The sequence below is a fragment of the Artemia sp. Qi Xiang Cuo genome, chromosome 13 (genome assembly GCF_049724085.1).
Source record: "Artemia sp. Qi Xiang Cuo chromosome 13, ASM4972408v1, whole genome shotgun sequence".
Taxonomy (NCBI): Eukaryota; Metazoa; Arthropoda; class Branchiopoda; order Anostraca; family Artemiidae; genus Artemia; species Artemia sp. Qi Xiang Cuo.
In genome coordinates, this window is record NC_142806.1 from 54,387,886 (window position 1) to 54,459,974 (window position 72,089).

General features: G+C 35.7%; 1 protein-coding gene across 1 annotated transcript; it reads left to right on the plus strand.

The window, feature by feature from the left end:
- Positions 1–19,523: 19,523 nt before the first annotated feature.
- Positions 19,524–42,446, plus strand: LOC148945436 (uncharacterized). The gene is made up of 6 exons (XM_089099231.1): positions 19,524–20,151; positions 26,580–26,681; positions 30,433–30,475; positions 35,226–35,375; positions 37,252–37,412; positions 41,106–42,446. The coding sequence occupies exons 1-5, from the start codon at positions 19,561–19,563 to the stop codon at positions 37,359–37,361; spliced, it is 996 nt and encodes a 331-aa protein (XP_088955357.1). The 5' UTR covers positions 19,524–19,560; the 3' UTR covers positions 37,362–37,412; positions 41,106–42,446.
- Positions 42,447–72,089: the final 29,643 nt, after the last annotated feature.

Genomic DNA, 72,089 nt, shown 5'->3' on the forward strand with positions numbered 1-72,089 from the left:
ATGCTTTAAAGTACTAAGATGTCATCTTACTATAGAAAAAAATTCTATTATTGAAAAGTCTGCTGTCTGTTTGATCCTGTTACTGACTGTATTTTCGTATATATTGAGAAAAAAACTGATGATTACCAAAAAAAAAATCATTTAGAATGCTAATAATAGTTCAAGGGTCAGATAACAAAATTTCCTGTGTCGACACATCTCTCCAGGGCCCGGAGACAGGTGTTGTAAGTTATGTCCTGGGGGTATATATGGTTCTTATGGAAGAGATGCTCGTATATGTTATGTAATGTTTTAATAGTAATTATGAATTATTGAACTATAAATTCTGTCGCCTCAGAGCTTTGTTTCCACAGCACGATCAGATCTGATTTAAGAGATACGAATCCTTATAGGCTAACAGGGGTTAGAAATATTTTTCTAAGCTGCGGCGATAGGAATTTCTCAGTTAGCGCCGCTTATAGCGCCGGAGATTGTGTCAACTAGGCTAGCGCCGTTCTCAATTAATGGGAGAGGGTCGAATATGTAGACACATAAATGTGGCCTCTTCGTTCTTGAGCTATCTGGAGATCTGATTCCCTTGGGAGCATTTATTTGAGACCTGCTAGCCCATTATCAGGCTAGATCCAGACATATAAAATGAAATGAACACAGATAAAAAAGACAATAGATTTATTGAACTTACATACTTAGTTGTACAGCAACGGGTTACTTCAATGACAATAACGGTGATCAAAATATAATAAATTCGTCTGAATCTCTCTAGGTCTGATGTACTAATCCTTTCAGATCTGACTTAAGATTAAAATTAAAAAACACATCTACCCCATTCCCAAACGCTGGTCTTTCGTCCTGCGCTGTAAGAACTGCTCGCCATTTGCTCACGTATCCCAGGGATGTGGATCCTCGTCCAATAATCTTTTTAAGATATGTCAGATGATTCCGGCGTTCACACAGCTTGTTTGCCGTTTAAACTTCCTTAGAAATATCGTACGTAGAATTTTTTTTGCTACTAATTATATTAGCGAAATTCGAACGACTAGCGTCGTTGTTTGACTGGAGCTAGAAATGCAATCTCTCTTTTTGCTGATTAAAATTTTAGACTCTTGGACATAGTATTTGAGCTCAATGAGGGGACTAGTTATTCTGGCCCGTCTAATTTTGAAAAGTAAGGCATACTATATTTTAATATATCACATTTTGACCATATTACACATTACCCTTCCCATTCGGTAATTACCCCTAGTCAATAGTGAAGCGCCATTATGAGTGCTAAAAAATTTTCAATTATTTTTCTTATTTTATTCTACATCCCTATCTAAAATTCATCTACAGGACTAAGATTATTTATGGTTCTAGGTTAGCTACTATACTAAGGATTTTTTTTTCTATATCTGACACTGATTACTTTTACATTTCCAACAAAGTTGGGGCTATTCTACTTTTACATTAGTTTTTTTTTGATTTTGCTGTCTATATGACGTACTACATACTATCTACACTACGTTAAGTGAATAACATGATAATATTACACCTAATTCTACTTGTGGTACACACATGAAGGATTTATAACATACAATATTTGGTTCTTCATATTCACTGATAACATTAAAACACTTTCACTATTGGGATTTTTGAATTGTCAAAGTTATTAGGAAGTAACACATGTAGCTTCACATCTATTCATCACCTTTCGTGTCCTTAGTGTACTACACCCTTCTGTCGTAAATTATTGTTCTTCACTGTTCTTGTCTTGGCAAAAATTTTGAAGCATTTACGTTATGGTTTCTTCATGGAACAGTTCGAGTCTAGTTGTCTTTACACGGTAAGTTTTCCCTAATAGTCAACTTGGAAATGGCCATTAAATATCGTTCTAATAGTCAACTGGGAAATTATTCTTCCCACTACAGGTGTTGGTGTTATTCTTTTCAGCATATAATTTTTAGGATTTTTGAGGCACAGAGAGAATGTATTTTTGCGTAAAATTGTTCATTTATGCCCTTTGAAACGGGTTGTCGTCATATTATAGTGACTCTCTTAATAAATTGTCTTTAAGTTCAACTTAAAACACATTCAAATATCTTTTAGCTTCAAATATCATTAAATATTGTTTATCTTATACTGCTTGATGGTATTTCAAAAATTAAACGTCTAATTTTGTCTCTATTCAGTATCATATATGTTAATTTATCATCGAATATCCTTTAAACACAAATATATTTAAACATAGTTTATCGTTTTCTGATATATGGGGTTCTCAGAATTAAGCTTCAAATTGTCTCTAAATTCAGCTTCAAATATCTTCAAACTTCTTGAAACATTTTTCAACTTCGAATATCGTTAAATATCGTTTATCTTTTTCTGATTAACCTGGTTCTTAGAGTTAAACTTCAGATTATCTCTATATTAAGATTCAAATGTCTTTAAATTTCTTTGAATATCTTTGACCTTCGAATATCTTTAAATATCGTAATCTTGTACTGATCGATGGGGTTCTCAGAATTTATCTGATTATATAGTTCGTTAAAGCACTTGATACTGAGGTTCAAATATAGTGTTACCTGATACGTAATATGGTTCATAGTCGAAGAAACAACGATCAAGGGTAACTGTTGTTCTCGTAGACGAAGTTGGGATGAAAGTTGCCTGGAGTTATGGTGAGTACTCTTCGTTGGTTGAGATATGATGAAAATAGATGCTACTGGGTCGTATCTGTACTGGGCAGCTCATTGTAATACTCAATGACCAATGTGTCCATTTACTTTCCTGTAATAAAAACAACGCGGCAGAATCACCAGTTCTTTGAAGTAAATACACATACAATAATTCACGCATTAATTGGGTTATAATTGTTCCCATTGGGAAGTTCAATACATAGAAGTTTCTTATAAAATATTAATTCTTTAACTTTAAGTATGGTCTCTTATTATACTTTCTAATATATACTACTACATACACTTTATTTTAACTTCTTTCAACACTTAGTTAATTAGATTTAAAATAATAATTTAAACAGAGTTTATGCTACAAGGTTAATTTTTTTTTTTTTTTTTAGGTCTAATTTTACAACTTATTTCATGCCTGCATTGTTCCAGCACGTCCGTGCTGTTTAAGAAACGCATGTTGCAGCGTCATAAACACACTGTTTTACGTAAACGATACTACACTGGGGGAACGGGACATAATAAGGACAAGTGGGCACCTCTAGACCCACTCATTTTCTGATGTCTTCCCTAGTTCTTGCCTTAGACGCTCTCATGGGGTTCCGGGTTTAACAGTTGATATACAGAAGTGCTTGGTCTCAGAATTTTTTCGTAATTGCAAGTTAACATTGGTGTTCATATTCGCCTTTCGAATAAGGTCATTAGATGCAGGATTCCAAGCTTTGCCCGCGTAGATTCCAGTTGATGCTTGGCAAAGAATATAAGCGTAATGAAGAACTGGTATCAATATCTTTTTAGAAGGCTATTGTTTGCACTAAATAAATAAATATGATATATTTATATCATATAAAATAAAATAATTATAATCTGCACTAAGATAAAATATTTCATATAATTAGACGCTTCTGTACTGATAATTTCTTGTTTTGGATAATATCCATCTTGGTTAGGGCATGGGTCGATTTTTTCAAAGAAAATCCGAGGGAGACCTGAGTCAGTAAAGGTAAGATATAATCGTGACTGACTTGCGAAAATATGTCACAAAAATTAGAGCTCAAGATATGTCAAAGATAAACCAATGAAACTAAAGGACGTTTTTGTCACAGAACTATAGAACAGTGATCTCTCTGTTATTGTATACGTCATAGATATAAACTAATGAAATTAAATTTATCGCCAAGGAGCTAAAGAAATTAATGCCTTTGTTTATATATTAAAGTAATATTAAACACAGCTGTAGGACAGAATACGTAATATATAAAATATAATTAAATTAAAACGCTTTTTTTTTTTTTTTTTTTTCGCCTCGGAGATATCTTAAAGTAAACGCTCTGTTTCTCTTTCAAAGCATTCTGATTCAAAAAACGAAAACTTATCTAGTTCACAGAAGTTTTTATTCAACCATTAAGTATTGTTTTGATTGGCCTTGATTGGCATAAAAATACTAATTTCTTAAACTTGAAGGACTGAAAAATATCCCTTCCTACGATAGTTTACAAAAAAAATAAAAAAAAAAATAAATGGCCTTGAGTTACTCCCCGGGCTTACCACAATACGTGGTCCAACGTCACTTGTCGTTCTCAGTCGACCACGAGCTTCCTACTTTGGGCCTTTCTCTCTGATCACCAATGTTTTGAGATCACTTGTGTTATTATTATTTTTTTTTTCATTAATATTGACTTGGTTAATTTTACTTGCACACTGTTAAATTTATTATGGTGTTAAATTTATTATCTTTGAAATTTGTCTTTTTGTTAATTAGGGATATTTCCATCTGTCAGGTTTTTTAACCGTTCTACCTGACTGTGTCGTTATTTTCTCCTCTGTTTCTTGCGGTTTTTTCTTTTTCGGTTTGTTTAGCGAAATAAGGTCAAACTTTTTGTATTGTTTTTTCAAAAATTCTTGCCCTTTTAATTTCGTTTGTTTCCCGTGTGCGATAGCTGAGATCGGCCATGACTTTCCTATTTCCTTAGCTAATATTAGTTCTGAGTTGCCGTCAGGATCTTTTACCTGGGTTTCTAATGAATCCGGATTAGAGAATTTAGAGATAGTATTGTTCAAGGTGTCATCTGCCTGTCTCTTGTAAATTTCTGCTCCTCTGAACGTAGAAGGTTTATTCCCGAAGTCTTCTTTTTGAGTTCTCAACTGGGAGATTTCAAAGACTCTTGAGAGCTTTGGGAGGAATCAATAGTTTTTGCGGGGTTCCTCCATTGTTTGAATGCCATGTCCTCAGGGGGATGGGGCATTTTTTGCACTAGGGTTTCCCTCCATGAAGTCCACTGTTTAGGTTTGGCCTTGGATACAGTTATATCATGATATTGACCTTGCTGGTCATCCTTTGGAGTTTATTCCCGGGCAATGTACTTTGACTCGTTTTTATGGGAAAATTTATTAAATCCATAGCTTTTTGCAGGTTTGTTTTAGTTAAATCTTTGGGAGGAGTTTTATTTACAGTAATACCGGGGGTTTCTACAGCTCTGTTTTATTCTTCCTGCAATGGCAGGGGCCTTTCTATTGGTATTGCAGGGGAAACAATATCGTCTGGAAATCTTTTGGGGGGACATGAGGTCGAAATTTTATCGAGAAAAAATTGGATTTTTGGAGATAATGTACAATCTAAATCTCCCGCACTCGCCGATGAATAACTTTTTTAACTTTTTGGTGTTCTTATTTTTACTGGTATTAGGGATTTTTTCTTTGGAATAACTAGATTTTCCATAGCTAAGAATTCTTCAAAATTTTCCTGATCACTGTCATTCTCAAAATAGTCTTGCTTGAAATTAAAGGGTTTTAGCTCTGCCAATCTTGACCTAGGGGGCTCATTTTCCGAATCTGATGAATCAGTAGAAGAGGGATGTGATACCCATCTCGCTGGAAATTTGGCTCTTTTTATTCGGCTAACATGCGCCTTGTAAGTTCTTCCACCATCGGAGTTTTCCATTTTAAAGGTATATTCATTATCGTACTTTTTGACTATTCTGTACGGTCCAGAATATTTGTTTGAAAGTTTTTTCCTTCTGTTTTTGCCTCGTTCTTTAGGTAAACGAAGTCTCCTACTTTGAAATCTATATTCCCCTTAATTTTGGGTTGGTTTCTTAGCTCTTGGTTTATTTTACATTTTTCCAACTCTTGCCTAACTATTTTATAAGTTTTCCTCATTCTATTTATGAATTCTTGTTTATAATCTTCTGAGTCGTTATAATACTGACGAGATGCAATAACCTCATCATATGGGATTTTAAAATCTCGACCGAAAAGTAAATAAAATGGATTGTCTCTGGTTGTTTCGGAATAAGCAGTGTTGATTACGTTGGTTAAATAAGGTAAGAATTTATCCCAGTCGCTCCAATTGTCTTTTGTATAAATACTTAGAACGTTCGAAAATATTTTATGTCTGTTTTCTATTTTGCCATTAGCTTGTGGATGGTACGGCGCTGTCACCATTTTCTCTATGTTAAGGAAACTCATTAAATCTTATGTTACTTTTGCAACAAAATTGCTCCCGTTGTCGCTAAAAATTTTATTAGGAATGCCAAATTGTAAAAATAATTTTGCTAATGCCTTACTTGAGGCATAAGCACCTTGATTTTTTAATGCTTTTGCGTAAGTGAATCCAGAAAAATGATCTATAACCGAAAGAATACAAGTATTATTTCTGCTTGAAACAGGTAAGCCTCCACTTGTCCCGTATAGGTCAAATGAAATAATATCGAAGGGGTAATTTGCTACCGGGACCCTTTCCATTGGAGGATTTGGATAAGCTGGGGGGGTTTTTCTCAAGTTACATGCTTCGCATGTACTTACAAATTCTTTAAGTTTTGTCAGTGCAGATTGTGCGTAAAAGTATTGTTTTAACTTATGGAACGTTTTCATAACTCCTAAATGTCCACCTGTGTCCGAATGAAAATATTCAAATGCAGGCCCTATCAAGTTTTGTGGTAACACAGGTATTAGTAACACAGGTATGAGGTTTGGTTTCTATTTGTCTGAGCAGTCACAATTCTACACAGTATTTCATCATCAAGATCATAGTAAAAATTATCTATATCTTTTTTAAGAGTTTTAAATTGATCCGGTAATGCATCATCATTCACAAAATAATCAATTAGTGCTACGCATATTTCGTCCTTTTTTTGCTTTCTTTTTATATTTTCCATAGACAAGGGACAATAGTTAATCTTATTTTCTTTTACTGCGTCTTTGACTTTGTTTTTCTTACATACATGTTTGCTCTTAACAATTATGGTGTTAACTTTATTTTTTTCAGCTTCCGATGGAATATTTTCTGGGTATCTACTTAAAAAGTCGCAAGCTGCGTTTTGTTTTCCCTTTAAATGTTCAAATTCATAATCAAGGTCTCGGATTTTCATAATCCATCTAGCTAGAATGCCCTTGGGGTTTTTAAATGTGCACAGGTACTGCAATTTTTTACGGTCCGATCGTAGTATATATTTTCTAACAATTACATGATGCCTAAATTTGTCCAATTGGTAGATAAAAGATAGCAATTCTAAGTTTGTGGCTGAATAACTGCTTCCGGTCTTTGATAAAGTTTTACTTTAATAGCATATAGCTTTTTCTATTTGTTTAGGCGTTCTCTATGGAGGGTTAGGGTTTTCTACCGGGATTATTTGCAAAAGAATTGCGTCAATGCTTTTTGAACTGGCATCAGTGGCAACCACAAATTTTCCGTTTTTGAAATTAGGGAGAGACAAAATTGTTTCAGAAGTGAGTGCCTTTTTGAGACGGTCTTGGGAAATTTGAGCTTCCTGGAACCAGGTAACATTATGGGAGTTTTCTTTGGTTAATTCCGTGAGGGGTTTCGCAATTTGGGAATAATTGCGTACGAATTTTCTAAAGTAGCCAGTGAGTCCTAAAATTCCCCTTAATTCTTTCATAGTTCTGGGGGGCTTGAGGTTTTTAACACATTGTATTTTATTAGGGTCTGGGGATATCTCTCCTTGGGTTACTACTACTCCAAAGAATTTAATCTTATATTGAAATAAATTTACTTTCTCAGGCCGGCATTTTAAATTGCCTTGCCTGAACTTCTCGAACACCTTAGCTAACGTTGCTAAGTGTTGTTCAGTGTTTTCCCCCACGCATAAAATATCATCAACAAAATGAATTATTCTTTAATCCTCTTAAAAGGTGCAATAGGGGTCTACATAGCGCGCTTGAACTTGTTTTAAGCCCAAATGGTACTCTCAAGTATTCATAAGAACCATATTCGGATGCTGAAAATGCAGTCTTATGGACGTCCTTTTCGGCTATTTTCACTTGGTTGTAGCCTTGGGTAAGGTCCAAAGAAGTGAAAATTTTGTTTTTGCTTGAAATTGAGTCAAGAATTTCGTCTATTCTTGGTAGAGGAAATTTATCGCTAACTACTTGTTTGTTGAGGGCCCTATAATCTACTACGATTCTAAGGTCTCCATTCTTTTTTGGTACTAAAATCACTGGTGCGCTATACGGATTGAAACATGGGCGTATAGTTTCGTTTTTTTCTAATTCATTGATTTTATTTTTTAACCACTTAGTGTGCTTATGCGGCGAGCAGAATGTCTGTTGTTAATCATGGTTGATGGAAGATTTAAAATTCAGCTGACAACAATGGACCGTCAAAGTATCTACCTAATAAGAATAAAAAACAACCATTACAAAAAAAAGTAATTCGTCAACTTTTTTATTGATGTAACTATACAGAAAAATTTAAATTTTAAAATTGCTTACACACTGAGAGTTAGTCAAAGGATATTCGTTGTTTGAAGTTTTGATACCGTTAACTAGGTTTCTTTTAGAATTTTTCCATCTATTTAAATCATTTTCCGTTAAAACCTGGATTTGGACTAAACACGTCCCCTTTTTAAATGTAACTGTATCATTTTCATGGTTATTGGTTACCCAAATAAAACCTTCCCCTTTGTCATAAGATATAATCTGTTCCTCTCATAACAGATTTTGGGGTATTTCAGACGGTGTCGCAAACCATATTTCTGATTTGCTAACCACTGGCTCGATCATCTGTGATATTTGAATTTTTAGCATCGTTTTGGGAGGGACTTTTGTTTTCCTTATCGCGAATCCGTAATATTTCTCTTTATTTTCGTTATTTATTAGATTCATACTGGCGCTATGCTGCGCCATTGCGGCATCTTGCGGCTTCAAGTTGGGTTTTACTTTGTTTTTCCACAATTCCACTATTTTCTGAATTTCCTTTGACCTGTACTGTCGCATATCTTCTATTTTTATTTTCGCAGGTTCAATACTTTTATTATTTAAATTTACTTCATTTCTGCAATATCTCTCAGGGTAATTGAACGAATTTCCAATTATGTCCTGTCTTTGTGAGACATGGGGTTCAAAATACTTCGACATTATACCACTAGAAATTTTGTTTACTGTTATGTTGTCTTCATAACCTCTGTTACGATTTCTTAAGGTGGAAATGTCTTCCCCTACCTTAGCTGGGTAGACAAGTCTCTCGTTGGCTGCGTCTAATAGTATTCTATTAGACCTCAGCAAATTTTCACCTATAATAACTTCATATGGGAAATTATTACATATAATAAAATTTGTCATGAACGTTTTATTGTCTCTTTTAAGTTTAGGCAAATTGACCCTTTTGCATTTAACTTATTACCTGCCACGCTTTTTAAGTTGGGATTATTAGGGTTCCTCTGTCATTTAATGTGCAGGGGGAACATATTAAATACGCAAGAGTTTATGATACCAATTGTTGCACCTGAGTCAATCAAACCCTTAAAATAAAAATTTTCTACACAAAAATAATTAAATATAGGTAACTTGTTAATAATATCACAACAGGAAGGCACTAATATTGTCTTGAACCTGTTAAATATTCTTGGCATCCTCTGGGTCTAATTTATGTTTCTGAGGGGCCTGAAGCGCTTCCCTGAGAATTTATTTCATGTGTCGGTGCCTGTAATAGATATTCAGACGTATTAGGTTCCGTAGGCCTATTTAAATGATTTACGTCTGCCTGTCTCTGCCATGTATTATTATGGTAACGTGGATGTCTCGTGTCAGTGCCATTTGCTGGCGCTGACTGCCAGTGCCGTTGGCTTGTAAAATTTTCATTTCTCATCGGCAAATTTTCATGATTTCTATATTGCATTCTCGCATTATATTTGCCTTGGCGAGTATTTGGGGTTTTCAAACCGATAATTAATTTGCCTGTTGGGGAGAAGGTTATACAAATTTGGTTGGTACGCATTATAAGGTACTGATTGATGCAATCCCCCCTGGCTATAACCTTTTGCAAAACCGGTGCTAAAATTTGTTCTTCTGAACAAATGGTTGCCATAATTTTGCGTATTACCGACAGCAGTTATTTGTACTGGATTGGGAACATAGTGGCACTCTCTCGCTATGTTGCCAACACGATTGCAGTTATAGCACCTTATTATTGTAGGGTTAATGGGCTGAAAACGTACTGTTTTCTGTCTAGCGGGTTCTGGCGTTTTGTTTCTTTGTGCTACTGGGGAGTTATTCCTTGAAAGGAAATTGGGGGATGCTTGATCGCCCTTGAAGATTAGGTTCGCGTTTGAGTCGCCTAGGCTGTTTATTTTTTGCATTACTATGATTCGCAACCATTTTATCAAATTCGGTTAGTCGCTCTACCTCTTGGACTGCAAGATCCAACGCCTGAATATTTTTGGATATTACTACTCTATATAGTTTTGGGGGTAGCCCTTGCAAAAAGGTATTTAGTATGACTTTTTCATACATTTGCCCAGAACCACTTCCGTATTTTGCCTCTACAGAAATGCGTATATTATCCAGATATTCCCTTATATTTTGTGAAAAATCAAAGTTCACTACTCCATGTTTTAATTTATTTATTGAACTGGTTTCTATATATCTCTCTTTGAATGCTTTTAACAAGTCATCAACCGTATTTATTGGCAAGTTGGCGTTATTGCCTATGGTATGTTCGACCTGTTTTAGAAAGGTTAAGGCCTGGCCTCTTAATCGTAGTAGGAGCATGTCTTTTAACGCTCCGACATCCGTTTTTGTTAGTTGTACAAACTGGGTCAATTGGATATTGAATTCGTCAATATCTGACTGACCATTGTACTCTGGTATAGATTTTGCAATCTCTATATTTTTTGCGACTAACTTCATCACTATTAATAAATCGTTCAGTTCTTCCATTTTTTTTTTTTTGAATCAATTGAAAATAAATTTATTTTTACTTAATATATTTTGGGGGATGCTACTATCTCCTATGAGATATAAGAGTTTTCCTATCGTAGCTTAGCGGCAATAGGCCTAAACACTTTTCTTATATGTCTGTATCTTTCCCAATAATTAAATTCAAATTACAAAGTTTCATAGCCTAACTAGTTCGCATGTTTTTCTCCAATTTCCGACTCGCGCCATTTGTTATGTATTGTTTTAATAGTAATTATGAATTATTGAACTATAAATTCTGTCGCCTCAGAGCTTTGTTTCCACAGCACGATCAGATCTGATTTAAGAGATAGGGATCCTTATAGACTAACAGGGGTTAGAAATATTTCTCTAGGCTTCGGCGATAGGAATATCTCCGATAGCGCCGCTTATAGCGCTGGAGATTGTGTCAACTAGGCTAGCGCCGCTCTCAATTAATGGGAGATGGTCGAATATGTAGACATATAAATGTGGCCTCTTCTTTGTTGAGCTATCTGGAGATCTGATTCCCTTGGGAGCATTTACCTTGGAGACATACGAACTAATGGCCTATTATCAGGCTAGATCCAGACATATAAAATGAAATAAACACAGATAAAAAAGACAATAGATTTATTGAACTTACATACTTAGTTGTACAGCAACGGGTCACTTTAATGACAATAACGGTGATCAAAATATAATAAATTCGTCTGAATCTCTCTAGGTCTGATGTACTAATCCTTTCAGATCTGACTTAAGATTAAAATTAAAAAACACATCTACCCCACTACTAAACGCAGTTCTTTCGTCCTGCGCTGTAAGGACTGCTTGCCATTGGCTCACGTACCCCAAGGACGTGAATCCTCGTCCAATAATCTCTTTAAGATATGTCAGATGATTCAGGCGTTCACACAGTTTTTTTGCCGTTTAAACTTCCTTAGAAATATCGTACGTAGCAATTTTTTGGCTACTACTTATCTTAGCGAAATTCAAACGATCAGGGTCGTTGTTTGACTGGAGCTTGAAATACAATGTCTCTTTTTGCTTGTTAAAAATATAGACTCTTGGAAGCAGTAATTGCACGCAATTATAGGACGTTTAATGTATGCCCGAATAATCTTTAGAAGGAAGGAATATTATATTTTAAATATATCGCATTTTACTCCTGGTACATTTAAACTTCAGAGAGGGCTCATTTTTTTGGAAAGGGAAAGTTCTAGTTCACTTTTTAGAGTTAAAAGAGATCGGAGTGCAACTACCCTCCCCCTCCATGCCATTTTCCCCCAAATACATCAAATAAAAATTTTGAGACAGCCCTTTTGTTAAAAATAGTTAAAAGGTTAGATAACAAAAACTCTGTTGTCGACAAAACCCCCCAGGGCCTAGGGACAGGCGTTGCAAGTTATACCCTGGGGTCATTTATGGTTCTTATGGAAGAGATGGTCGTATAAACTTCAAAGAGGGCTCATTTGTTTGGAAAGTGTAAGTGTTAGTTCACTCTTTAAGAGTCAAAAGAGGTCGGAGGGCAACTAGCCCCCCCCCAAAAAAATGCATCAAATAAAAAATTTGATGCATAAATAAATAAAAAATAGTTCAAACATCAGATATTGAAACTTCTGGGTTGACACAACCCTCCAGGGCCCGGGGACAGGCGTTGTAAGTTATGCCCTGGGGGATATATGATTCTTCTAGAAGGGATGATCGTATAAACTTCAGATAGGGCTCATTTGATTTAAAATTGAAAGTTATAGTTCACGTTTATAGATTCAAAAGAGATCGAAGGGCAATTAGCCCCCCCCCCTCCTCCGCGCCCTTATTTCCCAAAACCCATCCAATAAAAATTTTGAGATAGCAATTTTGTTAAAAATAGTTCAAACATCAAATAACAAAAACTTCAAGGTTGGCACAAACCCCCAGAGCCTGAGAACAAGCGTTTTAAGTTATGCCCCAGGATATATAAGGTTTTATTGTTATTTAAGGAGAAGTCTTATAATCTTCAGAAGTGGTTCATTTGACTGGATATTGAAAGTTCTTGTTTCCTTCTTATAAGCCAAAAGGGATGGGAGAGAATCTCCCCCCCCCCACCCACACACACTGTTTTTCCAAATGCATCCGATCAAAATTTTGAGATTGCCAGTTTGTGTGAAGTAGTCCAACGATCAGATAACAAAGCTTCGGGGTCAACAATCCCCCCTCAGAACCCGGGGAGGGGCCTTAACTTATGCAGTGGGGACATATAAGGTTTTAATGGAAGAGGTGGTCGTATAAACTTGGGAGGTTAGTCAAATGACAAGCCTCCTAATATTAAATCTGACCCCCCTAATACCCTTGCATTTGCAGCGAAAATGAGAAATTCTTCTAGAATGGTTCTTCTAGAAGGAATGATCGTATAAACTTCAGAGAGCGCTCATTTGATTTAAAATTGAAAGTTCTAGTTCACTTTTATAGAGCCAAAATATATCGAAGGGCAATTATCCCCCCCTCTCCTCCACGCCATTATTTCCCAAAACCCATCCAATAAAAATTTCGAGATAGCAATTTTGTTAAAAATAGTTCAAACATAAAATAATAAAAACTTAGCGGTTGGCACAAACCCCCAGAGCCCGGGAACAAGTGTTTTAAGTTATGCCCCAGAATATATAAGGTTTTTATTGTTATGTAAAGATAAGTCATATAATCTTCAGAAGTGGTTCATTTGACTGGATATTGAAAGTTCTTGTTTCCTTCTTATAAGCCAAAAGGGATCGGAGGGAATCCCCCCCCCCCACACACACACTATTTTTTTCAAAATGCATCCGATAAAAATTTTGAGATTGCCAGTTTGTGTGAAGTAGTCCAACGATCAGATAACAAAAGCTTCGGGGTCAACAATCCCCCCTCAGAACCCGAAGAGGGGCCTTAACTTATGCTGTGGGGGCCTATAAGGTTTTAATCGAAGAAGTGGTCGTATAAACTTTGGAGGGGACTCAAATGACAAGCCCCCTAGTATTAAATCTGACCCCCCGAATATCCTCGCATTTGCCGCGAAAATGAGAAATTCTTCTAAAATGGTTCTTCTAGAAGGAATGATCGTATAAACTTCAGAGAGCGCTCATTTGATTTAAAATTGAAAGTTCTAGTTCACTTTTATAGAGCCAAAATATATCGAAGGGCAATTAGCCTCCCCCCCCCGCCATGCCCTCATTTTCCAAAACCCACCCAATATATATTCTAAGATAGCCATTTTGTTAACAATAGTTCAAACATCAGATAATAAAAACTTTGAGGTTGGCACAAACCCCAGAGTCCGGGCCAAGTGCTTTATGATTGGATATTAAAATTTCTTGTTCCCTTTTTATGAGCCCAAAGGGATCAGAGGGCATAAAAGACGAAGAGTTAGCTTCTCAATGCATATTCCTCCTTAGAATAATTTTAATATTTATTCAATAATTTTGTTTAATATAATTATAACTAAAGAATTTGAATTGTTTAATCCATTAAGGAATAACAAATTGAAAATATAATAATTTGTGAGAAATATTTTCGAAAAACAAATCTACTAATAGAAATTTGCTACTTACTTTTCGGAATAAAATCTGTCATAATTGTCGTATAATAAGTCAGGAAGCAGCGATGTCAATTCACAAAATTATGCACTGGGTGGGGACTGTATTTTGAAATATCTTAACCTATTCAATGAAAATAACCAAAAAAGGTAATCTTACTGAGAATACGAACAATGTTAGATTTTTTCAAAATTAGACACTGAGGGGGGAGGGGCAAATGGAAATAAAATATAAGGAGGATCAAGGCAAAGACTAGAATTTCGATTCAGGAGATGGTTGTATTTTTTTTGGAAAAGGGGGGGGGGGTTCTAATTAACAGAGCTCGCTAATTGAGTCTAATGATAGGAAGTGGTTAATTAAATAATTGCAGCCAAAAAGAAACTTAACCCAAACGCTGATTATTACCTTTTGTAAGATACGCCTATTATTTGAATTTAAACTTAGCAATGCCTTGATTAGTTACAATTCCAGTTGAAAAACTAAACTTGTCGATATTATTTTTTTTGTCACTTATTTCTCATCAATAGTTAGTTTGTAATTCCAAAAAAATAAAAGTAAAAATGAAGTCAATAAATTTAGTGTCATATTCCTTACTTGAAGAAAAAAATTGAGCTATGATTTCAATATTATTAGTTGATTCAAATGTTATTTGAAGATACTCCAAAATGTGGGTAACAATGAAAAGAGACCTGATTCTCTGATTAATAGAAACACACTGCAATTATGTATTAACAAATTCTTTGTTCTAGTGTTTTATATATCCCAGAATTATACCGACAACCCTCTATGGGGGGCTGCTTTGCTGAAAAAGCGACCATGATATTTGGAAAAATAAATTTTATAGTACTACTGTTATTTTGTCGGAATTTTTCCTTGAGATGTGATCAATAATATTTAAGGCCCCTCCCCCAATACAGAGCCTTTCCTGGATTTGGGGGTTGCCGGGGAATAATACTTTACAGTGCCCCTCTCCCGACTCAAATATAAGAGAAGAAAAATCAAAGTCAGATGAAAGTGCTATGTTTGCTCTTTTACTTCTACTACTAAAAACTCATCGCAGCACTAAGCCACCTGGGACCAACACAGCTACAGTCGCTCCTCCTCCGTCATAATTGTTTCAAAGCCCCCCTCTTTCCACCCTCTCAAGAAGTTCCCTTTTCCTTGTAATCCCACTTTACGACGGCTTGCACCCCTACAGCGGTCGATCTGCTTTTCATTTAACCCCAGGTGATTGTCCGAGAAGCTCAATCTTCGGCAATCAGTCATCTTTCATCCGCAGAACGTGCCCTATCTACCTTAACCTTTCTTTCATTATTGCCCTAGAAAGCGAGATTAAACCGCATTTATCTGAGTTGCGATTCGCAAAATTCAAAAGTGGAACTATCCAAAAGTTCTCCGCTATAAATACTTGGTAATATTTTATCCTTACATAAAATGCGTTGTGAACTATTTGAGCTGGAAAAAATGTTGGTTGAAATTGGTAAATTATTGGGATAAGCAATAGACGAAGACAGGGGAACAGTTAGTTGGGCTGACAGCCCTTGTCAGTCACTAGTTTTTTTTTATCAGAGCTGAACAGGATGGTTGGTACTTATTCATAATTTGGGTGAAGCGAGCTTCAGCCTGGGCAAATATTTATTTTGAGAGATAGGTTGAGGCTATCTCACTGGCAATATCCGACTTCTGCTGGGGTGGCAGGGTTACTTTTATCAGAACTAACATGTTGAGCATAGAGAGGCACATATCAGATAAGTAGTTTCCACTATTTGGGATTGGGTTGACGCTTCTTGCCTATGTTCTTTCCTCGACGGGAGTATTAAAGGGGGATAATCGTTCTCGTTGATGCAAAGGGGAGATAAACCCTTTGTTTCGAATTGAATATTTCCTATTTTGTTTTCCTCAAGGCTTGGTGAATTAGGCAATGGGGAATGCTGGCTGGTCGGAGGGGGGAGGGGGGGGGGTACTCGATTGATTGACACCAATGGAAATAGGTACCAGAAGTTTTGATCTATTACGCTTGTTTGAGACTTGACTTTATATTACTCTACCCTCCATAGCCACAAAAGCGTAAGCAATAGCTCTTTCTTTGTACGATGGACATTTAGACTTATTTTCCAATCTATGAGGGCCTTTTCAGTTAATACATTTGGGTTCTTCTTTGGGGCAGGTAGCATCCTCATTATGTTGGTTATCATACTTTGCATAGGTTATAGTATTTGAAGAGCAAAATTTAGCTATAAGCCCTAGCTTTGAACTTTTATGGCATTGGATAGGCTTCAACTGGTAGGCTTTGAAGGCTTTTCTTTGGCCAAACAACAGCAATGGTTGATTCAGGTTTGCCTCCTCGTTCAAACCAAATAGGAATGCGTTGCTGATTATTTTGCCTGTAGCATCAGGTTTACCTAATTTAGAAACACTTGACACTGATATAGGCTCCCTTCGGCTATTTGTTAGCCCAGTGGCCAGCTCTTGTAGCGCTATGTCTCTTGGGATATTGTAAATATCAATTTTTGTCTCCTTTTTGGGAGTAGACCAATAACCACACTTGTTTGACATAATTAAAAGATTATTAGTTATCAGAAGTTTTTCAGATGCAGCTTTATCCTTCAAAGAGATTAAAATTGCACCATTTGTATTAATATTTAATGAGAATTCTAATTTAATTATTTTGAAAATTGCCAATCTGATTTGGGCAATATCTTTGACAATAAAAGTTTGCTCGGCAAAAATTTCTAAGTAATTTAGGGGGGAGATATTGTGGTCTTTCTTGGGCTGGGAATTGAAGGGTTTTGCTGGAGAAATGTTTTTACGTTTCTTGGCATTCCAAGGGAGAACTTTTTAAAAGTCTTCCGTGGGAGTTTTTGTGTTGGAAATAACATCCTACAAAGGGGGAATACTCTTTATTGTAGTATTAGCTCCAACAGTTATCATGGTTTCATCCATGAAATCTGATGAGAAGGATCGGAAGGAATCATATTCGGATTTAGAAACTGTTGATCCTGTTCTTGTTAAGGAGGGGGGTTCTTGATACAGAGAGAGAATAAGAAGATTAGAACGGACTTACTATTTCATCTCCTGTTCCTATAAACAGGTTTCCCTTCTCTGGCGGCTTCTTAGGCGGGATCAAAAACATATATTGTGTGGTTTTTGGCTTTTTTTCTTGATTTTCAAATTCATCCAAAAGAAAATTGTTTTCGCAGTTGTACGTCGGCAACAGCGACAGAAAAATTCAAAATAAGGGAGCGTTGAAATCGGAATTTAGACATATTATCAGTTATAAAACACACAAGGAAATTCAAACGCCAATGTGAGTAACTATAATGTAACACCTTAGGGTTTATTAATTAGGAAAATAACATACTAGACTTGGAACAATGTCTTTGACACTTAATTTTGAGGCAATAATCCACAGTTCAAAATTTGCAATGACACATGGGTTTGTTGATCAAAATGAATTTCAAATCTAATTTATTATGAAATACATTGAATTTCGATGGTTACACCCCAGGTTTTAATACTAAAACTAAACTGTATATATGCTGATATAAAAATCCTTGCAAATTATGAAAGCATAGCCTATTGTTCAACATTCATAGAGACAAAATTATTAGCCTATCAAGCTAGGTATATTTATAAATTGAAATAGAATATCAAAGCTTTGAAAGAAAAATAGGTTAAAGGTATTGATGATTTGACAGTGTAATTTCAGAACCCCTGTTGAAAATTTCCTTCAAAACAGAATAGCTAACTGCTTAGCTGTGACTTGGAGTGCCATCTCTTGGAGCCATTTTTGTATTTCAATGGTAGGAAATATTGGGACAATATCCAGTACACCCAGATAAGAAAATAACATTTCATTCAGTTAGTTTCCTGTTTTCAACAAGAAAGTAGCTCCCAACAATTTTTCAGGTATACAATGTTCAAACTGCTGTTACTTGGTTATTTATTGCAAAAAAAAGTTGGGATTAGCACCAATGCATCAAGATACATCTGATTTTATCTGAATTCTAGTCACATTAGCTTTTTCTTGATAAAATTAAATTAAAAAGGCAACATATATTACATCATTAAAACTAGGTTCCAAGTGTCAAAAATTCTTGTTTAATGTAGTAGAATACCAGGTGCACTAAAAATGTTCCTTCAGTCAAATTCAACCATGGATAATGGCTTCTACAAGTTGATTTATTTCTTTTGCAAATACTTTGTAGTAACCTTGTCAAAATGGTCAACAGACAGCAAAAGGCCCTTTCAAAATATAGGTGATTATCAAAACTTCACTAAACATGTAAAACAAATGAGAAATAATTGGTGTCAAAATTCCAGGGTCCATTGACAAAAATAAAGCTGTCAAATTTATGGGTGTCCACTACTGCCAAAAACTGCAGAGGTTCATATAGAAGTCTTTTTTCCCTTTCCTTAGATCTTATCAATGGAACTAAAAAAAATTCATCAAATTTGGAAAATCTTATTTTTGTAGGGGGGGAGGGTAAATGCTTAGAACCATGTCATAGAAATATCAAAAGTGGCCCCCCCCCCCCAACAAAAAAACAACAAATTAACCTATGTTGTGGATGAAGCTAAGAATCAGCATATAAAATCCACCAAATCAAATATAATGGCAATAAACTTCTTAAATTTCTTCATTTCCACTCCCATTCTCCTAGACCCTATCCCTTCCAAAATGCTAGTGAAACAATTTTGTTATACTAAATACTATTTGTATTTAATGCAGGTTTTTCCTAAGTATTTCAACACATGTTGAATTGGGTTCTGACTTGCATTGAAAACAGGTAACTTTTTTGTATTGTCAAATTTGTAGGTGAAAATGCTCTAATTTCAGAAAATTGGAGTTTTGGACCCTTTTCAGATAAAAGTTCAAACTTCTCATCAAACAGTTAGATTCCTAGATGTTTTTCCTACATACTGAAACCCTTTTCAAACCAAAAGTCTTTAAATTAAGACTTCTGGAGTAGGAAAACTGTTTTTTTTTTTACAAAAACTGTCAAATCATTGGTACCTTTACCCTACATGCACTGAGTTGCTCTATTTCTAATTGTAGAGTATTTTCTTAATTTTTTCCTTTAGTGCCTATAATACTGGTGATTTTGAATATTTTTTTGTATATTTCAATCTATTTCAGCAAGTTTGTGCCATTCAACAATTTAGTCACTATTTTTGAAATGGGGCAAAAACTATATTGTTTAAAGTGGAACAACTACCTGGATGTATTTCATGGAGCTTTGTTACCTCTATTAAACAGTGAACATTTCACAGATGTCACCTTATCATGTGACAGTCAAAGCATCAAATGTCACAGACTTGTTCTCTCATCTTGTAGTTCCTACTTTGAAACACTGTTTCTAGAGATTTCACATCCCCATCCTATTATTATTCTAAAAGATGTGATATTTTATGATCTGCAAGCTTTGGTGAAATTTATGTATGCAGGTGAAGTGACTGTTCCACATGCTCAAACTAGTTCATTAATAAAAGTGGCTGAAATGCTTAAAGTTAAAGGTCTTGCTTATCCTGATGAGACAGTTAACCAGATACTGAAACCTAGCTGTCTTGCTCAAAATACTCAAATGACTCAACCTGCTGTAAAGAGAAACAGAGTAGATACAACCTTTCAAGACAACCTCTTGGCTGGAGATTCTTCCAGTAATCTAGAAACTCCTGTAGCAGATACCTCAAATGATAAGCTGGTAAACTATCCTGCTGAAGCCAGTTCCTCTGTTTATCAAACAGACATTACTGCGTGCAACCCACTGGTAAGTTTTTTTTTATTATTGTGGTTCACTTTATTCAAAGTTGTGTGACCAAAGGATGGCTTATGTATTTGATTTTATTTCAATTTCAGGAAGCAACTAGGCTAGGTTGAATTCAAAAGGTAACATGATATTTGTGTAATACCTAGATACTAGAATCTCAATCCCCACCTGAAAAATACCTCTGGCTAGAAATTTATTATATTAACAGTTAAAAAGTATTAAGTTCAAGGTCTGATTTTGCTATTAAGATTTTTTTTTTCTTTGATCTGACATTTCTTTTTTCTCAGATTCTGGTTTTGTTTAGTTCAAAGTGCCCATAGGCTACTGTTGGGACCTTTGGCCCCTTTTGTTTCAGAAAAATGCCTTTTTATAAATTTAACTTTATTTATGTTGAATAGCTAAACCCCCAGGAAAGTTTTTATTACGATGTCTGAAGAATCCACTAATTAGCGAGTGGTTGAAAAAGCCAGTTGAGCTATGACTCATACTGCTTAAATTTAGAGTTTGAAAAGCTTCAAAGGATGCTGGGAGTCTGATTTGATTCGGCCAGTCATTGCCTTTGGTCAGAGGTGCGCGCGCAAGCGCGCGTCTAAAAGTGTGTTAGTGAATTGTAAGATTTTTACCTTTAGTTCCGTTTTTGAGTTCTTTTATGCAACGTGTAGTGATTACAGTAAGCTTTTTTTACTATGTACTCTTAACTTTTCAGCTTAGGTCGAGTCTAAAGAGATAGTTAGAAATCTTATCAGTAAACTTTGGCTTTAAATGTGGCCATAGACCATCCGATCACGTTGGTATATACGGAACCGTTGGAGTAACCGCGGAAATCCCACTAATTTGGGACCAACGAGGGATTTCCCCCCCCCCCCCCCAGTAAGTGGCATAGCAACTCTTTGTGCCATTTTTGCCTTTAAAAGTGGTGAACCCTGCACATTCAACATCCAATAAGTGGTGCAAGCGGTACCCACACATCCAATAAGTGGTGGCAGCTAGAAAAGGAGCTATAAACAGCACTGATAGCAAAAGAATTTTGCTTTTTCGAAGAGACAGGTGAATTTTGGCCTAGAGAGTGGCCTATATTATTATATATAGAGAGAAAAAAATATGGAATTAATTAATAAGAAGGTCTATAATGGGCTGTGTGCCTTGTTAGACAAATAGAAAAAGAATAACGTGAAATTAATGAATTGAGTTTACAGTAGGGGAATCTCCGTATTTAAAAGTATTACAGGGTTTAAGGAAAGATACGAAAACATTGAATGTGGGATTAATATTTGAGTGAATTGGTGGACTTAGATATAATCTTCAGTGACAAAGGTTATAAGAGTATTGAGGACGGCAAATTAGGAGAATTTGTCAGTTTGTGCGCATATTAGACAAGGAAGGTGGAAGGCACCTGTCCTATTGAGTAATCTGCCCAGGAGGAGATTATATTTGGAATACGAGTATCCAGGGATGATACGTAATTTGTTTACAGGGTAGTTCCCCTGTTTGAGTTTAGTCCAGCTAATTCCCTTGTGGAATATTTGCGCGGTTTTTCTGATTATTTTCTCGTACAACCCCTGTTAATTCGTTTTTCGGAGATATAATTCACTTGCGTAAAACTGCTTGTTGTGAAAGAAGTCGTTATTCCCTAATGAAGTCTAGACATTCTGGTTATTTGAAAAATTGTTGAATCTCATTACACGGAGCTGATAATTCACAATAGTAATTGCATACCATAATTTTTGCGTGACAGTTTTTGAACTTACCAAGATTGACTAATTGAATAAGAGATAATATAATCGGAGAGAAGTATACGCGGTAAAATGAGGGGTTACGAAATAAACAAGGAAGAGATAATATGTGAAAAAACAAGACGAACTCATCCCTCAGAGGCTGTACTAAATGAAGGAGAATTGCGGGATAAAGATAGTACAGATATGGAACAAATGAATTCCGAAAAGGAATTAATAAGAAATAATGACACATGGAATTTTGAAATAATGTCGGACAGAGATAAGATTAACTCAAGACCAAGAAGGGCGGCGGAAGTCCATAGAAAAAGTAGGAAAATGGAAAGAAAGGCTAATATTGAGGGGGAGGCTTTGAGAGAGAGTACCAAGAATATAAGGAATAAATGCAGGCTGAGAAAGATGAAATTAGAAAGAATAGAAAAGAGGACGAAAAGGCTAGAGTAGCCTATGAAGAAAGAGACAATACGGATATAGAACAAACAGATTCAGAAAATGAATTAAGAAGAAATAATGACAGACGAAAACAAAGTAGTCCGAATAGAAGGAGCAGTGTTGAATCGAGATCCAGCAGAGGCTCGCGAAAAAGCACTCGAATAGAAATGGCACAACGAATATTAAATTTCATGGAGGAAGGAAGAATAGCTAGAGAAAAAAAAGGAAGAGTTTACAAGGACCATGATAGGCCTAATCGAAGCCCGCTGGGGAATTCTAGAAAGTGAGATTTTATTACAACCAACTTCTAGGCTGTCAGATAGCCATAATAATTTGTCTAAGAATCAATCGCGAGAAAAAGAAAATTACCAGACATTATACACTACGACGGAAAAATATGCTACTTCAGTGACAAGGCGGGGAGGTGGACCGGCCCATAAAACAAATTGGTAGGCTGTGCCACCCTGTCGGAAAAACGAAATACTTGATACGCTGGTTCAAAATGTTGATAATCCACAAAAAGGGGATGCGGAAGTAAAAAGACCACAAAATATTGAAAAAAAGACGCGCGAGAATGATTTTTCGGGAAAATTTGCAAATAATAGAAAACTTGAGAATACTTTTAATGAATATGAGACGATAACAAGTAGGCCTACAGGCCAAAATTAACTATTGAATGTGATAAAGGGTAAGGAGATGGAACTCATTTAACGCACTTTTCCTTTGAAAGTTCAAGAAATTTTTGAACAGTATGAAAAACTAAATTCCGCAGTTCAGTTCCGATTTAATGACGCGATGTTTTTTGAAGTAGTAAGGAAAAAAAAAACTGAAAGACAGAAAAAAGATATTAAGCGGAGATACAATGAAGAAATGCAGTCAAGGATGGACACTGGAGTCCAATTCAGATTTCATGACGATTTATCTAATGCTACTACAAAAGAAAAGAAAACTAAGAGAGAGAAAAGAGATATTAAACGGAGCTACAATGAAGTAATACAATGAAATGTGGCTGACACTGGAGTCCAAATCAGATTTAACAATTATTTTGTATTTTGTACAATTGACAGGTTTGAGAAAAGTAGAGACAAATAAAGAAAGGCAGACAAAAGACACAACCTTGAGGTTCACTGGGTAGCGAGAAAGAATGAAAAAATATCTGAGCTGTTCCTAGCTAACATAAAAAATAGGGAGGATAGAAAAATATCAGCTAGGCCATGCCTTGATAAAATTGATCATAAGGGGGAAAAAGAGGTCAAAGGCCCATGGAGAATAAAAGAAAATGATTACAAAATAGAGATGAATGACATACAACGAGTGGGAGGACAGATGGGGTAGATGGAATTTCGAGTCGGATTGGAAAGATTTGGGAAGGAATTTGATATTGGTCTGATCAACTCAAAAGAGGGTTTGTTCTTTTATGAGGGGGAGGAATCCCTTGGGGAAGATCCCTTGCGGGAAGTCGCAAAAGATAGCCCTTTTCCTCAATGTACAACTGGCTGACAAGTTGTGATCCCTTTACCGCGATTTTACTTTTCTGATCTGGAGTCCTTGGGGGATACTCTCGCCCCGTCACTTCATACTTCACCCAAACCTTTGTCCAGTAACCCTATTCATAGTTATTATTTTTCATGGGAACCGACAATTATTTCTGGCAAATTATATTCAGTGGGAGATGTACCCAAATTTCATTTTCAATTAGCATCAACATATAATCTTCAGTTAATTATCCCAGGGGAGGGAACCCAGAAAAAAGGCGATTCATGGTTCGCGAAAAATTTTACTTCATTTCCAGTTCCCCTATCGTTTTCACTGGCCTTTGTATTTTCGGCCTTAGATTATTTGAAATTATGCCAAGGGGCAATTTACTTTTTTATAGAGATTTGGGGTTGTTTCCACAGATGGAAATTAAGAAGCTAGTGCAGCCAATTTTTCACGATGGCTAGCATCATCGAAAGTGCCAGAAACTGATTCTCTGCTCCTCTCAAATGTAAATTCGTGAGAGCAAGAAAATTTTTGTTTTTGATTGTGCCGTGCACAATGAATTTCTACGAATCTTGAGGACTTCAACTTTCATAACCAAATGTAAACGTCATACTATCTAGACCATGGTGGTCCTACAGTAGAGACGTGTCGAGGACGACCAATCCAGAGCCAAGCGGAGAGAGCACAGGCATTGGTAGAAGAGAAGATAAACAAGTTTAGTGATTTTTAAGTTGGTGTTATTTATTTTATGTTTTTTTTGTGCTCTGACCCATGGCGTGATTGCGATCATTTTTCTTAGGAGGGAGGTATTGGGACCGTCGGCTCCAGTTGTTTCAGAGAAATGCCTTCTTATAAATTTAACTTCATTTATGTTGAATAGCTAAAAATCCAAAAAATTTTTTATTACGACGTTTGAAGAATCCACTAATTAGCGAGTGGTTGAAAAAGGCAGTTGAGCAATGACTCATACTGCTTAAATTTAGAGTTTTAAAAAGCTTCAAAGGATGCTGGGAGTCTGATTTGATTCGGCCATTCATCGCCTTTGGTCAGAGGTGCGCGCGCACGCGCGCATCTAAAAGTGTGTTAGTGAATTGTAAGATTTTTACCTTTAGTTCCGTTTTTGAGTTCTTTTATACAACGTGTAGTGATTACAGTAAGCTTTTTTTTACTATGTACTCTTTTAACTTTTCAGCTTAGGTCGAGTCTAAAGAGATAGTTAGAAATCTTATCAGTAAACTTTGGCTTTAAATGTGGCCATAGACCATCCGATCACGTTGGTATATACGGAACCGTTGGAGTAACCGCGGAAATCCCACTAATTTGGGGGCCGACGAGGGATCTTCCCCCCTCCAGTAAGTGGCATAGCAACTCTTTGCGCCATTTTTGCCTTTAAAAGTGGTGACCCCCGCACAATAAACATCAAATAAGTGGTACCAGCGGTACTTACACTCCAATAAGTGGTGCCAGTGGTACCCACCCATCCAATAAGTGGTGCCAGTGGTACCCACACATCCAATAGCTACCATTATTCTCCATGATCTTTGCCAAAATTGCTTAATTTTTTTTCCTGCAAGTGGATAGATAGATAAACTTTTATTTTCACCAAAGTCTTCATGGCGCTGCCAAATTTCTTTGGTATAGTCACAATAAAAAGCATTAGTCACATTAAAAATTTAATATTGAAAAAAAAACATAATCAATCCTCCTGATTATTGTTGTAAATATTTACAAAACTAGGTATAAAAATTTCTACTTACCACTGATGGGCACAGCATACTGGCTGAAGTTTCTCAACAGGCACTGCAATCTTGCGAGGGGGTCATTTTGTTGACCCGCTGAATAAATGAATTGGGTGAATAAAAGATGTAAATATTCAGAGGAGGTGATCTGGAGGGGAGCCATGTTTTGACATAAGCTTGAGCATCTGCAGCCCAGCATTACCCTTTTTTACTAGACTAGATGTGTTTGCTTCCCATTTTAAATCACTGGTAATAATAAAAGGTGTGGCCTTTTTCCAGTTCTGTTTAAAATCTACCAGAATATCTCTCTACCACATAGGTTAAAATTTTAAGGAAACTATGTTTTCAGGTCACTGTTTTTCCTTTTTTATTTAAAATAGGAACAGAGCCTTAACTCTTTTTGTTTACATGGCTCCTGGCCATGTGTAACTTTTTTTTGTATTTTTAAAACCTTTTTAATTTCGTACCCTTCAACATGCTAAGATAAGGATTTGGCTAAATTGCCTTTTCATTTCTTTGTGGGAGATATGTCCTTGTAAATTTGCTCTGGCATAGACAGTCATATCAAGAATTCCCCTGGAATAACTATCTTCATTTGCAGTAAACAATTCGAAAAAGATATTCATATTATATATGTTTTAATAAAAACCACTGAGCTATAAGAATATGTCTGTTTTCTTCTGAACAGGATCAAGTAAGATCTATAGAAAGTAACCTTAATTTTTTCAGAATGTTTGAAAGATTGATCTATCAGTCCATAAAACTATATACTTTGGATGGAAGATTAAACTTTGTTTAGGATAGACTATAGAAAATCTGTCAAAAAGTGAACTGAAATTATTTTTATATAATTTTGGAATTTTTTTTGACTATTCTATGTCATTTTGCCTCTCAATGAGACTATCTGTGCTTTACCCCAATTAGCCATGGCTCCAAAAATTTTATCACAGTCCACCAGGTTGATTTTAATTCAAAATCAACAACAATAGTAATGATATTATCCTTTGATAACATTAATTTTTATTTGGATTGTTTTTTCCAGCTAATCAAAGATGAATTTGCTGTAGGTATTGACAAAGGGTGGGACAATAGTCCTGGTCAGTTTGAAGTTGATGGAGAACGTTTTGACAATGGCAGTGAAAAAGTAAGCATTTGTTTTCTTTTATTAGTTTTTAGCTTTTTTTTCTAAGCACATGATTGATCATTGCTTTTTATTTTGAAACAGGTCTTTCTCCATTTGGCTAATTGGTAGATCTCTTTCTATTTTTAGTCCAGTAATAAGAATAGTTAAGGATGACTTTAACTGTTTATCTTCTTTGTAATTTGTTATCTTCTTTGTAAAAATAATTTTATTTTGCTTAACAAAAAAGAAAAAATTATATTTTTCTTTTTATAAAATAATTATTTAATGAAAAGGTATTTAGTTGCTGCTGCAAATAATTATGGCTGCTACCGGAGCTGATTCCAGTGGGTTCGAGTAGGCAAAGCCCATATAATATGAACAGTTGATCACATTTGACCACTTGCCTGTAAGTCATAATGAATTATGACTTAATTATGTGTTACAGTTGCCTGTAACACATAATGAATTTTTGAATCATAATTAGGTTGACAATACCCATCAAATGGCTCACAGAACTGATAGACTATCTGAATTACCCTTACAGCGTTTTGTATCTGCCTCAGTTCTAACCTAGGATGATAGACTATTATGAAAAAGTGAAAATAATCATTATTATACAACTCTAAAAAAGTTTTCTATGCTTTACCTCTCACAGAGACTATCTCTCTTGGCTTTGCTCTATTTAGGCTCATTTTGCCTTTGATCTTGATCACTATGACAAAGTTTTTACTACCAACCATTACCTTTGACCAAATAGCTACATTCTAGCTGCAACCTAGTAGGGAACAAGCCACAGCCCATCACAACCAAAAATTAATTTGAAATGTTATTTTGAAAGCAAATTGAAAGGAAATTCAAACCCTAAATATGGTATAAAATCAAAACAAAAAGTACACCTTAGGAATTGTAATGGCTGAAAATCCACAGTCACCTTGATTGGACATGAAGGAAAATCTTTTTGTATGGGTAGCACTGATGTGGGCTTTTTTGTATCTTTTTTCTTTTCCTTTTTCACTACTTCTGAGGCTCTAGAACATCATAGAGGGCTGTTTAAGGTCTCATTAGAAAGAACATTGCTATATCTAAAGCTTTTTGTAGGTACCAAAACATAATATTTAAAATAGAATTAATTTTTTGACAAAATAAATTGCATATTCATACATAAGAAGATGAATGACATAATCACTGGTTACAGCCATAAGTGACATTACAGTAAAACTCCTATTATAGCATCTGTTGCAACTGGGGTTTGTTATTTACTATATCCTGCCAAAAAAAGCCAAAGGCCATTGTGTGTTATGTATAATCCTGGTTTTATCATAGTAATGGCTCATGGCTTGTGATGACCAAAAATTAAAAAACGCATTAAAAAAAACTGGGGAGGAAAGTGAGAAAAATTGTCATTTCCAGCTGATTCTTGAATAGTAATTATTATCTAAATCAGTTGAACACTAAAATATTGCTTTGAGAATAAATTGAAAGGTATTTTGAAAAACAGCCTGAACCCTCCAAAAATAGTGGTGGGTTGAAACAATTACCTATAAGAGAAGTTCTCATCATTTTTCTCCTGCATCAGGCAAGATCAAGTATTATTGTCTTGCCTCAAATAGTTAAATTTTTATGCTTGAACACGTATATTAGAATCCAGGGGTGCCGTTTTGGGGGGGGGAGGGGTAAGGGGGGCAGTTGTCCTCCCAGTAATTTGGAGAAATAATTATTATATAACCCATGCCCCTTGACTATTTGGATATGGACCCCTCTTGCCCCCCCCCCACCCCCAATAAAAATGCTGGAGATATCCCCCTGTTAGAATATTGAATGGGATTGACTTCAGATTGACATGCTTGTCATAGGTATTGCAGCACTTCCTTAGTAAAAGGCAAAGTGGGCTGTATGCAGTTTTTTCCAGTCCATTAGATTTGTAACTAGTTGTAAAAACGTTGGAAGGGCCTCATTTGATTGGGAATTGAAATTAAAAGAACTAGCCACTGCTTGTGACTGCAGCTGCTACTGCTTGCAACTGTGACTTCTTTCAACTTCGGCTTCTTGTGATTATGACTACTTGTGACTGCACCTGCTACTACTTTCCATTGCAACAGTCACTAATTGTAACTTTTAATACTTGCAGCTGCAACTACTTCTAACTTCCACTATTTAGATCTCTGCCACTAATTACAACTTTGACTAATTCTAACTGTGGCGGCCATTACTTGTAGCTGCAACTGTTAATAATTCGACTGAGACAGCAACTACTGATGACTGTGATTGAAACTGATTTTTACCGAGGCTGTGACTACTTACAACTGTTGCTACTTGCGACTGTGAGTGATGCTATGTGCAACTGAAGCTATTGTTATTGCTACTGCTATTACTGGAACCAAATATACTGAGCTAAGTCAAAAAAAGATTAAGTGAATCTTGGCTGTCAGAATGTTGTAGATGTAATTACTCAAGAATAGAATAGAGCTGTAAGTTGAAACTTTCAGGAAAAGTTCAGTGGGATGGATATATAGCTAAATTATAAGATCTTATTACGCACCCAAAGGGTTCCTGTGCAATATTTCAGTAACAGCTACGGGTATATTATTATCCAAGTAAGTGCAGTAATTTGATTTTTTTTTTTCAGGGAATGGTAAGGAAGATATTGAACTAAATCAAAGAGACTATATGCATCCAGATTGTTAAAAGGACATATATGTAACATCTCAGAAATGGTCAAGGGTATTAAGTTGAAGCTTTATAGGCATATTGAAGAGGATGATGAATTAAATAAAAAAACATTGTGGGTATCCAAGTTATCAAAAAAGACATATCAGATTGTCTCAGAAATGGCTAAGTGTATTTTCTGAATGATAATGTTTTTTCTCTTTTTTGTTGTTGATTTTACAACAAATAAAACATCTAGCTCTAGGTTACTCATCAAATAGTTCGCGCTAATGAACTGTAAGTAAACAAACAAATCAGGGCAGTAGTTTTAAGCAGGTTGACACTCCCAGTCTTAATATTGTGAATTTTTTATTTCTTTTTGTTTGCTATACAAGGTGTTGCTGTTACAGGTCGTAGTACAAGTGAAAATTATTTGTTTATTTTTCTCTCAGCTTAATACTATAAAGTCCATAGACTATTTGAATATTCTTAACAATACTAATATTTACAATATTAGTATTGATAATAATATTTATTAATGTTCAAATTTAAATTTATTATTAGTCTTTTCTTATATTTATTTTGCACCTCTTATTTTTAAAGCTTACAGGCTTGTTCAAACTTTTGTGCATATCGGTTGGGCTCTTCAACTTGTTCAAATTGAAGTTCCATGTATGTTCTTTTACTCTACTAAACGTAAATTGGAATTTTGCGTATACTTGATCCTTTTTGAGCATTTTTCACACAAGGAAAGGGAATAGAGCCTCAAAAGCATGCATTTTTACGCACAGTCGATGGGATACCCCTCTCCTCTTTCTGTGTATAAATGTATAAGTGCATCTCATGAAATTTTAATAAATTTTTGATGAAACTGCTTCTGGGGTGAAAGAAAACGTTTTTATGGATGCATTTTCCCTTTCTTCTTTGTGTTATTACCTGGTAGTTTCGGGGTTGTATTTTTTATTTTGTTTATTTTTTAATAATAGCAGTTAAATTCATATCAATAATAGCCTAACAGGATTGACATTACTTGAAGATGTGTGGTTAAGTGTTTTATATTCGAATCTATCACAACTCTAAAAGATTTGCCCCTATTTCTGTGTGTAATTTTTTTTTCTTTTTTAAGCTCATTGAGACTCAGATTTTGGAAAGAACAGAGAGAAAACCAGGTTAGTCTCTCCTTATTTAATTAAAAAGTAAGGGAAAAAAATATATACTGTTGGTTCTTCCCGTTTTTCTTTATTTATTTTGATTAGGGTAATCAACAATCACAAGAGTAGTACCTTCTTTAAACTACTGTTGCAATATTAACATAAAATAAAAAACCCGTTTAGTAAAATTGGTAATATAAGGAAATATTGGTAAAATAAGGTACTTCGTTGGAAATATTGGGCAAAATTGCTGTTTCAGAGATGCTCTGTAGCTAGAAGACCAATTGAGCTTTTTTTTTTGGTCTATATAATTTTTTGAGCTTTTAATGACATTTTTTTAATATTTAGATTTTTCTAGGCTTAAAAAGGTAATACCCCATCTCTAATTTGAAAACCAATAGGTAGAAATTTTCTTAAAGTGAATAAATGTCATGTTAAAATACTATTTAGTTTAAGGCATATAAATGGGATAAACACTCGTCTTACTTATAATAAATAGGCTTTGATTTTATTAGGGCCAAAAGCAGGGGATAATTTGGGCCCAATCTCCTGGCTCATCTAATTTCTGGTCAAATCATTTTATCTAGCATTTTCTTTTTTTTTACAGTCGTCCTCTCTCTTGCTAGAAAAAAAAATTATGACTTCCAATTTTTTTTTTTTTTATGATAAAACTTCTGCAAATACTCTCACTTATCAGCAGTATGTCCTCTGCCATTATTTTCCGCTTTTATCTCGTCGGTGTGGGCGTTAAAATAAACGACCGTATTTTTTGCCCTTTGTTTATTATAGTGACAATAATAGTTGGGTGCATTGCTTTTTTTTTTTTTTCTTATTTTTTTTACTGCCCAATGTGTCCGTCGTAATACTATCCTATACACCTCTAAAAACGCTCTAGGCCTATCAGAGCGCTAAAGTGTAGAGTAGAGGTAGAGGTAAGAAGAGGTAATTAAAACTTGTAAATATTGGAATATTACCTAATATAAAATTCTGTGTTTGGTTAAAGATAGTCTACAGTCCTTAACCAAACACATAATTTTATTTCAGGTAATATTCCAGCATTTGGGCATTTCATGCTGAAGAGAAGGAAATCAGCACTGATTTAACAAATCGGCGCCGATAATAGTTACGTGTGTTCTAGGCTTTAGTAGACTACTGAACATTGCTACAGACCCAAAGGCCAAATGATATTGCTTTCTGAAACTCTTTTAGTGATTACATACTACTACTAATAACTCACCACGGCACCAAGCCGCCTGAGGCCAACACAGCTACGCACGCATCTCCTCCATCCCAGTCTATTCAGAGCCTCCCTTTTTACACCCTCCCACGAACTTCCCATTTTCTTTAAATCTTTCTTTATTACGTCTTCTCGCCCCAGACGAGGACGACCTGCTTTCCGTTTATCCCTAGACGGTTGGCCGAAAAGAACAATCTTCGGCAGTATGGCGTCGTTCATCTACACAACGTGCCCTAGCCGCTTCAGCCTTTATTTCATTATGGGCCTAGAGAGTGGTGTTCAACCACATTTTTCGTACGGCCTATTGTTTGAAATACGGTCAGTCAGTTAGGTACCAGAACAATCCTTAAGCGATTTCTCTGGAAACATCTAGAAAATCTTCATCCGCTTTTCGGAGCGCCCATGCTTCAGAGCCATATTTGACCAAAGTCATCACTGTAGCTCCTAATATTCTAATCTTGGTTTGCAGACATGTCTTCCTATTCTTCCAAGCTTTTTTTTAGCTTTGAAAAAACACCGTGAGCCTTCGCTATTCTGCTTTTAACATCTTCACTCCTCCCGCCATCTTTACTGATTCTTCTACCAAGGTGAGTGAAGCTGCCCACCTGATCAATCTTCATTACACAACGTCACCTTTTCATCTTCACTTATTCCAAGCCTTAGTGACATAGTCTTCTTAACCTTAATTTTCAAACCTATTCTAGCACCCTGAACTCGCAAAACCTTTAAAAGTTTATTCATTTTTCTCACTCTTTCATCTAGGATGCTTAAATCATCAGCATAATCTACGTCCAGGAGGCTTTTTCTTTCCTATTTAATTCCGTGGTCTCCCATTTCCTTTCCCGTGCTCCGTAAGACAAAATCCATCAAAATGATCCATATAAAGGGGGATAGAACACAACCCTGCTTAACTCCTGATTTAATAAAAAACCAGCTGCTAACCTCATTTTCTACCTTAACCACAGCAGTGTTATTCTCGTACATAGCACTAATCACTTTAATGTATTTGTCTAGTATACCATACAAGGGTAAAACCTTTACTAAAACTCTTCGATCAACAGAATTGAACGCTGGCTTATAATCTATTAAACTGAGGATCAAAGGCGTTTGGCAACTCAGACACTTCTCAATTATTAACATAAGAGTGAAAATTTTGGTCGGCACATTCTTTACCTTTTCTAAAACTGCACTGTTCATCTCTTAAAACTTTGTCTATGGCATCTCTCAGTCTAAAAAGTATCATATTACTAAGTAATTTGCTTCCTACAGAGACCAGACTAATGCCTCGATAATTACCACACTGACTTTTATCACCTTTCTTATAAAGTGGCTTAGTTAAGGTTTTCCTAAAATCGTTAGGTACCGTACTTCCCCTTTTTCAAAAATCATATTCATAATATTCAGTAACTTATTTCTAACCTCAGAGCTTACATAAACTGTTCATTAAATGAGAATAGGCTTATGTAAATAAGGTGATATGCTGCAAGAGAGGGGCTACTCAAATAATTTGTCACTCAACTATAAACACTTAAAAATGAACTTAATGAGTGCAATTAACAAATATATTACTTTCTTTTGTCCTGCTGTGTATCCAGTACAAATCACAATAACAGTATCACATCCAAGCTTGTTTCTCCATGCCTTTGGGTAGTTATGTGCGATGTTAACTACAGGATGTCAGTGGCGTAATTTCATAAAAATCCTGGGAGGGGGGGGGAATTTGGAGTGAATTTTCCCAAATCAAGTGAAAATGAATGCGAAGATTAAAAAATGAGCCATAAAGTACCATAAAGGCAAATATATATTAAAGAAAACTGACCTGATTCTCTTGATGCTTGGATTATGCTGGCTTATCTTTGATTTGACAAGTTTTTTTTTGCCAAAAAATGAATTTCATTTGGGGGGGGACAAACCGGGGTCTAGAGGGGGCAATTGCCCCCCCCGGCCCCGTCGTAAATTACGCCCCTGCAAGGCTTCATAAAATGGGTCAGTAAAATATCGGTAAATAAGGTTAAATAGGTAAATTACAAACTTTACGAGGGTCCGTAAAATTACGGTATAACACGTAAAAAAACCCAATTTTACTATGATCGATTTTTACCATATACAACACTAGCCTAAACACATTAAACTTTTTATCAAACCTATCCTTTTGCTTAAAATTTCTATCACATGGTGCCCTATGGAACACCGAAGGGTCCTGAGAGAATCAATAGAACAAATAAGATTTTTTACATTTTGAGCAATAATACCCCTTTTGGCTGCACTATGCAGCCGAAGGGTATACGTTGAGTGTTATTTTTCTATATCATATTTGTTTATCATTATAATAGTATTAAGTACTCTTCGGACTAAGAGGAATATATTTTTTTATTATTGAAAAAAAAAATCATATGACATCCACTTCAGACCTCCTTAACAAATATTTTAATGCTTTCCACTTTCCTTAATTTTTTTCTTATTTTCATATGATATGTCACTCAAATAATTGCTTGTGCGAATCCCCCCTTTTTATTAAACATAAAGTAGACCCAGCGAGTTCACCAACTATTTTCCTCAAACTGTTTGATCCATCTCCTACATTGTCAAATTTGACACTTTCTAATTTGATATTCAACTTTTGCTGGAAAGTTCCTCTCAAATTCTCATACTGGAGTCTACCAACGTCAAAGTATCCTGGAAAGTTTTTACCCTTCCCAAGTTGTATCTTTAGGTTAACCCTAGACATTACTAGCTGGTTATCTTTACTTTTAACATCATTAACAATACTCCTATTTACATAGATATCCTATGTACCCCCTAAGGTTATTGATCATGTCAGTTCAATGGTAGATTGACAGGTTAATGCCATTTGATCATTTTGTGGAATAGGGAATCATGATTCGGTCAGGTCAGTGTACAGAATAATTAATATAATGTCTGCAGCTGGATTGCTGAATTTTTATACACTGGTTTTTATGTACACATATTGTAAGTGGTGCCTTCCAGACCATTTTACAGGAATTTTTTCATGAAAGGTCGAATGTTCATTCTCACGAAACTCGGACCAGATAAGATATTGAGGCTGCTCGCTTATTTTCAAATAGGACTGCTTTTTCAGTTATTTATAGAGGGAATCGACTATGGAATAAGCTTATCCCGAGTGCCAAGGAATTACCCATTAATCAATTTATATCGGGGTTACGTGTGGGGCTGCTTGGTAAGTATACTTTGGAAACAGATTGATATTTTTGGAATTAGAAATGATAGTAAATGTATGTATATAGATATATATTTTGCTCCGAGATCATGATATTAAATAGTTTTATTGTGTAGAAAATGACATGTCCAATTTACAATTACATTAGATCTAATTTAATGTCTAAATGTTTTTTTTTCATTTTTTTTTACAATTAAGTTTTCTTTTCTCATTTTTGAAGCACCATGTAATGATTACTTTTTGTTCTTCATAATTTTTAATGACAGAAGGGTTATATTTGTGAGGGCTTTAATGTTGATTTATTTTCAATTTTTATTTATTTTCATTCCCAGATTTCAGTGAGGATATTTTTGGAAGGAAATATCCTATTTTATCACCCAAACATGAAGATATTCCTTTGGTGGTTTCTCCTGACGTATTTGAACAGCTTAATCGTAATCTCAAGTCTTATGAGCTTGAGTCAAGTATTCGTGAGAATGAAGGTGAGTTTTCGAACAATATTTTTTTTCTTATCATTCAATCCAGAATCCATCTGACGTGCTCCAAAAACCTGCTAGAAAATGGTGGAAATTTCTTATTTCCACTCTAAATGTATATAGCGAAAGTACAATGTTGGGTATTTTCGTTGCAGAGAAGTGCATGATTAGGGCACCATGGGCATCAAAATGAAAATGTATTTTCCCCATCTTGGATTTATTTATTCCTGACAACCGTGATTTTTTACGATTATTATTTTAGTTGTTATTAAAGTATTAAGATCATCTTGATCGTGTAAAATTTCTCCTTAGTTGCCACACTGAATTGTGTAGTGAAAAAGGCAAAAAATTGTCCTTTTTACACCGAAAGCAGAACAAAACGCTTGTACTGCCCATTTTACGCGTATCGATTGATTCAGGTTTTTCAATAACCATTTAAGTTGTACAACTCTTTTCAATTGAAGAGATAAATAGCAGTGAGAACATGTCTATATTAAGTAAGACTAATATGTTTTTCAAATCAGAAAAAAAAGAATTAATATAATTTTTGAATAGTCATGTAAATAGGTAAATACAACTAAATAGGATAGCCTAATTGGTCTTTCTAAAAATATTCACCTGTAGGTAAGTCAATTGATAAATAATTTGAAGTGTTCAATCTCGAAGAATTTTAATAAATAACACATTGATGCATAGCTTAAATTTTTAACTGTTCAGTGGTATCTACATTTTTCATGGAATATTGCATATACGCCTTTTTGGCAATCTCATTTCGTATATTATCTTATTTAGCTCAGTTGTAGAAGCATTAGTAGTTGTTAAAGCCCTGAAAGTTTCTCCTTAATACCATTGATGAGAAGACATGATGATAGGATAAACCTAAAGTCTTTTGATTTAGTTCAATATTAGTAGTTGTATCCCTGAAAGTTTCAATTTAATACCATATGCTGTTGCTAAAATATTGCTGTTTCCTTATTCTTTCCTATATTTCTCAAAACTTTGACTTGCATATCCATAACCTTTTTCAAGACCGAGGCTAAAACATGCCTCCCTTTCAAAATTACAATTTCAATGCTTACTTACTTAAGACGAGACAAAGGCTATTCAGCCCAACTGGACATCAAGAAGCTACTGGACCAAATTCTTCCATTGGGTTCTGTCATCCGTGAGTGGTCGAATAAACTCCAGTCACGCCTTGTGCCACGTGTGACCATGCATTTGGAATCCCCCAAAAGTGGTTCTAAATCCTTTCTAACAACGTTGTGCCAAGATTTCATCTGGCCGCCTGGTTTTTTATTTAATGAGAAAGTGGGGGCTGCTTGTAGTATCTCACGTGTCAGGGTCTGTTCTGGGTGCCTTATTACGTGACCTAGCCACTTGAGACGTCTTTTCTTGATCATGATTGAAACGTCACCCTTTTGTCCGCATACTTTCATCAGCTGTTGGTTGCTGATTCTTTGCACCAGCCGTCTGTTACTAATGCCCCATGGATATAAACAATGCCACAACATGACAAAATCAATATATAAACATTAACAACTTGTATAACTTATAGCCCTTGGGCCGAAGATTCTGGTGGGGTATCTCACACATAGAGGCATAGTCATAGAAACGTTCTATCAATTTGAGATAAAATGGTTGCTTTGAAAATTTCCCTTTAATGTCTTTTTAAGGAAAGCAATTAAAGGGGGCATAGAACGGGTGGCTGGTTGACCTATCGTTTTTGACTCCTTAAATGGACACTCAAAGTTTTATTCTCTGTTTGAATGAGCCACCTCCGAAGTGTCAACCACAATTTCTTCCATACGAAATGTTGAATTTGTTTAGTAAAATATACTGTTGATTTTCCTTTTATGTCAATTTTATTCATATTTTGTTTTAGAAGTTGAAGATGTTTTACCAAGTAATAATGAGATGGTTCTTGGAGTTCAAAACCTTCTTTTATTTCCTCAAAACCTTTGGGTAATTTTCCTGGCTTTTCAGGATCTTTAAAACTTCAACTTAACACCCAGGAATCAGGCGCCAAAGCTTTTGACTGTCAAGGTATATTTCAGTTTTTTTTGTTTTTTGTTGAAGAATCAAATATATTGGATTATGGGTTATTTGAAAAAAAGAAAAAAAACTGGGATGGATAAGTGGACGATGTTATGAATATAGACTAATCTGAAGACGGAATTTTTCTTGTTTCATCTCCTTGTTCTAAATGCTAAACCGTTTTTTTGGTCTAGTTGGAACGATTCAAATCGTAACCTGAAAGAGTTCCACTTTCTTATGTATCAAGACTTAAATTCGTTTATTATCATCTGATTTCATGATGATAGATTATGATCTGGAAAAAAACATAAACGGGTCTCTGCTGCCTACCAGAAGTTTTTAACTATATTTTATAACATACTTTTAATATATATTTTCTTATATACTATATTTTATTGTAGAGAGTATTAATTTTACTAAAAGCCCTAGACTCAAACAAAAATACAGAATTAATTTTGTTGGGTTAAGGGTCAAAAGTATTTTGTTTTTCAATTATTTTTATTTCTTATTTTTGCTGAATGAGGTCTATTGAACTTATATCTTCATGAGAAAAGTCATGCACGAAATTCTGGAGAGCTCAAATGAAAAAATAGAAACTTTAGACAAGCCTAATGTAAAATCGATGAATATGCTCATTAATGAAATGAAATATATGATAGATGTTTGCCTGAAAATGTATTATTTGTATACATTTTCATCATTACGAAATTTATTTATGTTTTTTTTTTATCTTCTCAGCCGTTTTTCTATTGATATTAAATTAAACAATACTATTTGTGTCAGGATTAAAAATTATTGAAGAGGTTTCTCCAACATACAAATAGCAAGCCATACTATGGATTCTTATATAAAAAAACCGAAAATATATATGTATATACATATTTATTTTTTTTTTTTAATGACTATGTCAATAAAAAACGAACAAAAACTATTTTAAAACACTTTTCCCACAAAACTAGTTCTTCAAAGAAAAGTAAAGAGCTACATTAAACCAAAAATGAGCTTAAATAAAATAAACAAATATTCCAAGCGTAAAACTACCACAAATCAAAATCAATTAATAAATGAAACCCAAAAACAAACAGAAATTACAATAAATAACCGAGTCAAACTCAAAATGAGCAAAAATTTAACATGAGTAGGACTGGCAACCCCCATGCCAGAACTTTGTTTGCACTTTACTGAAAAAATAAAGCAAATGACCATGGTTTGTCAGTTTAATATACTTATACTAATATTTATTCCTTAAAGTTTTAATAATTTTCATTGAATAAAGTCAAAAACTGGAAACATTTAAAATCTATTTTTTTTTCATTAAATTGTTAATTTAATGTTAATTTATTTAATATTAATTAAAAGTTAATTTATTTTGTTATAAATCTATACAAAGCTGGACAAATATATCACCAATCAAACGGTACATCAATCACAAACCACTGAAGGGGATAATTTTCACATAAGAAAATGCTTATATGGTACCATATATGATGTCATAAGAATTGCTTACATGATTTACTAACATAGTACATGACGTCATTTGCAAAAAAAAAATAAGGTTCTTAACGATTTTTCTCGGACTTCTGACCTATCTAGATCGTTTTTTTTCTGCGAAAATATCTGAAGATAACAATTTTCTCGATAAAATATGGAGCCGTTTTCGAGAACATAAATACATGCATACACAATTATTGCTCACATATAAAGATAGTATAAATATATTTAGAAAAACACGTTTTGCACAATCAAGTAGTTAGAATCAGCAACAAAGAGCGCTTACTAATGAGAAACCATGTAAATGTAATTCAAGTGAGATAGCATTTTCATGTAAGTCGAATGTGAAATATCATCTTACAATTTATTCTAGGAAGAAGCCTGCTAATTTGTAGTTTACAATAAAAAACTTCTTTTTTCGCAGACAGAAGAATACTCATCGAAGAATTAAAGCTATTCCGCGCAAAAAAAACGTAATTAATTCATGGAAATTTCTTTTGATAGGTGAATAAAACTCACAAATAGATATACAGTCTAATCTCTCTAAGACACCCTTTCTATCTCAAATATCTATTCTTTAAAATGGTTGTGAAAAATTTATTGAAAGGATCTACATCTTCCCCATTTCTCATCAACAACCAAATCTAATTAATTTATGGAAATTTCTTTTGATAGGTGAATAAAACTTTCACAAATAGATATACAGTCTAATCTCTCTAAGACACCCTTTCTGTCTCAAATATCTATTCTTTAAAATGATTGTGAAAAATTAATTGAAAGGATCTCCAAGCTCCTCCTTTCCTCATCAACTTCCAAATTTTCAAACTGTTAAAACTCAACCTTCGAAACCTAGATATTAACCTTTTGTCAATTCCCCCAGAGTATTTGGTGAAAAAATTGCCCATAAGTTAACACGATACTCACATGATGGTAAGACGGCTAACCTTATTAATACTATCTTTGTAAGCCGAAGACCGGTACCATCGATACAAGATAATGGGTTATATAAGAGTGATTTTATTATATACACAATGGTACATGATCAAGTTCAATTTGTTTCTAACGATTTAAGAGCTTTAAAAATCACGTATTCGGACTTTTTGTTGGGTGACCGGTTTTTATTTCTATGTATAGTGTGATCAAGTTCCCACTTCTTCAACGGCTTGTGAGCTTTGAAAAATCACCTTTTTGGCTGTTGATTGGTTGATCGGTTAAAATTTCTATATGTAACATAATTAAATTCCAATTGTATCCAAATATTTATGAACTTTGAAAATCATTTTTCCCGTCTGCTTATCGGTTATTATTTCTACATATTATGTAATCAAGTTCCAACTGCTTCCAATAAATTACAAGCTTTAAAAATCACGTGTTCTGACTACTGATCACCTTTTCTTTGTTCCCGTTGCTGATTGGCTGATCAGTTATTTTTATGTACATATATAATATAATCAAGTTCCAACTGCTTTCTACAGTCTTGATATCTGAAGCTGCTTTTTCCACGGGTGAAAGCCAAAACAAGGTGGGAAAATAGTGTAAAATTAGAACATCGATTCATAAACCTTAGCAATCACGTGTTCTGACAGCTAATCAGTGAACTATGACATGCATTGCTGATTTTGTTATTGTTCTCAAAAACGAATTACTTTCATCAATCTTCTTGTATCCCAGGGAGTTTGTGTACACCTTACGTAAAACATCTGCTTTAGTAACTGTTCTAAAAATTAATTACGGTGTCAAAACATAAGAAAAATTAAGTAATAAAGGATTTCAGAGTTGGTACTAGCTTTTTTTAAATACAATTATGTAAGAAAGGGGGGAATATTTTTCTGGTCACTGTTTTTATTTCCCTCTTGTTGTTTTGCTCAAAATATCAGCAACAAAAGATAAACCCTTAGACTATTGGACCTACCTTTAACCTAAAGTGTAATTAATTGCAATTACAAGTTTTTCTTCTTTTTTTTTCTTAAAGGAGGGATATTTTACTATTTGAATTGCAAAATCTGTAAATATAAAATTAAAGAGTTTTATTCTTATAATGCTTCTAGCAATAAACTTGAATCTGTTCAAGCCTCTCGTTTTGCTATTATTCTGTTTCATAATTTTTCTGATTTTTTTTTTTTTGTGATTACTTTGGGATATATAATTGAGAACGTATTATTATAGCGTTTTAGGTTTTTTATCCATCCCTTTTATTTTATTTTATTGTAGGAGTTGCAAATACTTCACCGAGTAATGCCAATGCACCTATGGAAGCTGCAAATTCTAATATTGGCTTGAATAAGAAAAAATGCAGAAAAGAATATGTGTGTAATATATGCAATAAAAGATTTCACTTCCATTCAACATTGGAAAGACATCAAAGAATTAATACAGGAAAAAAACCATATAAATGTGATATATGTCAGAAGAGTTTTTCGCAATCGTACTCTTTAAATATACATCAAAGAGTTCATACAGGTGAGAAACCTTATAAATGTGATGTATGTGAGAAGAGCTTTTGTGATTCGAGTGCTTTGAGTAAGCATCAAACAGTTCATACAGGTGAGAAACCATTTAAATGTGATATATGTCACAAGAGTTTTTCTCGATCGTACTCTTTGAATTTACACCAAAGAGTTCATACAGGTGAGAAACCTTATAAATGTGGTATGTGCAAAAAGTGTTTTTCTCAATCCTACAATTTGAAGTTACATCAAAGAATTCATACAGGAAAAAAAGCCGTTTAAATATGATATATGTCAGAAGAGTTATTCTCGATCGTACTCTTTAAATTTACACCAAAGAGTTCATACAGGTGAGAAACCTTATAAATGGGATGTATGTGAAAAGAGCTTTTGTGGTTCGAGTGATTTGGGTAAGCATTAAGCAGTTCATACAGGTGAGAAACCGTTTAAATGTGATGTGTGTCAGAAGAGATTTTCTCAAGTGTGCTACTTAAAGATACATCAAAGACTGCATACAGGTGAGAAACCTTATAAATGTGATGTATTTGAAAAGAGCTATTTTAAATCGAGTGGTTTGAACCGGCATCAAAGAGTTCATTCAGCTGAGAAACCGTTTAAATGTGATGTGTGCAAAAAATATTTTTCTGATTCAAGCCATTATTATACTCACCAAAAAGTGCTTAAGAGAGCATTTTCAATTTAAGTGTAATCTGAACTGTCATCTCACAACCCCTTCTTGGGGAAACCCCGCTAGTTTGTAGTTTATGACAAAAACTAGTTACATAATAGTGATTTTCATAGACGGCTAACTCCATTAATGCTATCATTGTAAACCGAAGACTGGACCAGGGCAAGTGTATAGAGGGTATATGTATATAGGCAAGGGTATATAGGAGTGATGTTATTATATATTCAGGTTCCAACTGCTTTTAATGATTTACGAGGTTTAAAAATAATGTATTCTGACGGCTGATCGTTTATTATTACTATATATAATATAATCAAGTTCCAACTGCCTCCAACGATTCAGGATTAAAAACCACGTGTTCAGACTGCTGATTAGCTGATCGGTTATTATTTATGTATATGTTATAATAAAGTTTAAACTTTTTCTAACGATTTGTGAGCTTTAAAAAGCTCGTGTTCTAACTTCGGATCTGTTGGATCAGCACTTTCTACTGTATTGATATCTATAACTGTTTTTCTCCACGGGTCAAAGCCAAAACAAGATATGAAAAAAAAGTAAAATTATAGCATGAATTCATGAGCCAGCCCTAACAATCACGTGTACTGACTGCTGATCGGTAAACTATGACATTCATTGTTGATTTTGTTATTATTCTCAAAAACAAATTATTTTCATCAATCTTTTGCTTTAAAGTATTAACTGTTCTAAAAGTTAATTGCAATGGAAAAAAAATAAATAATAAGTTTCAAAGTTAGTTCTTGCTTTTTTTAAATACAATTATGTAAAAAAGGGGGGGGGGAATTTCTCAGGTAACTTTTTTTTTCAATTTACTTCTCGTTTTTTTTGCTCAAAATATCAGCAAGGAAAGCAGATTTTGAGTTCATTAGACCCCTCTTTAACCTAAAGTTTAATTAATTGTAACTATAAGTTTTTCTTTTTTTTAGAGGAAGACATATTTTTATTATTTGAATCGCAAAATCTGGATATAAAAATTAGGGGTTTTTGTTTTAATAATGCTTAGTGAGTTGGATTTTTTTTTTTTTTGAGTATCTTTACTTCAGGATATCTTATTATAGCGTTTTAGGTTTTTTCCATTCCTTTTATTGTAGGAGTTGCAGATCCGCACTGGAAAAGTAGCCTAGTTAAGACTCCAGCTGGAATTAGTAGCAATAAAGCTACTCAATGACCAGTTCCGATAATGAGTTCTTCATGAGCATAAAGTATCGTTTGAAGCCAATTACTTACTGAGCTTACTTCCTGAATCTAAATACCCATTATATAAGTATTGTAATAGTAAAAGTGGGTCTGTATATTAACTGGAAAGCCAATAAGTCAATTAAGGCAGGCTAAATTTGAATTTCTGAGGAAGCCTTGCCTTTCTACTAAACACTGATTTTTTTCTGTTTGTTTCTTTTTGTCTTGATTCTTGATTTTATGTAGTTCTAGGCGTTTATCCCCCCCTTGAAAATAACCTCCAACTTTCACCACCCTAGAAAATGCCCGCGGGCTTTCACCACCCCGGGCAATGCCCCCCGAGGAAGTTGCCCCCCCCCCGCGTGGAAAATACTCCCTCGGAAAATTACCCCCTGGGAAAATACACCCCCCCCCCCCATGGAAAATAAGACTCCAAATTGGAAAATTTTATTTGAGTTTTGTTTTTTTATTTTCCGTAGGGGGAAGGAAAACAAGTTTTTTTCAACTGAAAGTAAGGAGCAACATCAAACCTTAAAACGAACAGAAATCTTTACGTATATGTAAAGTGTTGGCTCCTCCTCCTCAGGACCTCGCTGTTTACGCTAAAGTTTCTTTTTATTGAGTTTTAAAACAAGCTTATTATTCTGATTAAATGGCCATTGTGTTTCAGGAATTGTTCTGCAAGAAATAGATCATTTCGGAGACCACACTGCCTTTCCATGACGATAAAATAAAAGTTCAAAATAGGGATAAAATCCTTTTTAATAGACAGTGTATAGAAATTCACAAAAATACCAGATATTTCGGTCACATATACAGTAACCGAAATATCTGGTATTTTTGTGAATTTCTATACACTGTCTATTAAAAAGGATTTTATCCCTATTTTGAAATTTTATTTTATCGTTCTGAAAGAATAAGCTAAAAAAGTTTAAGCTTCAGCGTAAAGAGCAAGGTGTTGTCGAAGGAGTAACTCCTTTCATATGCGTAACAATTTCTCTTCGTTTTAAGTTTTGATGTTGCTCCTTACTTTCAGTTGAAAAAACTTGTGTTTTTTTAATTTAATTTCTGATCTTTTTCAAACATTACCGTAAAATCCGGCTCTCTCTCCACGAAAATTTCCGGTACTTGTGTATTATACGCCACTCAATCATGTTAAGGATGTGTAAAACTCGAGAACAAACCGGTTTCTTCGCTAGTTGCTTTGTTACTTTAGGAATAAATTTGGGCTATATATTTGCACTTTAGGGGGGAGGGTATAGCGGATCTAAATGCAAAATGCGTTAGGTACAATTATTCTGCATATTATGAAGTAAGGATTTTCTAACTTCAAACTGACCAAATACTTTAACCACCCACTCCCCTTATGTGCAAATATATAGCCCAAATTATATATTTCCTATATATTCTGTCACTTGTCTTTGTCTTTCCTAACACTAAGCTGAAAGACACCGGTTTATTTTTGAGTTTTACACAGCGTAAACTTGAGTGAGTGGCGTATAATATACGAGTACAAGTACCAAAATTCCTTCCCCCGACGGAAATTAAAAAAGCAAATCTCAATTAAAATTCTCAAATTAGGAAAGCCCTATTTTTCACAGGGGGGGGGGGGGGTAAACGCCGGCCACCAATTTAAATACCTTTTGTAAGTTTTAAATATGCTTAAAAATATGCATGACGTAAAATATTGCTTCACTAGGACAACTGCTAGATATCTAAGATAAATTTTTGTGTTTTTTTTTTTACTAACAAAAACATAATATTAATAATTTTTGTTGAGGTAAGGGCTCTACGAAAAATTGCTTGAAAGTTGGACGTTAATCACTAAGATTAAAAATCTATAATTTGCCACTCAAGTTTTTTAACACCATAGTTTGCTACACCAATGCAGAACAATCTGCGTTCTAGCAAAATAGTCAGCAAAAATAATATATGGAAAACTAAGCAAAAAATAAAATAATCAAAAAGTAAAACACCAGTAAGTAAGCGTGAATAACAAAATGTTCTGAAAATGATTGTAATTGTTTTTTTTGACAATTCAAAAATGGGCTTGATAGTCTTGTCAAATGTCAGCTTCAAACCACCTCACAGAAAGTTGGAATTGTTCGATAGAGTCTAAGAATAAGATAATACTAATGACTCAAGCACGTATCTAAAAAAGAACATTGCCGGGATTTATCAGAGGCAACGCTATAGCGTTGCCTATAGTAAAAGCCATACGGCTCCAATGTTTTATAATTATAATAATAATATTTTATTACCCGTCAAAATCAAACAAAAGAGACGGATTACTTAAAATACAAGAAAAAGATAAACAGGACGAATATACACGACAAAAACAAATTACATAAAAGTACAAATCTTAGACACTAATGTAATACTCACTAGCAAGAAAAGACTGGTTAAACCATAGAGAAAACAAAACACTCAGTTCTACTGGCGGAGGATTTCAAACCACGGATTGCTTTTAACATTATTATTGAACTTTGAGGTCTGATTAAGGATGGCTGAAGTTGGGTCTGCTCTAATATAATTAATAATAATAAAAGAGTTTCGGGAGCAAAGCAGGAGACTAAGTAGAAACTTAGCATATTTAAAGAAAACAGATCGAAGTTTACATTTATCGCACTCAGGAAAAATTCTTCAAATAGGACTCAGATACAAAAAATGGGGGAGTGCAATTGCATTATAAAGGTGAGCTAAAACTTTTCTGTTGAACCTCAACTTATTAGAAACAATTTTACTAAATGAAGAACCGATGCGCTTCTTTAGATGGTCGATAAGCAATCGGCAGGTTGTTTTTAGAGTTTAGCCGATAGGAAGGCCAAGGTAAGTGATGAATTGGACTGGCTTAACATTTGTATTTCCAAGAGCAATCGTAAAACCATCGGGGACTGATTTCCCATTGAAAAGCATGATTTCCGACTTTTCTGCGTTAAACTCTAATCCGAGCTGCTTAGAAAATTCTGGAGGATGTTAAAGCTTTCCTCTATACCCGAAACAGTGCGACTCGAATTAAATATATCATCCGCGTATGATATTATCGATACATCGCAGGACACAAGTTGTTTTATATCTCTCTTGCCCTCGAATTATTGTAATATTAAAAGCAGTAGGTGAAGTTATTGTCCCTTGTCGAACCCCTTTTTTAACCGGGACAACAGGATTATTCTTTATTTTATGATCCGGATGCTGATGCGAGAATTTAAGTTTGGCTTTCAGATTTGCATACAAATCTTTTAAAGGAAGAAGGGTTCCTTTTTTTACACCGCGCTTTCCCATATCCAATATCAACTCATCGTGAATCAAAGAGTCAAAGGCACGTTGAACATCGCACGCCGCGAGAGCCAAACTTTCTCCAGTTTTCTCGGCATCAACGAGAATAGATGCTACGGCAGACAACGCATGGCAACAACCCAGACGCGGCTGGAATCCAAACTGTCAGGCCGGGCTATAGCACTTATTTCGGACTTCATTAATTATCAAAAGCTCAAATATTTCACAAAAAGTTGTCGAAACCGTGATCGGCCGAAAATACGAACATTCCCGATGAGGTTTACCTTTCTTAGGGATCGGATTTAAAGTCCCAATACAAAAAGATGACGGAACTATTCTGGTAACGAAAATTACTTGAAATAGCAGTGTAACATGGTGAAGGAATAATTTACTACATATTTTGAAATAGAACGTGGAAATATTATCTGAACCCCTGGATTTCTTTTTCTTAAGGCGATTAATAGCATTTATTACACACTCTAGAGAAACTACATTATCAGAATTAGACGAACTAGCTAAGAATGAATCGAACTCACACTTATAATAATCCGCAAGGCACTTTTCAGGGGCAGAGAACACGTTCTCATAATATTAGACCCAAGTTTATTCAGGGTTGTCATAATCCGATATATTATTAAGGCAATTACTCTGTGGTTTTAGCACTATTTTTTTAAGCTCATTTGGATCAGTAAGAACTTCATCGGAATAAACTGACTGAATTGAGCTCCTATGCTTGGCAAGCTCATTTGCGAACCGTTTTTTAGTCTGCAGTCTTATCTGATTCACAATACCAGACCTAGGAGAACCATAGTCTGTCCAAATTTTCAACCAAAATTGAGCCTTTTCACGTGCTTAGCAAAGTGCTGGGTTCTTTGACAATCTGATAATTTCTGTGCCACTTTTAATACACTTAATAGGAACTGCCGCAAGTTCGGCAACAAGCAAAGAATGAATCAATTCGGCACAGTATACATATAGCTTCACTCGCGTATCAACTGAGTCTGCACGAGCAGACTTACAAAGTAGATCATAGGGGACATGGATTTTGTCCAGGATTGCATCACAAGACTCATTAGATTTTTGAACATTAACCCTAGACCAATTCGGTAACTTAATCCACCTTTTACTCGACTCTGCGCTGTCCATATCTTGTGGTAACTGAGCCTGCGGAAAATATGCTCTAAACTTGAGTGGGAGATGCTCAGACATAAAGTTATTATCCATAACAAGCACAGAGGGAATATTAACAGATTGGCATGCTACAATATGGTCTAAGTTGGACATACTTCCAGAGTTATGAATGTGTGTGTATTTTTCACTTTTTGCTCTGATGCATAGATCATCACTCATAATGCCAAGTAAAATACTTCTGCAACTTGACACCGTGTGATCGTCAAATTCCAGGTTGTAGTTGAAGTCACCGACTACAATACAATGAAGCTTTCCTTGACAAGCTTTTTCCAGGTATTTAGAAGGTTTAGACACACTAATTGCTAAGCTACATTCCGATTTGTCATCCCGGTAGTCAGTGGGAAGATAGACATTAATTATAGCCACATTATTTACTCTAACAGCTAGGTAGTAATCCTCCGAATCCAAAAGGTCAGAGCTTAGGTTTGATTGAACGTTCAGTACTAAACCACCTGAAGGACGACCACAATCTTTTGTTTGCTTCGCAGGCACAGACTATACATTATGACAAGGTGAAAGATTCAACAAGTTTATGCCCTGCTCCATAGTAAAATGCTGTTGCAGGCATAAAACGAAACAATAGTAAAAAAAAAAAAAGAAAAACGAGGATTATACAAGCCAGTGAAACATATGTTTCACTGGCTTGTATAATCCTCGTTTTTCTCTTTTTTTTTTTTTTTTTTTTTACTATTGTTTCGTTTTATCATGATTAGCCAGTGTGGTCTTAGAAATTATTTTCTTGTAGGCATATATATGTCACACTCACGAAGAAAATCAAGGACGAAAATGGATCGGCTTATAAAATTTCCATTGATATTCCAAGATATCAGACTGTGTGATGTCGGGGGTTGCTCGGTCATGGCCTAGCAGAGGTCGGCTTCTGTTTAGCAACGGGACAATTTACGCTGTAGAATGTGTGTGACTGTTTTTCTTACACACTACACGAAACATATCACCAGTGCATGGATTGGATTTGCTGGATGCGTGGTCAGTTGCTCCACAGTGACCACAAATGGCCGTATTATTACAATTGGCTGCAAGATGGCCTTCAGCGTGACATAAGAAGTATCTTCTTGGCAAAAACTTATATTCATCAACAGGAAGTACTTTGTAATCAATTTTGGCTCTGTGTTTAAGGAAGGAGTCCAAGTCAGCGCGGGTGTCCACGTAAACTTTGTAGGAACGTGAGTTTCCGATCCTGATTGCCTTGCAAGCTCTGGGGATAACGTGCAACACATCTAGTTCCTCCATTTCGAGGGGAATTCTTTTCATTGCTCCAATAAAGTTGGGAGCCCTTAGTGACGCATTTATCGTTGGTTGCTTGCCTTTTATGTGGTCAACTATAGCTTCAGCAGTATCTTTAGACTTGACTATAAGTTTCCAGTCGTCTTTACTCTTACGTAGTTCACTGATTTGAGAAGGATTTGAACACACTGAATCGACAAAGGACTTGTGAGCACTGGGGGTGTTGAGTGATCCAGGTAAGTTCTCGAGTACAACTGCATAAGATGAAGCCTCGGATTCCGATGCATTGAATTTCGAGGGCCAAGAAATAGATTTGTTATTGTTTGATTCCACTAAATAATCAATTTTCCGGTCTAGTTCGTTTACTTTCACAGCCAGAGAAGCCACTACTGCATCGCCTAAAGTGGGAACCGAGCAAGGATACTCAATTACGAATTTTGCATTGGCTTCTTTTCTTTATCCCGAGCGTGTAACCATTTACAAATTTCTGTAACATTGTCTTCGAATTTCACATTTTTAACAAACCTGCTCGTAAACTGGAACTTATCGTACAACATTTCTTTCGCTGTATTTATGTCGTCTTTACTAAAGAAGCTTGTTGTTTTACCAACAATTAACTTAACCTTCGCATCCTCTGTCATTGATCGATAAATAAAGTTCAGAGTATGGTTTAATATTAATCCTGTCATGGTACCACAGACTTCTCTAACTGGATTTATCACCTGGCGATCAAACTCCAAATCACTGTCAAAATATCCAGTCTAATATTCAGGGCAAAAGTCCGTTCATTTCACTAGGTAAAATAAGTTCATGAAAAACTTGCCAAACAGCTTCCTAATATCCAGAAAATTGCTATTGTTTGTTCGTCCACACTGAATGAAAGCTAGTTGGACTGCTTTCATTATATTTTTTTTCCCAGGGGCACTTCATATGGAAATGGTCATCGTAGAAACTTCAAAGGGAGCTCATTCGATTGGAAATCGAGAGTTCTAGTGCCCTTTTTAATAGTCGAAAGTGATTGGAGGGCAATTATCCCCCCCCTCCCCGCCCATCATTCCCCCAAAGACATCAAATCAAAACTTTGAGATAGCCATTTTGTTCAGCGTAGTTGATTTCGAGATAGAAAATATATTTTTGAGGAGGACACTCCTCCACAACCCTCAGGGAAAGGGTTTTAAGTTATGCCCTTGGGGCATATGAGGTTTTTATAGAAGGCGTTGTCGTAGAAACTTCAAAAAGAACTCATTCGATTGAAAATTAAAGGGCTAGTGCCCTTTTTAATAGTCAAAAGTGATTGGAGGGCAACTAGCCCTCACCCCCACACCCATCATTCCCTCAAACACATCCAATCAAAATTTTGAGATAGCCATTTTGTTCAGCGTAGTTGATTTCCAGATAAAAATATATTTTTGAGGAGGACACTCCCCCACAACCCTTAGGGCAAGGGTTTTTAATTTATGCCCTGGGGGCATATAATTTTTTTATAGAAGCAGTTGCCGTAGTAACCTCAGAAAAGGCTCATTTAATTGGAAATTAAAATAGCCAGTGCACTTTTTGAAAGTCGAAAGTGATTGGAGGGCAACTAACCCCCCTCTCACGCCCACCTTTTCCCCAAACACATCCAATCAAAATTTTAAGATAGACATTTTGTTAAACGAAGTTTTCAGTTTTAGAAATTAGGTCTTTGAGGATGACAACTCCCCCACAGCCCTCATTGCAAGGGTTGTAAGTTATGCCCTGGGGGCATATAATGTTTTTTATAGACAACGTTATCATCGAAACTTCAGAAAGGGCTCATTCGATTGGAAATTTAAATGGCTAGTTCCCTTTTTAATAGTCACAAGTGATTCTAGGGCAACTGACACCCCTTCCACGCCCACCATTTCCCCAAACACATCCAATCAAAATTTTGATTTACCCATTTTGTTCAACGTAGTTTAAACTTCTGATAATTATATTTTTGAGCATGACACGCCCGCCTCCGTCTTCAGGGGAAAGGGTTGCTAGTTAGTCCCTGGGGACATGCATGGGTCTTATGGAAGAACTGCTCGTGTAAACTTAAGAAAGTGGTCTTTTGACCGTAAATTAAGATTTTTAGTTCACCTTTGAAGAGTTAAAAGAAATCAGAGGGTAACCAGCTCCCCCTCCACAAACCCTGTTTTCCCAAATGCATCCAATAAAAATTTTAAAATAGCTATTTTGTTGAAAATAGTTCAAATATCATATAACAAAAATTCCGGTGTCGACACAACTCCCCAGGGCCCGGGGGCAGGCGTTGTAAGTTATGCCCTGGGGCATATATATTTCTTATGGAAGCGTTGCTCGTATTAAATTCAAAGAGGGCTCATTTGATTGGAAATTGAAAGTTCTAGATCAATTTTTAAGAGTAAAAAGAGATTAGAGGGCACCTAGCCCCCCGCCCCCTCCACACCCTTTTTTCCTCAAACTTATCCGATAAGAACTTTGAGATAGCTTTTTTTTTTAATAGTTCAAAGACCATGTAACGAAAACTCAGCGGTAAACACAGCCCCCCAGGGCCCGAGGGCAGGCTTTGTAAGTTATGCCCTGGGGGAACATATGGGTTTTATGGAAGGGATGCTGGTACAAAATTCAGACAGGGCTCATTTGATTGAATATTAAAAGTTATAGTTAACTTTTTTAAGAGTCAAAAGATATTGAGGGGCAACTAGCCCCCCCACGCCCCTTTTTCCCCAAATGCATCCAATACAAATTTTGAGATAGCCATTAAGTTAAAAATTGCTTTAAAGTCAGATAACAAAAACTCAGGTGTCGTCACAACCCCCCAGGGCCCGGGGGCAGGCGTTGTAAGTGATGCCCTGGGGCATATATTGTTCGTATGAAAGGGATGCTCGTATAAACTTCAGAGAGGGCTCATTTGATTGGATATTGAAAGTTAGAGCTTACTTTTTAATAGTCAAAAGAGATCCTAGGGCAGCTAGCCTCTCCCCCCCCCCACGCCTTCTGTTTCAAAACCCATCTGATGAAAATTTTCAGATAAACATTTTGTTAGAAGTAGTTCAAAGGTCGGATAAGAAAAAATCCGGTGTCAATTGAACCTCCCAGGGCACAGGGGAAGGCGTTCTAAGTTTTACCCTAAGGGTATGTATGGTTCTTATGAAAGGGATGCTCGTATAAACTTCATAGAGGGCTCATTTGATTGAAAATTAAAAGTTCTAGTTCACTTTATAAGAGTCAAGAGAGTTAAACTAGCCCCCCCCACGCTCTTTTTTCCCCAAACCCGTCGGCTACAAATTTGAGATAGCCAGTGTTTTGGAAATTGTTCAAAAATTAGATAGCTAAATCTTCCCCCAGAGCCCGGGGGATAGGCGTTGCAAGTGTTGTCCTGGGGGCGTATATGGTTCTTGTGAAAGGGATGCTCGTATAAACTTCAGAATGGGCTCATTCGATTGAAAATTGAAAGTTCTAATTCAATTTTTAAGAGTCAAAAGACATCTGAAGGCAACTAGCCCCCCCCACCGCACCTTTTTTTCTCCAAGACCATCCGATAAAATTTTTATAATAGCCTTTTCATTAAATATAGTTCAAATGTCAGATAAGAAAAATTCCTGTGTCTACGGGACCCCCCAGGGCCCGGAGGCAGGCGTTATGAGTAATGCTCTAGGGGCATGTACAGTTCTTATGGAAGGGATGCTCGTATAAACTTTGGAAAGGGCTAATTTGATTGGAAATTGAAAGTTCTTGTTCACTTTTTAAGGGTCAAAAGATATTGGAGGGCAACTAGCCCCCCCCCCCGGCCTCCTCCAAGCCCTAAATGCATCAGATAAAAATTTTGAGATAGACATTTTGTCAAAATAGTTCAAAGTTCCGATAACAAAAAACTCTGGTGTCGACACAGCCCCCCAGAGCCCGGGGGTAGGCGTTGTAAGTTATGCCCTGGGGGCACATAAACAATCAAACAATCATTAAATAAATAATCAATGCAAACAAACATACAAAAGATATTAATGAAAATTAATAAATAAATTTAGTTTCTTAAATTAATTTTCTTGTGTTAATAAGTTTTAGACAATAGAAAACTAAAGGTCATAAAGGCAATAAGGTTTCGATGTTTTATTGTTTTTTAGTTGTGCACTAAGATTAGTGAAAAAAGGGTCACTAACGGGAAGGTTGTGCACAGCCAGCCCTGTCCGCCTACCCTTTAGGATTAAACCCGACCCCCTAATATCCTCCCATTTGTAGCGCAAATGTGAGGATAGCTCTATATAGTGCTTGTTAATGGTTATCTCTTTTGTAAAGTTATTTTCGTTTTTTTAATTAATTTTTTTCTGTTACTAAGTTTTAGACAATTTGCAGTGCAAATGGGAGAATATCAGGGGGTCGGGTTTAATGCTAAGGGGTGGGCAGGCAGGGCTGGCTGTACACAAAAAAATGAGGAGTTTTTAGAAAAAGACCCAATAAAACATTAAAGCCTTATGGTCTTTATGACCTTTGGTTTTGTATTGTCTAAAACGTAGTAACAGAAAAAAAATTAATTAAAAAAACTAAAATAATTTTACAAAAGAGATAACCATTAACAAGCACTATATAGAGCTATACTAACATTTGCGCTACAAATGTGAGGATATTAGGGGGTTGGTTTTAATCCTAAAAGGTGGGCGGACGGGGCTGGCTGTGCACAACCTTCCCGCTGGTGGCCCTGTTTTCACTAATCTTAGTGCACAACTAAAAAGCAATAAAACACCGAAACTTTATTACCTTTAGTTATCTATGGTCTAAAACTTAGTAACATAAAGGAAGATGGTAACAAATGGGAGGATAGGTCTGGCCAACCCCTAAATATCCTCCCATTTGCAGCGCAAATGGGAGGATAGCTTTATATACTGTTTGTGAATGGTTATCTCTTGTGTAAAGTTATTTTAGTTTTTTAAATTAATTTTCTTATGTTACTAAGTTTTAGACAATAGAAAACTAAAGGTCATAAGGGCAATTACTTGACTTAAGGCTCCTGCTGGTGGTCCAGTGTAGAGAGATGAGACTCTTTGCCTCCATTCCAAACGGTCCTGCGCAAGCGTGACTGCTTCTTGGAGATCAGTACCGATCATAGAGAGGCACTGGGTAAGGCTGTCCCTCCATCGGAACCGGGGTCTTCCACGGGGGCGCTTCCAGCCATTTTGAGGAGGATCAAAATTGAAAAGTATGCTGGTGGGTGCTTCTTCTGGCATGCAAATTAAGTGTCCAAACCACCATAGAGTTCTTATGGCGAGCTGACGAGAGTTGGGGGTCTGATCCGTTAGTGTCAGCAGTCGGGTGTTTGAGACGAAGTCGTACCACTAGATCTCTTTGAATTCTCTTAGGAAGTTTGTTTCGGCCCCACCTATGGGATCACGAATAGAAGCCAATGCCGGCAAATCTTCATTACAGTAGAAAAGGACTTGCAGTACGGGCGTGTTGTGGATCTATATTTTTGTTTTTCGGCTAATGTTGGGCTTTGACAACAAGGAACGGCATATTCGAACCATAATAGACGCAGGCAATAAGGTTTCGATGTTTTATTGTTTTTTAGTTGTGCACTAAGATTAGTGAAAACAGGGCCACCAACGGGAAGGTTGTGCACAGCCAGCCCGGTCCGCCCACCCCTTATCATTAAATCCGACCCCCTCCTCCCATTTGTAGAACAAATGAGAGGATAGCTCTATATACTGCAACGACTATATAATTCTCTCTAGATACTAGAAGAATTTTCTCTGTTTGTAGATTTTGCTTCCATATAAAAGGATTTCCTCATTGCCATAAAGGCACTAAGGTTTTGATGTTTTATTGTTTTTTTAGTTGTGCAATAAGATAAGTGAAAACAGGACCACCAACTGGAACGTTTTGTACAGCTAGTCCCGTCGGCCCACTTCTTTGAATTAAACCCGACCCCCTCCTCCATTTGTAGCGCAAATGGGAGGATAGCTCTGTTAATACTGCTTGTTAATGGTTATCTCATTTGTAAAGTTAGTTTAGTTTTTTTTAATTAATTTTTTCTGTTACTAAGTATTCGACAATAGAAAACCAAAGGTCATATAGACCATAAGGCTTTAATGTTTTATTGGGTCTTTTTCTAAAAACTCCTCTTTTTGTTGTGCATGTTTTATTGGGTCTTTTTCCAATTGCCATAAAGGCAATAAGGTTTCGATGTTTTATTGTTTTTAGTTGTACAATAAGATCAGTAAAAACAGGGCCACCAACTGGAAGGTTTTGCACAGCCAACCCCGTCCGCCCACCCCTTAACATTAAACCCGACCCCCTTGTGTCCTCCCATTTGTAGTGCAAATGGAAGGATAGCTCTATCTACGGCTTGTTAATGGTTATCTCTTATATAAGGTTTTTTTTTTTTAAATTAATTTTTTTCTGTTACTAAGTTTTAGACAATAGAAAGCCAAAGGTCATAAAAACCATAAGTCTTTAATGTTCTATTGGGCCTTTTTCTAATAACTCCTCATTTTCTAAAAACAGCTCATTTGACTTCTTATCACGTACCCTTTTAAGAGTCAAAATTTTTGAGAGGGCACGCCGAACCCCCCCCCCCCTTACGCCTTTTTTTCCACAAATGGACCAGATCAAATTTGGAATAGCTAATTTAGTTCAAAATATTCCTAAGACAAAAAAATTACTGTGACAAATAAGGTTTTCTTATGAAGAAAATAGGGCATGCTTGATCCTGGATCTACTGGATGCGCCGCTAGTTGTGTATAAATGCACTGAGATTCGTGAAAACAGTGTTCCAATGTACAGGTTTTACATAGCCAACCCTGTCCGCCCCCTAGCATCAAACCCGACCCCTTAATACACTCCCACTAACATCGCATGTAAACATGTGTCTGTGAGTCCTATAGCTCTTTAGACTTCTTGTCCATGGTTATCACCTATATAAGTTTTTTAGTTAATTGTTACTTATCCTTTCAGGTCATATAATGGAGGCAGCTAGGTTATAATGTTTCTATAGAAATTAATTATGACTAAATTATGATATCCTCAAATTATTTATGAAATCCTCAATTATCAAATTAATTATGATATCCTCCCATTTACAGCGCAAATGGGAGGATAGGTCTGTCCAAAGATAGCTCTATAGACTTCTTGTCCATGGTTATCAGTAGGGGGAGATCTTATAGCCCCGTACGAACAACTGTACTAACAACTGTGCGAACAACTTGGACAAACAAGATGACACCCAATCAGAGGACTAGAATCCGTGTACGAACAAGACCACATCTTCTTTCTAGACCAATCAGGGAGTCAGAAATACTAACGGGAAGTGGCGTAGCTAATATAAGGAAGGATTTTCAGTATAGTTGTTATTAGTGTGAGAATAGAATTCAAGGGGTGAGAACAGTTTGACTTTACTCGTTTATTTAATCATTGAGATATATTTGCAACAATGAGTGGAATGTTCACACTATTAGAAGTTGATAGTGGATTTGGTAGCAGTAGCAATGATACAAGAGTGCCAAACATTGCGGTAGAAATCATGAGAGGATCACGGCTTTGTCTTGAATGGGATGAAGTATATGCAAGATACGTATTATCTTTGAGTAAATTTCAATTGGAGGACCAATTATGCTTCGCTGCAAAAGTTGATATAGCACAAGTGAATAGACTTCAAAGTGCTTTAAATGCAATAGTGAAGTATATAGAGGACAATAAGTTATAACGATGATTGTATATGCGGAATACATATTTTTGTTGAAATTTTGATCACGCACAATAAAATTCTTTCGAAATTGAAAATGCTCCATTTATTATTATTATATTTTTTTAGGTTACCGGATATTCCTGAAGAAGAATGAATCGTGGTTAGTCTAGAGTCAGGAGTAAGAGAGTTAGGATTGAAAAATGAATGAATTTGAGAACAAGAGAATTAAGTCGAATGTTGTGATTATGGAAAAATGTTTGATTCTAGATGACGATTTTCTCGAGTTATCTCTTCAACGGAAGATATATTCTCAGGGAACACTTGACAATATAATGAGGAATGATTCTCCCCCATTGGACTATTGTATGAAGCTTTTACGACATGACTCAAATGCTTTTACTCAATTTATTGATATATTAATTGAAACAAAGTGGAATAATATCTTGGGTATACTTTTGAAAACATTTCCATACATTCTATGTAGATGACCCTCTCTTTAAAACAGGTTATGTAACGTCACAGAGTTACTCCTCTCTCTTTCCTATCCCCTCTGAAGTTATCGAAAGTGGATCAGTTTCTTTTTAGCTGTGAGAGAGTTGAAATCGAAAACCAAAAAAAAAAAATGTTCTATACATGTCCACAATGTATGTACACTCTTGGCAGTTGGTCATCATATGTAGATTGTAAAATTATTGATGAGTATAATGAAAAGTGCAAATTATGCAATCCGTGTAAATTACAAAGAGGATATGCAGTACAAATTAAAGGCTGTAATTCATGTCTTGAAGAGATTTTTGACTCTCACCCTGGATGGCAACTATGCTCCAATTGCCACTATGACAAATGTGATCAGTGGGAGAATACTTATCCTGGTATGAGTGGAAAGAACCCTAAACGTGATTTTAGTTTATTTCTACGAGGTTGGTATATACGTGGTTTTAAATTATTTTGGGAGGAAGAATCAGGTCTGCGATTCAACTGTTGGTATAACAAGATCATTTGGTTTCTACGTCATCGACGTGACGACACTGCCTATTATGACTATAAACCGAGTAATTTTCATTTGGCCGTTACCGAATGTGATTTACCCTTTGAAACCCGTGTATGTGATATTGTTTTAAATAGGATGATTGAAAGACGTAAATTTTACAATAAGAATACAAATATTATCATTAACTATACAAAAAGATACGATAAGAGTGACGTTATATTGTGCTTTAGAAAATGTAATCCATACTTTGTAGCGAATCAAGATCAATATACAGTGAATTCAAAAGATCGACCAGCATTAGTGGTTCTCGACAGTTGCCTATACACCGAAGAAGAAATCTAAAGTGAAGAATAAAGACATTGTTGTTGTGTATATACATTTTTTTTTATTAATAAACAAATTCACATACATTTTTTTAAGCACTTTATTCGTAGGGAATTCAAATCAATATTGTACAGATCTGAGAGGATATTTTCCACCATAAAGTCGTTTATACGTGGATTGTCAACGTAAATATTGAGAAACTGCTTGTAATTATAACCACGACATCTGAAGACAAAATATAGTAGCGCATGGAAACCGCAACTTTTAGTCGTTAGATCCTGTACTTTCTTCCAATTTTGAATAATAGTTTTCCCACTGCTTTCAATATAGTTGTTGATGTGTGGAGTGTAGAATGTATAGGGTAGGCCGAGAGGATAAAAAAAATTCAATCGTCTTCATTGTTTGAAAGATGCACAGCCAATGGCTGGTATTCACAGTCGACGGACTGCTATTAACAATGATTAGGGTATTGTATGCAATTTGAATTTTTCCAAGGAAGTCCGATGGTAGACGATAAGATCTGTATTTGGACATGTAGGGGTCCATATTAAATACACTAATTATTTGACTGGTGTTCATGGTGCAAGCTCTAGTAGAACCCTGTCTTCGGGAGTGATTTCTCAATATGTTTCAAATTGATTTAACGAGATTAGTGCGATACTCTCAGCTAATGGGTCGGCAAATGTACACTTTAAACGTACACTCCCCGTTCGTACTATACTCATATCTTGTGTGCCAGACAGGTCTAGTACAATGATACCATGAGTTTTAGCAAACATTTCTTCGGTTATACCATTTTCAAATAGTTGTGAATCATGGTCAAGGGATTATATTCCCAACTCATACAATGTCCTATAGGATTTATCAATAGATAGATTGTAGATATGGATTCCCTTTAATTTGTATAAAAGAGATGAAGGCCAAAACATCTCAACTTTATGTGGACAACCAGTCCCCGATCCGATTGTGCAAGTGCTTTTTACAAATGCCAATGCTAATTTTGATGGAATTTCACCATTGATAAAGAATGAGTCGGCGAAGGTGCGCGAGTCTGTGGCAATATGACATTGATTGGTAATTGTATGAGCATTGTGAAGTATTTCCACTGGCTCTCAGTTTTTCCACTGCCAAAGCAACAGAACTCATAACCTGCTGCTTTTGTACATGTAGTATTGCCGAGGTGAGAGAGAGAGTTACATCAGGATTGACAGGAAGTTCCTTTCGTAAAATGAAATTGGATGGAGCAAGCGTCAATTTTATATCCACCTTAATATTTTTTGGTAGCCATTGGGGTATATTAAATAGTTCATGATATATTTTTCCAACTAGATGTAGTTCACTAGTTGTAGCATTTTTAACTGCATCTGTACTATTAGTATCAGTAATATATTCATATCCATTGGAGGTGCCTCTCAATTCCTTTTATGACTTGGGTGTCATCAACATGAACTGCGTATAGCTTGTATAATCTTAGAGATTGTTGCTTGTGCTCACCAAAGTGCCATTTATGTAGACACTGATTTGACGAAATAAATTATGTAATATACAATTTTCATAAAATATTCCATCAGAACGAACTGACATTCCATTGTCAAATTTCTTGACTATCACATATCAACCTATGAATATCGAAGATATGTCTATAAAGTAGTCTTCATTTGAATAAATTTGAAAGTGGATATTATTGGAGAGCGGATGTTCTGGACATAATTGTTCACAGTATCCATATTTTACTCTCACGTCAATATTTTATGCATTGAATGGATTTAAAGGTGAATCGATTGAAGGATGGGAACCCTTATGGGGTATGATTGATTGCTATTGTTCAGCCTATATATGGAAATCCAGTCCTGATTGATCAAATTAACCATTGGAGCTTCTTCTGTTTACGGCGATTTTTAACTTTTTCTTCGCTTTTTTTGAGAGGGGTGACTCCTTTTGCTGCTGTTTTTAGAGTAGACTAAAGAGTGGTGTGCTGTTTCTTACACATTATAAGTCTCTTCTATTTTAGCGAGATTTTGGTCGTTCACCAATAGTCCGCGCACAGGACCATAGATTTTCCAAAATCTTTTTTTTAAATCATTGCCAGGGCTTCAATTGTATAGAGTAGAGGATGCAAAATCCATCGCAGCCGGTACAATATATATTTTAGCCAGAGGTAGTGCAGAGCGAAAGAGCTTACCAAACTGATTGCCAAGACCATAGCCAGAAATTGACGAACGACCTTTGTAATAGTCCATTCCATTGCCCAGTTGTCTTTGGCCAACAGTATTAACACAGCAGTTACTATCAGAACAAATGAATATAACTCTTCTATTAGACATCTTGTTTTTGAACACCGACAATGATGGTTCGAAAATGATATGTAATCACAGCCAAACCTTTTAATATTGTGAGGGGATTACCCAATTTAGTTGTTAGCTCTAACTGACAGATTTCCGAATAGGAAGTGTTTACGGGGATACACTTAAGATGCTCTGTTCTGTAATGACGAATATGTTCTTGACTGCTTTTTTGTTCACGAGCTAGTAGGAGGGGAACATTGCTATTGCCAACTCTGGATGTTTCAACAAATGAGGCATAGAGAAATATACAAGTGTCCGTGAAGAAGGCAGGCGGGTAGTCAGTAAAAATAATATTAGTGTTTCCGACACTTTTACCATTGATTATATTGAGTTTAAAGCCAAGCACATTTTTTAGATTATCATTGAAAATACCGTTCTAACCGGCAATCAGTGAACTAATTTAGATCTTGTCCTGTTCCTTTGTATAGTTAAAATTAAATTCTACTCTCTTATAAGCGGAAATTCTTTTATTGATAGTATGACATATATCATTCATACATGTGAGTTCCTCGTAGGGTAATTCAACATATGAATAATCCATCCAATTGATCATTTGAATTTTATGCTGTTCGCTTTCGGGTGGTGGTGGCAAATCCTAGGGTCTAATTTTTATATCATATTTGCGATCTTTTCTCAGGATGTCATAGTTATTTTTTTGAATACAGTCGAAGACATTGGACATGAATGTCACATAGAAATCATTGCGCATTGTTAATGTCTTCAACTGCAACCCAAGAATCAAAATCAGAGTTGTATCCTAGCGAACGAACAAGCAACTTTCTCTTTCCCCTGCAAGTACGGCTCTTTAATATCGTTTCAATTTGATAAATTTCACTACTGTTTCTAACTTTTTGTAGTTCATATTCATAAAACCGCCGAGGATCTCATCATCTTTGGTGTCTCGCAGGCGATATGTCGTGGGTTTGGTGTCTTGGATTTTGGAAAATTTAAAAAGTTCAGTGCTCCTCAAATAATTCCCCTTTTCAAAAATATTGGTGGTTCTATTAATTCGAACAGTATCGCCAACATTGAATATCTTCTTGATATTTTTTTCACTGGAATATTGTTTAAAAAAATGTCAAATGTATTTTTACTGCAATGAACTTCCTCAGGGCTAACACTGGACAGTGATCGATGTGGTTGTTGTTTATATATTTGCACGATTTTATCTAGATCATGAATAAAAGCAGCAGTATTTCTCAGTGTACAATATCTCGAAATTAATAGACAAATCGTTCTTATCAATTGTTCAGCCAATGCAGCCTTTATCGGACTGCGACTATGACATAGCTTTGTATTATATTTCCATCGAACCTTTTGCATATGAGGATTAACAAATTCGCTCCCTCAGTCACTTTGAATTTTTCTATAGTAATATTGGTAAAGAATTCTCTCTATAGCCTTAGTAGCTTCAATACCCCTCTGTGATCGCACTGAAATGGCTCGTACATAGCGACTAAAGACACTGATTGCCACTAGAATATATTTGTAGGGCGTATTGTGGCGTCTTTGAATTTCATCTAGAGTTAAATGATCTGTTTGCATTATATGCAGTGGGAAAAAGGCTTTTGTTTGTCAATATTGTTTGCCACGAAGCCTACGATTCCGATGCAGAGTGTAACTCGGTTTATTTTCTACATACTCTTTTGCATTTTTAAATTGCTGCCACCTACGTCAGAGAAAACTTTAGAAAGTATTGTGGGGGACTTAGATTCCCACTTCACCAATATTTTCATACACACGTTTTAAAACTTCATCCATTTTTGAACGCAAACACGTAGTGTAATGTCAACTACCCTTTTGGATACTGGAGGGTGGTGCTTGTCATGATGAGTTGATATCAATACGTCTTCGATTTTGTCTAGCCGTCATTGTCTGTGTTATCAAATCATTACTGCTGCTGCTAGGAGTGCTAGTATTTTCCAAGATTGATTTAAAATCTTCTTCTTCTTTTTTAAAAGGCGTTGTTAGAGGACTGGCACGTCTACTATATTCACTTAATTTCTTTAGAATTTACTTTTTTCCAATAAAACTTTCGGGGAAGTTTGATACATTTAGAAAGTTGTATAAATTATTGTCAAATAATAAAAGTCCTTTATAATTTGTAACCATATCGCACATTATTTAGAGTAGATCATAACTTTATTCCTGAATTATAATTTGTTTTCTCGTGCTATCGACATGAAATTGATGATAATCATCGCCACCACCACATTCGAACATGAGATATGTTAATACTCTTTTACTCTGTTCCCGATAGGTCAATGGCAATAGGATTCCAAATGATGTCAATGTTGAATCCAATTCCTTCTGTTTTATTGTGCTGTTGTTGCTAAAGAATCTTGAGGAGATGGCTCCGATTTTTTTTTGGGGGGGGGGGAGATCTGTGACATTGACGACGGCGGTGGGTCTCTCAAGAGACCCGCCGTAAGGTCTATGTTTGTCCACACGACGCAGTACATCTTGAAGTAAAACTAGCTTTTTATCATGGGCAATATTTTCATCATTAATGAATTTGCTTAGATTGTCTTCAAAGTGTTCAACTGGTGAAAAGACAAGTTCTATTGGAGTCAATTTGTATGGTTTAGCCATCTAGAGGAAACTGTTTACAAGTCCTACGATTATTGGCAGTAAAAGTGTAAAAAAGCTACCACCCACTTGAAGGAGACGTTTTCTTTTAAAACCTTTTTCTTTGTTTTTGCAACCCAAAGAACGTACAGTGGAACGGTGTTGCTTTGTCTGTTGTCTAACACCTTCTGGCAACTATACATTGTCCAAAGTTAAATTTAAACAAAGCTCAGATATTAGATTAATAAATTCTTTGTCAGCATCATGTTTGAGTATGGCCTTCCTGACTGGGGGTTTTGAAGTGCTTAGAACGGAATATAAGTGTCGGTTTTCGTGTAGTTTCTTCAGTGTCATTATGGCAACTAATAACCTTTTGTACTGTTCACCGGAATATATACAGTAATTTCATCGTCGGAAATATTTGTGACTACACGCAGATCCTCGGGGGTATTCTGATTAAGATCTAGCAAAATGTACCCGTAGAGCTTATTTTTCACCTGACTCTACGCTGGAAGTAGAAATTTGGGGGCACCGGGATATATTTGTGTGTTGAGAGTTATTAGAGAACTTGAATCATGAAAAACTCGGTAGATAATATACATGGTGCAGTTCAAAGAAAGGGTTCTCATTCACTTGCTCTAATGAAACATATTGTGTAGAACTAGGGTTATGGAAATGTGTTCATGATCAGAGCTAACAGTAGACAGTTGTAGCATATCTTATGAGAAACTGTTCAATGGATTCAGCTAAATCATCAATAATCAGCCATCAATTTGACTCAATACTATTGAAAACATCAAGTCCTCGCATGAATTGGATCGGCATAGATGTAGTAGCGGCAATAGCTTTTATTTGGTCATAGGACTCTGGCCAAATACTATAACAATAGTAAATTTTCTTTGGTGTTTCCAAAAACATTTTATTACAATTTTTATTTATTTTAGCTAAAAGTGTCGCTTTCCCCGATATTGACGGATCACAGAGAAACGATCTGAATGGTGTTTTAAATTGATATATAATGCTGTTGACAGCAGTTGGAGTACAACTAACTGTAAACCATACTTTTCTAATGTATAAATAATAATAATTTTCCCTTAGATCTACCTAGTACGTTATTCAATAGCAAAAAAAAAAAAATATTTTTTTTCTTTTATTAACAACACTTTTTGTCAACAACAACAGCAACAATAACAGAACAACAATTTAATATTTTTTTCATTTACTGGCGAAAAACAACTTAAAACAACCAAGAACAACCATAGCAGCACAGTTGAACACATTTGTAGACTAAAATACGAGAAAACACTATTTAGAACATTTAAAAGATGAGAATCCCCCCCCCTTCAGGCCCGAAGGCCGGGGCACGGCCACCCCCCCCTCGGGCCGAAAGCCGACAGCCGCAGGCAGGACCCCCCTTCAGCCCCTGGGGCCGGAAAGGGCGGCCCGCTGCGGCGGGGAAACTAACTCTGTATACAATAGCTGCAGCAGTAAAAGTTAAATGACGATGATGGCAATAGAATGAAGTTTTATATTGAGAAACTTTTGTCCCCCCACCCACCCATCAAGTACTATTTTTGAATTTAAATTAATTATCCAGACAAAGTTGTTTTCGATAGTCCATACATTCAACTCGATCTGAAATTCGATAGTGGCCATGGGGGAGTACCCTTAAACCATCCTCGAGTACATAGACCTTGTCAGATATGCAAGATATGGCATTTCTCTCACTCTAACAGTATAGTTCTTATATTGTAGAGAGCGAATTGTCAGTACTTTCGCTTTTGGCACTAGACAACTGTCCAAGCAGTTTCTGTAGACACTCATGTTGAAATTATTTTTTACAAAGTGTGTAGGCACCCCTTTGCACGCTAGTTTTACATCTTTATCGTGTGTTTCCACACAGAATACTTTTGGACTGGGGAAAACCCCATTGGATTTTAAATCGCTCCCCGTCTCCGACTTTAACATTAATAATTGATTTGGGGCCTGTCGTTTCACCAACTCGGGATAGATGCTCTCATTCCAATTCGTGTAATCCATCCGTGGGCCAATGTACACACCATTTTCCAAATCTTCCAATAAATTCTCGGTTTTAACTTTTAACGATAGAGAATCTGTGTCCCCATAGTAAACTTGAACCTCCCCCTCCCTTGGCAATTGTACCTTATACACATTGTAAAAGAAGTACAACATGAGTTTCTTTGAGTTTTCAAGTACTGAACTCCCCCCCGCGATATTCTTATTCAGAACATTATTTCTCTTTTTTCTGTGTAGCAGAACCAGATTCAAGCCTATGGTCGTGAATGTTGTAAAGTTAGGATCGGTGACAATTCGGGCACATTCTTTGGGGCAGGTTACAACGTCGCAACGAGATCTGTTTCCTACGCTTTCACACATTTTTCCAAAAGCTGAATTTAAAATGAGTTTATACATTTGTTTTTGAACTATACTTTTTGACTGTGAACGTTTACTGACAAAAGTGTCAATGAATGATTTCAAGTAGGGTTTCTGATCGAATTGCAGGGCTCTGTGGATCTTTGTGACCCTGAAACCATTTATCACCATCCAGCGCAATAGGACGTGGTGAACAACAATATTCTGTTTAGGGTCCAAATCTGTAATTAGTTTCTGCTTGGAGAGGATCCAATACAACCCCATATCCTAGGCGAAAGACTAATTTCATGGGTTTAAAGACTTCCTTGTCACCGGTCTATATACGCACAGAAAAACAAAATCTTTTACTTTTTCATAAACCTTCAACCTTATTTGACCGTCAATTCTAAAAGTACATACGGTGGGGCCATTTTCCTCGATAGCGTGAATGCCGAGGAAATTCTTGGATGCTAGAATTATAAGTCTGGTTTTAACTGCCACACGATGAATTGTAGTGAGACATTACAAAAGAGCGGAGCGAGCTCACGTTCAGAAAAACAGCATTGGACTTTGCACCATCAACAGAGTTCTGCCCACTTGGATCAGTTGTTAAGATGCGATCACCGTGAAAAATATATCCCCCCCCCCTCATAGATCTTTTGACAAACAGGTGTTGATCCACATCGGTGATCAAACTTATTTCCTCCCTACTGATTTTTTTAGAATTAAGTCCATCACGAGGTGTGGTGCTGAAAAATAATAGCCAATGTCTAGCCCGAATTCTGAATAAATTTGGTCTTTGTTCTTGCTGACAATATCTAAAAGAGTTAACACATCACTTGCCAAGTACATTCTACAATCTTCCCAACCATTTTCCCAGCCCCGTATAGACCATAATCTCTTGGCAAATTCATAGTCTTCGACAGTGCATTCACTATCGGTAAGTGAATTATAGAATCCTTCAATGGGAGGGAGTTTCTCCTCACTTAACCTTGCGCCAGAACTGTAATAGTCATGCGCATATATGCCTTTACAAGTCATTAAGTCATACATTTCACTATCAGGAAAGCGCTGTTTGAGCAGAGTGAAACAATCGAAACTTGGACTTTTCTGCACCTGAATTAGTTGACTGAGAGCCTTGGGGAAAAAAATATAAGAATCTAAAAAACGGATTTTATTTAGGCACGTATGCCCATTACCCACTGTTTTCCACTGGAATTCTAAAAGCAACAACTTCTCAGCAGATTTTGGTATAATATTTTAGGTAAATCAGTTATTTACCCATGGGCTATCTGCACCCCCTCCCTCCCTGTGCACACGTGCCAAAGCCAGTAAAATAAATTTCAAATCGTAATTTGAATTGTGAATGAAAACCGGTATTTAAACTGTTTGCTTACATTCACATTGCACGATTGGTGTGTTACGTCACGAAAATTACTACCCCCTGAGGATATTTCCTGTCATTAGTGATCATGATCTCTGACTTTCCCCTTCCCTCCGCCTTTAGTCTTTTTCCCCTATTCCCTTTCCCCTTAGTCCCCTCTTCAAATTCCCCCTTACATACCCAACATATTTTCTTATTTCTAATGGCCAGGCGATCCTCTGCTGATAGTATCATTCGGTAGTGTGTGTGTCTCAAGCGAGAGATAGCCCAATTTGCAGTGACAGTTAATTAAGTCAATGCTTTGATCATGCAATCATTCTTGTCTAATGTCTCGACTATTTCTAACAGTCGCATTGTGTTAGTGTTGTCTCTCTGCGCATGGGCAAAGGAAGCTGCGATGGCTTGATGTTCATTGATACGATTTGGAAATTGTGGGTCATTCACAGTCTAAACCTATTTTATCACTTTGCATAAGTTTATTTTGAAAATTTTTAATCGTAAAATTGCTCGGTCACCAGCAACTGTCTCCACCGATTGATAGTCGTGTCTTTTGCAGTGTTTCATGTGATTTAATTCGGTCCAAAATTTAGACAAACATATGGGCAATAGTAACATACCCCCTTGTTCTTACCCCCTCCCAGAACTTCACTAATATCTATTATTGGATTGAAATAGCCAGCTAAATTAGGTTCACTAGGTGGTGTGTACAACAACCAAACCCAGTTTTTCACAGATTCAATAGATGGCGCTCTTACTGGGAATATTACCCTCTTTTTATGAGAACGCACACCCTCTTGAAATTCCGTTTCACATTGTAGCACAGTAACACAGATATTTAAATGCGCGTTGGCCCGTTCAAAAATATACATCCCCCTGAGTGTTACAGGAAATGTTTCTGTTAAACAAGTGAAATCTACTCGGTGATAATCAGACCCTTCTTTTCCTTGCACAGCCCAGTGGTTCAAATTTTTCTTTGTAGCTTCATGTGCTAGAGGTTGGAAAGCCCATATGTGAAATGCGTTTATGAAACACTTTTGGCCTGTTTCGAAACAGATTCGTTGAACGCCCTTGCATCCTTCTAAGTCAGGATTATATTTTAAAGCTATAAACCTCTCCTCTTGCCCTCCTGCCCCTCCTCTTAAAATAAAATCTTTTTTAAATTTACATATATTTACACTTAAATTTTTAACAAATAAAATTATTCCCATTATAATTGTCGAGATGCGTGACCACACTGTCGACCCAATCCATGAAAACGTTCTCAAAATTTTCCAAATAAGGGTACACCACCAATATTTTGGTGTGCACATAGTGATCATAGACCTCCCCATGACTTTCATTTAAATAAAATATTTTTAAAACAATTGAGGCCTTGATGATGTCTCGCCCCCCCCCCACGGTTGAATTCGGTTTTCTAGAAGTGCAAGAATTTTCTACGCATATTCATGGATGATATTCATGGGGTCACTTATTAAATTCCCTGCCATCAATGCATTAAAGAGATCACCAAAGGTTGCAGTAAATACGTCTATTATATTCAGAATTGAATTTTTTTGCTGAAATTCAGGCAGCGGTGACAATTGTATATCATTATCTAAACCCCCTACTCCACTTTGTTCAAGAATTCAACAATTCTTTGTTCAATCAGCAGTAAAATCCCCCAGTTCGCGTAACAAATCATCTAATACCTTAGGACTATGCAAATCCATCCAAGCGAATTCTTTTTCTTGTTCAATTAAATTTGATTGAAACGGGGATATATTTATTAAATTTGAAGGGGAAGGGTTCTTATTTAACTCGCGACTAAAATTGTCTAAAACTCGCATGGTATTTGGGGTCAACCATGGTAGATCGCTCTGTGAACTAACTGCATTCCTTTGTTCAACTGTGCTATTGTCTACATCTAAAGAATTACTATCAACACTGAAATATTTTCCTAATAAATTATCAGCCCATTCCGTGTCGTTAATAATGTTAGCAGGTGTACCATGTAAATTACCACTACCATCATAACACCCCAGTAAAAATTTACCGTACCCTTCACTGATATGCAATGGTGTTTCAATGGCGTCACGAAATTGCTCTGGTGCTTCAATTTGAACCATTCCATCAACCCAATCATATAATACGTGACTTGTTTCTTCAGGTGGAGGGGAGGGTAGTGATGAATCTATTCTTACCTATAGAGAAAACAGCCAGGCAACCTATATTTTCAAATCACTTAAACATAAGCATTAAAACAAATAAAAAAAACACACTTATTGTACCAATAACAACATATTTACAATCTAAACGGGACATAGTAGGTTCTGATTTTGTTCAGCATTCCCTGAAAATTTCATATTAATACTCTTTATCTGCTTTGGAAAAACCGGGGTCTTACTTGGTTTGAGTGGGATAGTCTAACTCCTTCAGGTCATCTCCTGAAAATAGCTTATTTTCAATGTGTATAAACCACCTTATTTTTTAAAAAGTCGAAAATTGGATTAATAGCAACCTATATTTTCAAATCATTTAAAACACAAGCATTAGAATAAATAAAAAACAAAAAATACACACTTATTGTACCAATAACACCATCTGTGTGCGTATAGTGACATTTGGTTAATTCACTGTTCCCCACCCTAACCACTCTATATATCCTGAAAGTTCCAATTTAATAGTCACCTCAAATGCAATAGTGATATAACATATTTACAATCTAAACGGGACATAGTAGGTTCTGATTTTGTTCAGCATTCCCTGAAAATTTCATATTAATACTCTTTATCTCCTTTGGAAAAATCCAGGGTCTTACTTGGTTTGAAAGGGATAGTCTAACTCCTTCAGGTCATCTCCTGAAAATAGCTTATTTTCAATGTGTATAAACCACACTATTTTTTAAAAAAGTCGAAAATTGGATTAATAGCAACCTATATTTTCTAATCATTTAAAACATAAGCATTAAAATAAATAAAAAAACACACTTATTGTACCAATAACACCATCTGTGCGCGTATAGTGACATTTGGTTAATTCACTGTTCCCCATCCCTAACCACTCTATATATCCTGAAAGTTCCAATTTAATAGCCACCCCATATGCATTACTGATATAAAATATTTACAATCTAAACGGGACATAGTAGGTTCTGATTTTGTTCAACATTCCCTAAAAATTTCATATTAATACTCTTTATCTCTTTTGGAAAAATCCAGGGTCTTAATTGGTTTGAATGGATAGTCTAACTCCTTCAGTCCATCTCCTGAGAATAGCCTATTTCAATGTGTCTAAACCATCCTATTTTTGACCCTAGAATCACATCCGTTAATGCGAGTCTGTTATTTTCAATATTTTCTGCAACATACGATAAAGGAGACCGTTAAGTCTCGCATCTCTTATCGAGTGTCCCAAAATCAATACAAGCTGTAATTGAAAGTTGACAACAAATATTACGCAAATTAGAACTTGTATTATTCTGGAATTATTTCATAGCCTTTTATAACGCAACTTGACATCCACATGTGAAAGTAGAAATGATAAAAGGTACAATCCCTGTCCTTCAAATTGACTAGGGAGAAAAATCATTAGTGAAAATGTCAATAAATTTAAAACATATATTTACTTTTTGCGAGATCGTCACGCCCTTAGCCATTTCGCCTTCTTGCATGTGGGCCTTCGCGTTCTCTTCTTGTGCACATATCGTCCCATGTCTGATGAATTTAATTACTGAGGGATGTGAGTGGTTCTCGTCCTCAGTTCGAGCCCTTTTGATGAGTGGACAGCCATCGAAATTATCCTTAAAAAGAAATTTGATTATTGTTTCCTTAAAAAAAATCATTTTTACAACTTTTGGGGGAATTTTATCTTTGAAAATTGCTAAAAACTGCTAATTCTTATACCCCTCCCCATTAAAAAAACCCTCGAAATGTTAATAAATATAGGCATGAAAGCACATTCCTACTATAATTAGACTGACAAAGCTCGTTAACACAGCTTATTGGCCTAAATTTATATATCAAATGACAGTTTCAATAGCTAGCCTAGTAGAAAATAAATGTGTTCATATAAAAATGCTAGTTGGCTTACATTTAACATAGACTTCATGCAACCCCATCCCCCCTAATGTGTAAATATATATCCTGAATTGGAATATATTGGGGTGGGGGGCTAAAATACATTTCCGACAAAAAAATTAATATTGTATTCGGAATGAGCATAAAAAGGCATCGAGTGCTATATCCATATAAGTCAATAATATGATTTAGTAAAAATATACCATGGAAACATCTCAATTAATTATTTATAAACAGATCTTTCGTTATAAATTTGCGTTGAAATAACTTTTAAATCATCCATTGTATCTGATGTTTGCTCCATAATGCTTTGAAAATGAACTGTTACTTTAGCCTTGAAGTGCGATCATTATAAACAAAGTCTCAAGGTGGAATGAGATATGACTGAAATTACGTAAATCCATGATAAGGAATTTTCCAGAAGTCTGCTCTGATGTCACTTCCCGTTAGTATTTCCGACTCCCTGAGTGGTATAGAAAGAGTATGTGGTCTTGTTCGTACACGGATTCTAGTCCTCTGAGTGGGTTTCATCTTGTTCGTCCAAGTTGTTCGTGCAGTTGTTCGTACAGTTGTCCGTACGGGGCTATAAGATCTCCCCCTACTGTTATCACCTATATAAGTTTGTTTAATTAATTGTCACTTATCCTTTCAGGTCATATAATAGAGGCAGCTAGGTTATAATATTTATATAGAAATTAATTATGATTAAATTTTGATATCCTCAAATTAATCATGAAATCCTCAATTATCAAATTAACTATGATATCTTCCAATTTGCAGGGCAAATGGGAGGATTGGTCTGTCCAAAGATAGCTCTAGAGACTTCTTGTCCATATTTTTCACCTATATAATATTTTTGATATCCTCCCATTTGCAGCGAAAATGGGAGGATAGCTCTATAAACTGATTGTGAATGGTTATCTCTTTTGTAAAGTTCTTTTAGTTTCTTTTAGCAGAAAATAGGGCATTTTTGATCCTGGATCTTCTGAATGCGTTGCTAGTTGTGTATAAATGCACTGAGATTCGTGAAAACAGTGCTCCAATGTAAAGGTTTTACACAGCCAACCCTGTCCGCCCCCAAGTATCAAACCCGACCCCTTAATATCCTCCCACTAACAGCGCATGCCCATGGTTATGGGAGTATATGGTTATATCTTGTGTAAAGTTATTTTAGTTTATTTTAGCTGAAAATAGGGCATTTTTGATCCTGGATCTTCTGGATGTGCTGCTAGTTGTGTATAAAGGCACTGAGATTCGTGAAAACAGTGCTCCAATGTAAAGGTTTTACACAGTCAACCCTGTCCGCCCCCTAGTATCAAACCCCACCCCTTAATATTCTCCCACTAACAGCGCATGTAAATATGTGTCAGTGAGTCCCATAGCTCTATAGACTGCTTATTAATGGTTATCACCTATATAAATTATCAAATTAATTATGATATCCTCCCATGGTT

Bases quoted from the DNA above. Each gene is read 5' to 3' on its own strand.
- LOC148945436 (XM_089099231.1), top strand. From the start codon at position 19,561: ATGGGGCAAAAACTATATTGTTTAAAGTGGAACAACTACCTGGATGTA. The intron at 26,682-30,432 runs GTAAGCATTTGT...TTCTTTTTTAAG, and splicing joins TTGACAATGGCAGTGAAAAA to CTCATTGAGACTCAGATTTT. The intron at 30,476-35,225 runs GTTAGTCTCTCC...TTTCATTCCCAG, and splicing joins AAGAACAGAGAGAAAACCAG to ATTTCAGTGAGGATATTTTT.